General features: G+C 49.5%; 2 protein-coding genes across 3 annotated transcripts; both read left to right on the top strand.

Moving 5' to 3' along the window:
- The first annotated feature begins 2,894 nt into the window (after positions 1–2,894).
- On the top strand, positions 2,895–19,023 carry GRK1 (G protein-coupled receptor kinase 1). The gene is made up of 7 exons (XM_036315903.1): positions 2,895–4,091; positions 5,957–6,084; positions 8,849–9,006; positions 9,895–9,978; positions 13,722–13,846; positions 15,536–15,737; positions 16,971–19,023. The coding sequence occupies exons 1-7, from the start codon at positions 3,393–3,395 to the stop codon at positions 17,267–17,269; spliced, it is 1,695 nt and encodes a 564-aa protein (XP_036171796.1). The 5' UTR covers positions 2,895–3,392; the 3' UTR covers positions 17,270–19,023.
- A 9,192-nt stretch (positions 19,024–28,215) lies between these two features.
- On the top strand, positions 28,216–69,653 carry TMEM255B (transmembrane protein 255B). 2 transcript variants are annotated; one of them, XM_036315899.1, is made up of 9 exons: positions 28,216–28,270; positions 36,113–36,255; positions 38,037–38,099; positions 52,949–53,038; positions 57,844–57,924; positions 61,094–61,179; positions 62,616–62,775; positions 65,249–65,392; positions 69,486–69,653. In XM_036315899.1, exons 1-9 carry the CDS (start codon positions 28,216–28,218, stop codon positions 69,651–69,653), a joined length of 990 nt encoding a protein of 329 aa, XP_036171792.1. The 2 variants fall into 2 exon arrangements, with proteins under 2 accessions (XP_036171792.1, XP_036171793.1); XM_036315900.1 differs by lacking the exon at positions 65,249–65,392.
- Positions 69,654–70,365: the final 712 nt, after the last annotated feature.

Here is a 70,365-nt window from a genome sequence, read left to right as displayed (position 1 = left end):
TATAGACAGAAATAGCTACAGCAATCAAGATGGTTCGGTATTGGTGGACGGATAGACACAGAGACCAATGGAACAGAATAGGAAGCCCAGAAACAGAACCACGCTAATTTGCCCAACTGATTTTTGAACTGCAAAAACAATTCAACGAGGCATAGATAGCCTTTTCAACAGGTGAAGCTGGAGCAATTGAACAACTACTGGCAGAAAATGAACCGTGACCGAAGTCTCACATGTAAAAAACTTAACTTAAAATTGATCATGGATTTAAAAGTGTAAAACTTGTTGAGTGGGAAGGTTGAATTTGGGAGAGGATGAAAAAAGAAACATAAAGAGTTTTTAGACTCGACACCAAAAGCATGATTCATAAAAGGAAAAATTGATTGCACTTCAACGAAATAAAAAAAAGCTTTTGTTCTATGAAAGCCCATGTAAAGGGAATGAAAAGACAAGCAAAAAATGGAAAGAAGCATTTGAAAACCACAAGTCCAACAAAGGATCTAAGATAGATAAACAACACTCAAAACTCAACAATAAACAAGCAAACAATTCAGTTAGAACATGGTTGAAAGACATGAAGAGACAGCTCACCAAACAGATTGCAAATAAGCACTTGGAAAGATGTTCAATATTACTAGCCACGAGGGAAACGCAAATTAAAACCACAACGAAATCCCACTACACACCTATCAGAATAGCTAAAATAAAAAATAGTGACACCACCAAAAGCTGGGGAGAATGCTCAGAAGCCTTATTGCTCATATGTGGTTGGTAGGGATGTAAAATGGTACAGCCATTCTGGAAAAAGATTACCCGTTTCTTAAAAAAAACTAAACATGCAATTAGTTACCATGTGACTCAAGAATTATACTCTTGGGCATTAATCCCAGAGAAATGGAAATTTACACAAAAACATGTACACGAATGCTTATAGCTGCTTTATTCATGATAGCCCCACACTGGAAACAACGCAGATGTCTTTCAACACGTGAATGGCTAAACCAACGGTGGTCCATCTGCACCATGGGATTTAGCAATGACACTGTTTGTACACACAACAACCTGGATGAATCTCCAGAGAATTATGCTGAGTATAAAGAGCCAACCCCCAAAGGTTATGTACTAGATGATTCCATGTATAGGGCATCCTTGAAATGATGGAGAACAGATCAGTGGTTGCCAGAGGTTCGGGAGAGTGTGGGCGTGGGAAGGAGGGGTGTGTGTCTACGCATGGGCCACACGGGGGTCCTGGGGGGGATGAAGTGCTCTGTGCTGTGTGTCAGGGTCAGTATCCTGGCTGTGATCCTGTGCTTTAGTTTGGGAAGACGCTGCCATTGGGAGAAACCGAGGGGAGCGTACAGGGGATCTCTGTGGACCCTTTCTTCTAACTGCATATGAGTCGACAATTATTCCCAAATAAGAAGTTTAATTTAAATAAGGAGGGAGGTTCCAGAACCACACGAGTTTGGGAAATACCGCATACTGGACCCCTCTTAGAGAGCCAGGTTCACGGGAAACATTTCGCTGTGTTTAACCGCTGCTTCTCCTTCCCCAGAAGGTTGCTCGGTGTTAGCCGGATGGGCGTTGTCTTCCTCAGACCCGGCTTCTCACGGTGGGTCCGGATGGGCAGTGTTAGCACCAGCCGGGAGCTGTGGAGACCTGCCCCAGGCCACTGAAGCAGAATCTTTATTTCGAAAGATATCCAGGCGTTTTGTCAGCCTGGTGGAAGCACTGACCCAGGACACACGGGGAACTTAGCGGGGGCTGCTCCGTTCCACAGGCACCATGTCCCATGTGAACCCTGAGCGGGTAGTCAGGGTGAGATTAGAGCGATTGCCCCAAGCTTTACCTAATAGTAAGCGGCTGGGCTGGACCCACCGCCCACTTGGTTGGGAGGCAGGGAGACTGGCTGCACAGCCCCAAGTCCTCATTTGCACCCCTCCAGTTGCTACAGAGGATCCCGCCTGCCCCACACCCTCTGGCAGAATCTCACTGCCCTCAGAGACACTCTTCTTCTCCCATCACGCACAGAGGGGTGGGCTGGGAGGTCCCCGCCTCTCCTGGCTACGGCTTTCTTCATCTCTGAAACCCTTCATCTCCTCTCCTCTTCAAACCGTAACCACTTCCTTGACACGTTTCCCCAAACATTTGCTGAGCGCCTATTGTGCAGTAGAATAGACAGGTAAGGCTGTAACTATGGAGCCGACATTTCTGTTGGTCCTGGCCTCCCTAGGTGTACCCCAGATGTGACCCAGGTATGTTCCTGGTGTGCCCAAGGCGTCTCTCAGGTGTGCCCCAGGTATGCCCCCGATGTGCCTAGGCGAATGCCAGGTGTGTCGTAGGTATCCCTCAGGTGTGTCCCAGGTGTGCCCCAGGTGTGTCCTTGGCCTCTTCATTCTCTCACTCCAGTGTGGGGCCTCAGCACTGGCTGTAGCTTGCGGGTGTGTGTATGTCTCCTGTTTCCTTGTCCTAATCTCACTTGAATGCTTCTCTTCGCATTTTTGCTTTGCAGGCAGACCCAAGCAAGAGGAAGGAATGGATGTGGAGCTGTCCTCTCAGCAAGCCGGGGTTATCTAGGTCCGAGCCAGCAGCGTGCCACGGGAGCACCACCCTCTCAGGACAAGTCAGCCCTCAGACGGGCCGGTTCCTCAGGGCCAGTGGTCTCTGGGGGAGTCCCTAGGACGCTGTGCACTGTGGGTTTTGTTTCTCTCTCTCTCTCTCTCTCTCTCTCTCTCTCTCTCTCTCTCTCTCTCTCTCTCCTATATATATTTCTGTATATATAATATATATAATATATATATTCCCACTTCAGCAGATTTTCTTCTCCCTGGCTATTTTTCTTTAAGATAAAAGTAAAATCTGCCAGGGAAAGAAAGCAGGCATCCTCATACATTGAGGTTCCTCCTGGGGCCCCTCTCCCTTGAGTTTGGGCTCCTGTCTCTGCAAGGAAACAAAGGGGCGGTCTGCAGGCTGCTGAGGCCAGAGGGCTGGCGGGGCGGCTTAGAAAGGTGGAATCTCTGGGGCTTCAGCGAGGTGCTCCCCGGTGTCCTGGGCTTTGTCAAGACAGCTGGTTTCTGTGGAAGGAGCCTGGCAGGCCGGCCACCTAATCTTTCCCGGAGCGGCTTAGGGGATTGTCTTTTTCTGGCACCTGCTTGCTGCCCCACCCCAAGAGCATCCTCCATAACCCTGGCTGGGATTTAGCCTGAGCTGGGTCAGCTGGGCTCCCCGGGGGCTCCTGGTGTGGCCCCCAGTCATCTCTCCACTGGGACACCTCCTGTCCCTGCAGCTGGGACTGGGCACAAGCCAAGGGCAGCAGGTCAGGCCTGCTCTGGACATCAACACCGAGGCCTAGCTCATGGCTCCCGGGGCCTGAGTGGCAGGAGGCGGGCGCCAGGATGGATTTTGGGTCCTTGGAGACGGTGGTGGCCAACTCTGCCTTCATCGCCGCTCGGGGCAGCTTCGATGGGAGCTGCGCGCCGCCCTCCCGGGACAAGAAGTACCGGGCCAAGCTCAAGCTGCCCCCCCTCTCCAAGTGCCAGGCCCTCGGGGACAGCCTGGACCTGGAGTTCCAGCGCGTGTGCTCAGAGCAGCCCATTGGCAAGAGGCTTTTCCAGCAGTTCCTGAAGGCCGACGAGAGGCACGTGCCGGCCCTAGAGCTCTGGAAGGACATTGAGGATTACGACACGGCCGATGATGACCTACGGCCGCAGAAGGCCCGGGCCATCCTGGCTGAGTACCTGGACCCCCAGGCCAAGCTCTTCTGCGGCTTCCTGGATGAAGGGATGGCGGCAAAGGTCCGGCAGAGGCCGGCGGCCAGCGGGGACGGGCTCTTCCAGCCCCTGCTGCAGGTCACCCTGGCCCACCTGAGCCAGGCCCCGTTCCAGGAGTTCCTGGGCAGCCTGTACTTCCAGAGGTTCCTGCAGTGGAAGTGGCTGGAGGCACAGCCCACAGGCGAGGACTGGTTCCTGGACTTTCGGGTGCTGGGGAAAGGGGGCTTTGGGGAGGTGTCGGCCTGCCAGATGAAGGCGACTGGCAAGATGTACGCGTGTAAGAAGCTGAACAAGAAGAGGCTGAAGAAAAGGAAGGGGTACCAGGTGGGCTGCACGGCCATGCACGGTGGAGGGCACCTCTTAGGTCTAGCAGGTGGGCGGGTGGGGTCCCTGGGCTGGGAGGGCCCTTGGGTGCTCAAGTGGCTGGCTCACCTTACTGTTGGGACACCGAGCCCCGCCCGTGCCACCGTCGGCTGGTTTCTAGTTCACCTGCGTCTCCTTGACCTGAGCCAGCCCCATCTGTGCCGTGCCAGCAGCTGTGCGCCTGGCCCGGAGGGGAGTGGCAGAAGGAGGCGGCGTGTGGCCCCTGCGGTCCTCCGGCCCATGGCACAGTTTGTCCAGCTGCTCTTAACTAGCAGCCTCACGCTCTGCACACAAGCGGGTTGCTGACGTCCCTTCTTAGTGAGTGGCCTTTGCATCTGTTGCTGTGGGTGACGCTCCACATCCTGTTGCCCTCAGTTTTCAGCAGCACCACCAAGCGCAGCAGCAGTGTTGGGGAGGCTGGGATTGTTCTCGAGTCTTTACTTGGACTTTCTGGAATGTTCCCAAGCCCTGGCTTTTGCTGTGATGGAGCATGCAAGGGGAATCGAGCCAGGGTGGGTGTTGTCTTTTACGTGAGGCCGAGCCTGTCTGTGATGCTGGGTGCAGGCTGCTCCCCGAGGGCAGTTTCCCAGGGACGGGGAGTGAGGGGAGGCCTAGGCAGGTTGCTCTGAGTGGGGTCCGCTCTCTGGAGCTGGAGTCAGACCCCATTTGGGCAGGATCAGCGAAAGCTGCTTAGGTCTTAGGAGCTCATCTCTCAGCCCCATACTCTGTCCTGCATGGTTTGTTGTCCCTTTCCCGCTGCACAGTGCCGGGGTGGGGGAGTGGGGGAGGGCAAACTCAGCTTCTTGGGGTGCACTGCAGCCTCCACAGAGCACCCCTCCCAGGGTTCCTGGATGGTGGGACTCTGGGGGGGAAGCTGTTGTCCCTCCCTCTTGGTTGTCTGCCTGTAATTTTGATCCAGCAGTTAGAGTGCTACAGGCTCTTCTCTCCTGAGTTCAGGATGCTCCTTGAACGTAACACGAAGTAAAATCAACCCAAGGTCTTCTCATGCCGTGTGGACAGAAAGGGCCTCTCCCAACACCAAGACCTCCTCCTTCAGAAAGGAATTCCACTTTTCTTATCCAAACACAACTTTAAAAAAGGTGTTCAGTGGACACCATGAGGTTTTAAAATAAAGGCAGAAAATGAACAGAGGTGCAGGATGGCTGGGGACCTCAGCTGTCCACTATCCAGAGGCCTGGCCAGGAGGAAAGGGGCTGAGAGTTTGGCAGGACGATTGGTTAGATGTAAGAAAGGATGGGGCCCGGCCGGCGTGGCTCAGTGGTTGAGCGCCAACCTATGAACCAGGAGGTCATGGTTTGATTCTTGGTCAGGGCACATGCCTGGGTTGCAGGCTCAATCTCCAGTTGGGGGCATGCAGGTGGCAGCGAGCAATGATTCTCATTATTGATGTTTCTATCTCTCTCCTCCTCTTCTTTCCTCTCTGAAATAAAAAATTATATATATACTAAAAAAAGAAAGAAAGAAAGAAAGAAAGAAAGAAAGAAAGAAAGAAAGGGAAAGAACAAGAAGGAAAGTCAGCAATGAATAGGCAGCCAGGGGCCGAGCTGGAACCCTCACCTGACACGTTTAAGATGGGTTGGCTGGAGTGCCCCTTGCTGAAGGCTCCAGGAAAGTCCTCTGTGTGTGACTAATTTGCACGTCCAAATTTACTTATTTGCAATTGCTTTGTGCAAACCACTTTTAAAATGTATCTAAAACTCTGTGTCTATGGTCGGAACGCTTTCTGGTTTGTGGAACGTGGTCTTTTATGGCAATGTCACTTCCTCGCCTAACCCGGGGTGTTTTTTTGACATCTTGCTTTTCAGGGTGCTATGGTAGAGAAGAAGATTCTGGCGAAAGTACACAGCAGGTTTATCGTCTCTCTGGCCTATGCGTTTGAAACCAAAACTGACCTCTGCCTGGTGATGACCATCATGAATGGAGGCGACTTAAGGTAAATGGGGGTTCCTCTCTTCCGTGTGGGAGCTGGGGACTGGGAAGGCTGGAGCGGCTGAGCTTAGGGAGGGGAGTTCTGGGGTCAATGGGGCCGCTTCTCACATGCAAAGACAACGGCGACATCTGAGGAAAAGCCCCATCCAATTCCACTCCTCTCTGTGTTCCGGTTGCTGATACTCAAAATGATGTGTCCTCAGTCCCATGTGAAATGCAGGAACCTCATGAGGGTGGGGCTGTGGCTCTCTAGTCCTCCGGTTTGTGTGGATGGGGGGTGGTTAGTAGGGTGAGCAGCACGTGGAACTGTGGGCTGAATGCTAGTTGGGTGGGTGAGTAAAGGGTAGTGAGCACCTCATGGGAGTTGAGGGCCCTGTATGAAAAAGGATGGTAAATGAAGATGAACTTCATCAATGACCTACTCTTGGGGATGGTGGCAGAGCTGAAAACATGATGTGGCCAACTTTGGAACGATGGCTTTGCTTGTCATCGGCAGAAAGAACCGGGTGGCATCACGGTGCCTGACTTGCCAGGAATCCAAGGGCCCGGTTCTGGGCTCCCAGGGGAAATCAGGTCACTGGCTCTCAGAGGGGAAAAGACCCACTTGATAGCTGGGCAACCCAACAGCTCTTGCTTCAGTGTGCTGGTCTGTGAAATGGGTATAACAATGATACTGGTGTTCAAAGGCTGTGGAGAGGAGGCTAATGCATGTGAGGCACTAAGAAGAGGGTCACAGTTGCTTACACACAAGGGGGGACATGGCTATTGCTGTTATTTGCATTGTCCCATCTAGTTTCATCTCCCCTGAACTCTGTCAAGTAAGTTTTCTGGCCCCATTTTCCTGATGAGGGTTCTGAGTCCTTGACTAAGTAACTCCTGTAACTTAGAAGGGGAGCAGGTGGCAGGCCGATCAGAGCCTGCCAGTTGGTGATCGGGGCCTGCGGGCTGGGGGCAGCTCCTTCATTGAGCATCTGCCCTGTGGTGGTCAGTGAGCATCATAGCGACCGGTTGCTCCAGTCATTCTGGTTGTTCCATCATAAAGGTCGCTTAGGCTTTTATATATACACTAGAGGCCCATTGCAGGAATATTCCTGCAAGAATAGGGCTTCCTGCGGCTGGAGCTAAGCAGAAAAGGGAGCAAACCCGCTGAGGGGGGCTTCCCTCCCACCTCCGCCGCACCTCTTGCTTCCCTCCCGCCTCCGCCGCCCCGCTTGCTTCTCCGCAGCTTCGCTCCCTTCTGCAGCACTTGGCTTCCTTCTACGTTGTCTTCAGTCTTCGCTCCACGCCTGTGTATGCAAATTAACCGCCATCTTTGTTGGGTTAATTTGATTGGCTGGTGGGTGTAGTGGAGTGACACCAATTTGCATGTTTCTCTTTTATTAGTGTAGATACTCTAATACTGCACTATACTATACTAAAATACACTATAGTAAATCATGCTATAGTAAATTATATTTTATATACATTATATTATACACTATATTATACTGTATACTAGAGGCCCAATGCACAAAATTCATGCAAGGGTCTTGGCCCTTGCAGCCGTGGTGACTGCCTTGGACCTCACAACCCCGACTTCGTCCGGAAGTTCGTTTGACCATCTGGTCTAATTAGCATATTATACTTTTATTATTATAGATTATATAATACATTAAGCTAAACTACACTGCAGTACACTACATTATACTATACTAAAATATTATACTATGCTGCACTGTACTATATTAGACCACACTATACTATGTTATACTACATTACACTGTACTATATTACACTATAAATGTAATATAAAAGCCATTTATATTATTACTAGAGGCCCAGTGCACGAAATTCGTGCACTTGGGGGGTCCCTCAGCCCGGCCTGTGCCCTCTTGCAGTCCAAGAGCGCTCGGGGGATGTCTGCTGCACCCGTGAGCCCGGCTCAGGGCTTCTGGCTGAGTGGCACTCCCCCTGTGGAGCACACTGACCACCAGGGGGCAGCTCCTGTGTTAAGCATCTGCCCCATGATGGTCAGTGTGTGTCATAGTGACCGGTCGTTCTGCTGTACGGTTGATTTGCATATTAGCCTTTTATTATATAAGATTCCAGCTGTCTCATTCTCAGGCTGATTTGAGGGTTCCTCTATTTTTTTTTTTTTTTAATGTTTCTTGGTCTGTCTCTATTCTCCCAGGTTACTATCTAGTTTAAATAATTTATTTTCTTTTTATTTGTTATGTTTTGCCCCTGTGTAAAGCATGACAGTGGGAAACATGAGAAAGGACAGTTACAGAGGATTGAGGTTGGGTGGGGTCCTGCTGCAGGCCCAGCCAGGAGTCTGCATGTCCGGGTTGGGTGAAATAGCTGACACACTAATATGACTCTGTATTGACTGCTTATATTTGGGTAACTCAGGCTGCTCATGCAGACCCCCCCCCCCCCCGCCCCCACTTGTTTGGTTGGTGATGGCAGAATGGCTCTGGGCCCATCTCCAGCCTCTGCAGGCCAGGGCTGGGAGGCCAGAGAGGACTGCACTTTGCTGCCTCATTTCCCCCGAAACACCTGTGGGGAAGATCTTGAGGGTGTGAGCACCAGCTGCCAGGGGTCTTGACGTTGCCACAGGCTCTTTCAGGCTAAACACTGAGGCCCCCAAATGACCAGATGCTTTACTGACACAGCATAGGATTCTTAGGCCCTCCCTGTTTTCCCGAGTTTTTACTCCCATGCCAACCATGGTCACACTCTTGTAGTTGTGCCAGAAAAGCACAGGCCTCCGCATAGTCTGCCTCCAGGTACCACATCTACAATGTGGATGAGGAGAACCCTGGCTTCCAGCAGCCCCGCGCCATCTTCTACGTGGCCCAGATCCTCAGCGGCCTGGAGCACCTGCACCAGAGGGGCATCGTCTACCGAGACCTCAAGCCTGAGAACGTGCTGCTGGATGATGAAGGTGAGGCAGCCTCCCCACCCGGCCTCCTCTCCCGGCCTCCCCTTGCCCAGCTGGAATTTGTGGTCCGATGGGTCATCTGTAGGGGCCATGGGCTGGTTTTGACAAATGCTTGTCAGAGCTTTAAGTGGCACCAATGTACTTCTTAAGTTGGTTTACTGTTCCTTTAGCTATTTTGCAACAGAATGGCATTGTCTCCAAAAAGAGTTTTTGGATGGACTTTGATGAAATTTGGTGCATAATGCGGCACCTAGAGTTCCAGGGAGCTAAGCCAGGGTGTCTATAGTGTGTGGAACTGTTGGTAAATAGTTCATATTTTATGGCCAAATTCTCACTCTGTCACTCTTTTCTTTCTGCCTTCTCTGTCAAATTGGGATTCTTACCAGAAAATAAACAGAGATTTAGGCTTCTTTTATATCCCTTTAGAGTTACCTCCCTTTCTGTCACCAAGTCACACAAACGCGTGGGCATTCTCAAAAGCCGTTGCTGCAGAGCTTGGGGAAGAGAAGGCAGAGGAGGAAACTGAACTTGGTTGGATTATGCTCTGAATTCAGGTTGTAGGTGCTGATGGGACCCCTCAGTTCCTCTGTAGTCTGACTGGGGCAGAGGCACCCGGGTGCTGGGGCCCCATGCCACTCCCCTGGAGTGTGCACGTGAGTGTGTGAGTGTGCATGTGTGAGTGTGCATGTGTGTGTGTCTGCACATGTTCACAAGTGTGAGCAGGTGTGTTTGCATGTACATTTATGTGTGCACATGTGCATGAGGATTTGTGTGTGTGTGTGCGCGTGCATGTGTGCAAGGGCTGGCTCTTGGCTCCTGTGGGCTCCAGGAACACCAGATGCCTTTGTTCTGTGGAGCCACATATGACCTCAGTCCATGTTTGCTTTTCAGGGAATATCCGAATTTCTGACCTTGGGCTGGCTGTGGAGCTGAAGGAAGGGCAAACCAAGACCAAGGGCTATGCAGGGACCCCAGGTAAGGGCCTGAGAGCAAGGATGGGAGCAGCATCTCTCAAGAGGAGGGGTGAAGCCCTGGGGGTCCCCATGGCCTGGGGTAGGTGGCATGGTGAGGGCTGGGGGTTGGTAGGGCAGTGGCTCCCCGATCCCCAGAGCAAATAGTAAAACCGGAAGGACTGGCTAGTGGGCCCTCACAGCTGCAGCAGGAGCCGCACCCACTGCAGGGATGAGCCCTCCCCCCTGAAAAACCATAATTGGTTTTAACATGCTGTACCCTCTGTTATGAAAGCTTCCACCTTTGATGACTTTCTTGTTTGTGTCACAGAGTCCTCCCAATCCTGGGGGTTTGGGCTTTTTTGGTGTTTGTACCTGTCACCAGTGTCTGTCCTCATCTGTGGCTTTATTTAGGGAAAGATCTAATCTTGAATTTCTAGATCCTCAGCCCAAATCTATGCAGTTCCACTCCTGGCATGAGCCTGTGAGTGGAAACACTACTTACGCATTTCAGGGTGACTCAGATCATTAGGAGGAAGCCCAGCAAACTCCAGTGCCAGGATTTGAAGTAGTTTGACCTCAAGGATATAGCCTGACTTTGTTTGTGCCGAGTGCGAGGGCTCTGCCAGCCACCAGAGGGCCCCGTAGGCTTTGCTGTGGCCACTGAGCTACAGCTGTACTTTGAACAGAGGGGTGAAGATTTCCAGGTGGGTGGCTCTCCTGACCAGTGCATGCAAGCATGGCTCTGAGCATTTGGGCTCAGGTGAAGGGTGTAACCCTCAAACAGCTGCAGCAGAGGCTGAAGTTAGGGTAACTTAGAAGGCTGGGGCCTCCAGCAAAGCCACAGGGGGCTGCCTTCTGGATCCTTCTTCTTCAGCCCCTCTGCACGAACCCTAGGCCCCTGCCAAGGGCCAGAGCCCCTAAGCCCCTGAGCCTCTGCAATTGACCATGAACAGGGTGCTCACCTTGGCTAGTGCCGTGCCTGCCCAGGGGGATACTCAGAAGAGATATAAGGCATGCTCTCTGTCCCCAGTGAGTTTCCAGCTGGGAGGGGGAGATGAGTCAATGGAGGAATTAGTGACCAGGTAGTATTCATTCATTAATTCATTCGTTCATACAACAGATATTTGTTGGCTGTTTGCCCAGGCGTCATGTAAGACCCCAAGGATTAAAAAGGATGCATCGTTTGGCACTGAGTTGGGTGGAACAGACTAGAGGTGCCACTGATGATCGCATCCCTGTGGTCTGATTGGTCCGTCTCTTGGGCCCCATTTTAATCTGGAAGTTGTGATCGGTTGAACATATCTTTTTCACAAAGTCTGAGCAGTCTGGACTATAATGTAATTCCTCGAAACGCGGAACTTATAAAGGTGTATTCAGGACCAGGAGGTTCTTTGGAATTTGACTGCTGTCACCTCTTCGGAGAGAAACGATTCTGCAGTCACACCGGCTGGGCTGGTGTTGCCCAGCACATCTCCCTTTTAGAAAGTTACCATGAGCACGGGTATACTGAAGGGCCAGGAAGGATAAAAACTAAATGGACACAATTAGCCTTGCTGACATCAGAATCTCTGAAGTCGTGTAAGCACAGAAGCCTGTGCCCAGCTTATAACACCTGCCCCTGGGTCCCAGAAACTGGCCTGCTTACGTTTCACACATCCTGGTCTGGCCTCTACACAGGTGGCTGTTAGTGAGTGGAGATCCAAATCTTGTTGACCTTCAACATGTGCAGCTCAGCACATGGTCCTAATACCCAAATATGGCACAGACCTGGCATGGGAACAGATGAGGTAATGGTGGGCATCTGACCTGATCCTGGAAGTTGGGCTAAGCCAGACACAGGCACCTGACAAATTCTTACTTGCTTTGCTGAACTTGGCATCTTCTATCTGAGACAGAAGCATAAAGCATGTGATTAGGAGCATTTAACAGTCAGAAAGCACAGGACTTAGGTACACGGACTCAGCATTGGGCTCCACAGGTGGCCTCCAGGCGCTAAGACCATCTATCTCTGTGACTTTGGAGAACTTGCCTACACTTCCTCACCCATAAAAGTGTCATAATGATCCACTATCGGTAATATTAGAAGTGAGAAGACAATGGGAAAATGTCCTAAAAATTAGAGAAAATGATTTCCCACCTAGAATTTTATATCTAGCCTAACTATCAGTTAACTATTAAGGGGCAATAAAGGCAATAAAGTTTTTCAAAAACTTCAGCACCCTTCCTCAAACTATTTGACCAAAATAAGGGAGTCAACGGAAAAGTGGCGTATCTTGGAAGGAGGATACAGAGAGAGAGAGAGACAAAAGTTTTCAGGATGACAGGGAGAGTCTAGGCTGCTGGCTGCACACGAGAATCCATATTAGAGCAGGTTAGAAGGTTCCAGAAGACTTTTTGATGAGGATGAAATTGATAAAATATTTAATGTATCAGAACATGACAGGTATTGGAGAATTGTTGGGGAATTTTGGGTCAAATTAATAATAACATAGAGAAAGAACTAGCAAATGAAAGAAAAGATAAGATAATCTGGGAAAACCAATAAAAACTTGTCAAAAAGGAAATATAACGGGGGCTTAGTTGTTGGTTCAGTGGGGAATAGTTGAGCTGAGTGCTGACCAGCCAGATGATGTATCAGGAGAGGGAAGAAGAAGTGTGTGCATGGTGGTGGAAGGAAGAGGAATAGACCCTCAACTTCCAGAACGAGAAGTCAATTGAGGAGGCCCCCATGGGAACTACAAAACCAGCAATATAAGCTTGTTATTTAGAGGTATGGATATTAATTCCAAAATAACCACCTAAAAGGATACTGAGAGGGGGCTGAGGTGGAGGAGGAAGGGGCATGCCCTGTAGAACTAGCTAATTCTTGTTGTGCCTGAATAATTTTGATACAAATGAACATTAAGTTATTGAAAGACTATTAGGTGGAGTAATAATAGGTTTAACTACCATACCAAAGGATAATATAGTGGTTCCAAGCTCAGATGCCTGAGTTTGAATCATTCTCTGTTACCTATTATCTGTGTTATTGTGAGCAAGTTAGTTCCCTAATAATAAGGGAGAGTAGTGGCACTTACCTCAGTCTTAGGAGGATTTAATGAGATCGCTTTGTATTTTCACCCGCTACCCAGTACGCATGGAATGGGTGTCAGCTAGGATAAGTGCTACTAAAGGGTGCTGATATATGGACCCACATCAGTCAAGAACAAGGCCTCCTTGAGTCCTGAGAGCCTGGCCAGGGTGAGCACCCCTCAGCTTCAGCCTCAAGTGTGGCTCCTGGGATAATACTCCTCCTTCTTTGAAATGTCTTGGCTTAAATCTGTCCTTTTGTGCCCTTTCAGGAAGCACCTTGCTTGGTGCCTATCTCCGCAACCCCCATGACCACACACAGATTTAGCCCCCGAGGTCACACACTCCTGCCTGAGAGGCAAGAACCATGGATCTGTCCGTCCTGGTGGATTTAAGGGGAGATGAGGCTTCACACCATGTGCATAGAGCAGTGGTTTCAACCAGAGGCAATTTGCTCCTAGGAGACACTCGGCAATGTCTGGAGACATTTTTGGTTGTCACAACTCGGGAGGGCATGCTAAATAGTGGATAGGGTCCAGGGATGCTCATCAACACCCCACAGTGCACAGGGCAGCCCCAACTCAGAGGATTTCCTCTCCAGATGTCACCAGGTGCACATGGGAGCATCGGCTCTGTGCTCACCACTGGCTCTGTGCAGCTGCGTCTCTGAGTCCACTCTGTGCTCTTGCCTGGCAGGTTTCATGGCCCCAGAACTCTTGCGGGGTGAGGAGTATGACTTTTCTGTGGATTACTTTGCCCTGGGGGTCACGCTGTATGAGATGATTGCTGCCAGAGGACCCTTCCGAGCCCGGGGAGAGAAGGTAGGAGGTGGCCTAGCCATGCCCCTGCAGCTGTCCTGGGGTTGACTTCCCTTGTTGGGTGGGTGTCATAGGAGTAGGCGTCGCTGCAGCTGACCTGGTGGGAGAGCTGCTTAAATCTTGAGCATGAGGCTTCTCATGGAAGGTACCTCATGGGCAGAAGAGAGGAGACACAGTGACTCCGTCTCATGTAGCTCATGACACTGGGGAGCATTTCAGGGCAAGAGGTGCCTGAGCTTTCCCAAGCCCACCCCTGTGAGCAGCACTCAGCACCCCCCGTCTTGAGCCAGCCTGGTTCCTTTGACGGCCTTTGTCCTCTTCCCTGCAGATGAATACTAAGAGCCCCCTCCCACGATGCTAAGAAACCACAGGACCTGCTTCAGGTGCAGCACAGCAGCTTTTTTTAATGTCTTGGAGGAAAGCGGATATCCCATGCTGTGCCCTGATCCCTGGCCTCCCACACTCCTCAATCCTTTCCTGTGTGGTTTGCCCCAGGCATCTCCATAAACTGGGAATGTGGAGGCTGGGTGAGAAAGGAGGTATCTCCAGGGGCCTGGTGTGAATGGCAGTCTTTAGACATGGCACTGCACCCACCCACCTCAGTCTGTATGGAGGTCACGCCCATCCTTTTCTTCTGCCTGGACCTCCTAGAGTATCCGTCCCAGGCCCCAATCCTGTCCCCCATCTTCTAAGAGTAGAGAGTGCTCCCTTGACTAACACACCAGTCACTCTGTGTCTCTGCAACTCCACCTTGACCTCTAGTCACCAGTTCTCTCTCCTGACTTCCAATAGCTTGGAAGAGCAGAGTAAGACCAATGGTGGGGCCACGATAGGAGCTCCCATCTCCCATCTCAGAGCTCTTGCTGACCCACAGCCCCAGCCACACTCCCTATTTTCTGTGTGTCAATAAGCATGATGGGCTTTTATGAGATTCTCAAAGTGAACCAACCATGGTCCTAGTACTGTGGAGCCTGTCTCCATGGTGACATGAAGGAAGGAACCTAAATACACCCACAACATGAATGGGCCTCAAACTTGTTAATTAAATGATGTCATTTCTAGGAAATTTTAGGAAAGGCATATCTATTCTATTGTGAGAGAAAATGGGTCTGTGTTTGCCTGAGGTCAAGGAGAAGGTAGGCTGCAGAGGGATTTTGGGGTGATGGTGGTGGTGGAGTATCTAGCTATTGATCAAAGCCCTTCACTCGGGTCCCTGAAGATGGAGCTTTGGGGTATGTGTATTATACCCAATAAAGCAGATTCAAAACAAGGTGGAATGACACCCCCTCAGGTTTCTATCCACTTAGAAGACTTCTCTACCAGCTCTATGAAGTTGACTTGTTTATTGTCATTCTTTTTTTTCTCCAGTGGCTAATGAGTGATTGATTATATATAATGTGTCCACCACAGCTCCTTAAACTATACTGCACCTCAACTTTGACCAGTACTTTTAGGGTTCCACTCCTTTCACTGGAGATATTGAGCCATTCTATGCTGGGAAGGAGGGTGCACTCAGGTGTTCCCATCTCCTCTGCCTCCGTGTGAAGGAGGGGCCAGCCTCCTTCTGAGAGGAGTGCTAGCCCTGCCCAGACACCAAGAGGGGCTGTGCAGTCTCCTGGAGCCTGAGGGGCCAGCTCTGATGATGTTGGTGGGTTTGGCAGGGTTTAATGTGATGTGCGTCCCACCCTGCAGGTGGAGAACAAGGAGCTCAAGCAGAGGATCCTCTCGGAGGCAGTCAAGTACACTGACAAGTTCAGCCAGGCCAGCAAGGACTTCTGTGAGGCACTGCTGGAGAAGGACCCAGAGAAGCGCCTGGGGTTTAGAGATGGGACTTGTGATGGGCTCCGAGTCAACCCCCTCTTTAAAGACATTAATTGGAGACAGCTCGAGGCAGGTACTGTTGGCATGCCTTTGGATCTGGGTCGGGGGACAAAGGGGCGGGCCTGTTCGGTGACTCTTGCTTGCCCGACCCATCCTGTAGTCATCATCTAGGCTTAGCTCAATGTCAGCAGAGCAGGGACACCTGGTTGATGCTCTTCCCATAGCTATCCTCCAGCCCCCTAGGAAAACTACCACTCTCTAGTACTCTATTCATCCCCCATGCACCCAGGAATATGTGTTCATGGATTAGGCCTTTTAGGACACCTGCTGGAGTTTGGAAAAGGTTGAATGTAATATGTAGGGAATATGCTGGCTGACCTTTGATCCAAGTCTGCTGTTTTGCATTTCCATACCCTGTTCTTTCATGGAACCCGTGATCCACATCAAGGCAGGATTGCTCAGTCTGTCTGTTTGGGAGAAACTCATTCCTTCAACCAGCATTTGTTATCAAGTGTCACGTGCAGGCTCCCGTGTGTGTGTGCATGTATGTGTCTCTGTGTGTACACGTATGTGTGCATGTGTGTGCCTGTGTCTGCAAGAGAAAAGTGTAGGGCACAATCACAAGCCCAGAATTTACAACCAGGGTATGTAAACATGTAACTAGGTGGCAGGAGCCCCAGAACAGTGAGTAGTCACAAAATTCCTTTTGTAGGAAAGGGTCAGAGAAGAGGTGGGTCCTGGCTGATCTGAAGGGGGCTCACCAGGATGGGGTGAGGGCACACAGCTCTGAGCGATTAGAACCTGGAGTAGTTGAGCCAGGGTTAGTCCTGAGGTCACTGCAATGGTCTGGCAGCCCATCCATGAGCTGAAAGGAGGGAGGGAGTGATAGATGAGAGGGAGGCATGGTCAGACCTGGGCGACCGAAGTTCTGTGTCTGGTGATGGGAGAACCGCCTCCTGAGCAGGGTAGAGAGAAAGCTGGCTTTGGAAGGGTGAGAAGCTCAGCTCTGAGCATGCTGGGTTCCAGGTGTCTGACCTGCATACGGTGGTGCCCAGGGGAGGCTGGCTTGAGGGTATGAGTATGGGGTCTGCAGTGAGGAGGGTTAAGGCAGCATGAGGGGAGGAGACCATGTTGGGCAAGAACACACTGTCCTTCATGTCAGGGCTCTGTGGGGGACACCCAGGATACTCTCAGGTGTGCTGATTTCTTTGTTAGCAACTCAGACACCCCTCCAGGAAGGGCAGCAGCCAGGCCATGGCCCTGCTCCCTGAGCCATTGCACATCTGTGTTTTCTGTCTTCCGACAGGGATGCTGATCCCCCCTTTCATCCCAGACTCCAGAACTGTCTATGCCAAGAACATCCAAGACGTAGGGGCCTTTTCCACAGTCAAAGGCGTGGTCTTTGAAAAAGCAGATACAGAGTTCTTCCAGGAATTTGCTACCGGCAACTGCTCCATTCCCTGGCAGGAGGAGATGATTGAGACGGGCATCTTTGGGGAGTTGAACGTGTGGCGTGCTGACGGGCAGATGCCCGATGACATGAAGGGGATCACCGTGGAGGAGGCTGCTCCCTCCTCCAAGTCAGGAATGTGTCTGGTTTCCTAGACGTGGAGGAAAAGGGACCTCCCTCCGCAGCTGGCAGGGCTGAATAGGCCTTTGTGAGTCAGTGGCGCTCTCGCGTGGTGACAGACAGCTCCCACCTGTGTGGCCGAGCTGCTCACAGCAGGGCAGGAGAAGGAGGCACAGAGCCACTAGACCCCCAGGCCCAGGGTCAGGAGCTCCGGCTTGTAAATAGTCCACTTCTTTTGCCCCATTTCACTCAAAAAAGACACAACCATGGCTCCTGGACAGAGTGCAGCAACAATACAGAACTGTCCAGGCTCCCGTATGGACCTGCAAGTTGGTGGCGGTGTTGAGCAGCTGGGCAGATGGCTGCTCAGACGAGAGGATGCTCAGTTTGGGTTTCCTGGCACCTTAACTGCAACTTCCAAGAGCCCCATCCTCAGTGGAGGCCTTCTCTTGGTTGGGCCAGGGGGTGGCAAACCACAGCCCTTGGGCTTCGGGGCACTGTGAGAGAGGCTTGGACTGGTCCCCCTTCACACCCAGCTCCTGTTCCTCCTGCCACCTGGTGGCTTGCAGGGCCCTGGGGACATGCCCTCAGCACCCCCTGACCCTCAGGAAAGGAGTGGATCTTGACAATCAATGGCTTTGGAGGGTTGCTAGCCAAAACTAGGACCCAACTACCTCCTTTTTGCTCTAGAGCCTGTGTAGGAGGGATGACCCAAGCCCTAAACAGGTGTGCGTGGTACAGATGATTGCTAGGTGTAGACTCTCTAGTTCTGTGGAGGCATTTCAAGTGTGTTCCTCAGAGTTACCTTCTGCACATGAAGACTTTACAGCACCCTGGGACTGGTGAAATAAACCCTACCAGAACTGCCTTTCTCTCCTGACTGTGGTGTGGTCTTGTAGAGTCATAGGATGCTCTGGACGGGCCTTGGATAGGCAGTGAGTACTTTCTGGTCTGTGATCTGAAATGACCACCTGGTACATTTCCCTGGGCAAGCCCAGGATGAGGGATCCAGGGGTGGAGGGATGCTAAGCTGTTGGCAGGACAAATCACCATACCCTTCCATAAGTTTGGTTTGTTTTCTAGACTAGTACATTCGGATAAGGTAATGACTATAAATTTCATTTCACTACATTCTGGTGCAAGAAAAGACCCATTTATGATTTTTCTGAAGACATTTATTCTGCATTAGGTACCCATGGCCCTGAAGGGTGATTTAAGCAGCCTCAATGGTGGGGGTGGAGGCTTGACCCTTGCCCCCTCTGGCCACCATCCCCACCTGCCAGTCTGGGGCCCATGGTGCCTGATGGTGGAGACCCGTCTGTTTTTGCACCAGATTCACCAGCGAGGACCTTTCTGCCTTTATCTTATGGTTAGATAAAACACAGCTGGTTACATTTGAACTTCAGATAAATAAGTAATTCTGTAAGTGTATGTCTCAAATTATCGCATAGGACATACACTGAAACATTGTTCATTGATTTTTGGCTAAATCTGGCATGCCCGTGATTTAACCTATGAACAAGTAGTTATTCCATTGAACTTACAGGTCTGTTGGGTTATAATCACAAAAGCAACTTATTTGTGACTTTAGCTGTGTCTCTGAGTCTGTTCAGGCCTGTTCTTTTCTCTTCCCCACACCCACAAACTCAGGTTGGCCCCATTTATTCACACATAGGCAATCAAAAGTCCTGTAGTCACTTTATTTTTAAGAAACTTTTAAGCCCAGCTGGCGTGGCTCAGTGGTTGAGCATCAACCTGTTAACCAGGAGGTCATGGTTTGATTCCCAGTCAGGGCACATGCCTAGGTGCTGGCTCAATCCCCAGTGTGGGGCGTGCAGGAGGCAGCTGATCAATGATTCTCTCTCATCATTGATGTTTCTCTCTCTCCCTCTCCCTTCCTCTCTGAAATCAATAAAAATATATTTAAAAACACACACGTTTAAAATAAAATTTCACATAGAGAAAACGAATTCTGAATGCTCAGTCAATAACCACACTGTGACACCTGAGACACCCACAGCTGCAAGAACCAAGACCCGACTGGCACCCCACCCAGCCCTGTGCCCCTCCCTGCTGCTTCCCTGCCCAGAGGTGACCATGCTTCTGCCTGCAGCCGCTTTAAGTAACAGCAGGCTCAAGGCATCACATTAAGTGCCCTGTCCATCTGTGCGACAATTGAGACTCCAGATACTTCAAACTCCTTTCCTGGCTGGGTAAAGGGACATTCCCGCCCTCCCCGCTGAGCTCTCCTGTCCTCCACTGTCAGCCTCAGCTTCTGGCTCCGGGGGTGACCCTGGCGAGGGAGGAAGATGCTCAGGGTGGTTCTGAGCTGCTGGGCAGGTGCTTACAGCCCTCTTCCTTCTGGGGCTTCTTCGTGGGTCTTTGGGGACCTCCAGTTGGGCGTCTCTCAGGTACAGTCCCCCCTCCAGGCACACTGTGTGATGTCCTCACTCCCGCCGTCTCCCCTGCTCACCTGAGTCCAGGGCACCTGCTGTCCTGCTTGGGCTATGGGGCTGCCTGCTGCCCCCAACACAGCAGCAACTCACCTTGCTCCTCCACAAGCACTGCTGGCCTTTAGCTGTGTTTCTGAGCATCAACCTGTGAACCATTAAGCATATCTTGAGGGCCCCGGGACACCTGAGGTGGGGTCCTCTGCAGAGAAGCCTTCGTCTTGGACCCTTTTTATGCTGCATGCTGTGAGCCAGCCCAGGATTCTCAGAAACCAGGTTCAACATCCCTGCAGGGTAGCTGGTTGTAGGCATCTGAGCTCGGCTGTCTACATGCCCTGCCGAAAGCCTGACAAGCAACGCCCCACATTTACCATCCTGTGTGCGGGGGGCATGTTTAGACATCAATTGTGGTGAAAACATCACCGCGGTATTTCCTTAGCAACCCAATCCCTGAGAGGGTGGTCAGAGGGGCCAGGGGCCCCGGAGAGGCTGCCATCACAAGGGCTTCAGGGAAACTTTCTATTTGTAAAAACAAAAAACACAATTTCTATTCAAGTGGGAAAGGATAACAATAAAAGTTAACAAAAGAGGACAAACTGGCCAGGTGGCACAGTTGATTGGAGCGTCATCCCGTACACCACAAGGTTGTGGGTCCGATTCCCGGTCAGGGCACATATCCAGGCTGCAGGTTGGATCCCCAGTTGGAGTTTGTACGGCAGCAACTGGTCAATGTTACTCTCTCACATTGAAGTTTCTCTCCCTTCTTCTCTCTCTAAAATCAATAAAAACATACCCTCTGGTGAGGGTTTAAAAAAAAAGAGGAACGAGCTCTCTAGATTGTGAGATGAATACTAGTTGCATTCTTTTCTTCAAAATCACATATACACACATGCACACACACATATGCATATGCACACACATATACACACATGCAAAACATACAAACAACCATATACACATACACACATACATATACATACATACACATGTGCACACACACTTTGCTTTCATTTTCATCTCTCCATGGCTGCAAGATTTTAAAATTGCTCTCAAATTCTCTGTTCATCAGACTTTGAATTCCAGTGTATCTGATTTGCATACTTCTACTTTGTTCTTTATCATGGCAAGTCTTCTGTGGCTTTATTCTGCTATTCACAGAAGCTAGCCAGTCCCTACTGTTTATTCATATAAATCCCCTTTTCCAAACCTGAGTCATGCAGTTGTTTGAGATTCTGCATATTTGAGTGGAGCCGTGGCCTGTGAGAGACAGAGCCACCTTAGAAAGAGGCCACCCCCATCCACAGGGCAGGCCCAGGGCTTTATTGGGGTGAATCCAGTGTGATACGGGGTGATATGTGATCAACACAATGGCTAACAAAAACCAGGAGAGGTTGTAGTTAATGTGCAACAACTGGAATTCTTTGGGTGCCAAGCGGCATATGAGATACCACGGAGAAACACCGACGTGCTCTGTCTCACTGGTTCCTGTTTGCCTCCTGGTCTCCTCCGTTGGACTGTAAGCTGCTCCAGGTGAGAGACCTGTCCTGGGCTTCTCTCACACCTGCTGTGCCCATACCTGTGCCCCTTGCTCCATAACGCTTGCCCCACTGGGGGAGCAGACATTTCCTCTAAAGCTTTGAATCACTTGGCACTTGTACGTTAGATTTAATCTCTTTTCTGTTCTGCCCCACCACCTGTTTACCCACATGGCACTGTGTCAGAGGAGGGCTGCTGACATCAACAACTCCAACAAGAACCAGAATCTATAACCTAACACCCCAAATGTCCAGGATATGATGGACAGTTGCTGGTCATACCAAGAGCCAGGAACACCCCAACTGGAATGAGAAAACACAATAAACATTGACATTCCTGTGTCAACAGCGGAATGACACAGATGTTGGGATTCTCTGACAAGGGTTTTAAAGCAGAATCATAAAAAAAAAAGCGTCAACGAGAAGTTACAAAAAGCTTGAAGGAAATAAAAATGCAAAATCTCAGGAAAGAGACAGGACAATGTGAGTGCGGGCACAGTTTGAGTGGGAGGGGCTATGCCACTGCTGTCTGGCTGGCGTGGGCAAGACACGGAGGAGACATGTTCGGCTCCCCCCCAAAGTCTGCACTGTCCCCTTCTTGGCTGGTCCTCAGGGTGGCCGTGGGGACACCCCAAGTGGGGGCCCGCCTTGTGCTCCCAAGGGCCTGACCAGGGTGACTGGGGAGACTGCTCATTGGACATTCGGGGTCCTGTATGATCACCCAAACACGGGTTACACACCCCAAACTTCTCATTTACTCCTTCATTGGGTTATTTACTATATTCTCATAGCTAGTTTATTTTTTCTTGTTTACTGTCTTTGTAGATTTGCTTTCCTAACGTGAATTTTGTAGATATAATTACCTACCATGAGCTGAGCCTTAGAAAGGCTGAGCACTGGGGAGAATCTGTAATAGTGTCAACAATAAAAAAAAGAAAAAGAAAAGAAAGGCTGGGCACACCTCCTTTTATCTCACAGCAGGGTCCATCCCCTCGGTGAGGGTTCAGACACACAGTGGCCTCAGTGGAAAACAGAACACAGATCACAGGCGTTATGCCAGCTGACAGAACAGGTTTGAAGGAAAAAACCCTCAATTTGAACACATCAAATTAACAAATGAAAAAGATAGACACTGAGCAATGCCCAGGCAATTTAAAATGAAGGTAAGAAGGCTTGATTTGATTGTATAAAAATCAAACCTCAGTTCCCCAGTTACAGTAGAAAAATGTTCTTCCACGTTCTACCTTCTTTCTTGTGAGATCAGTGGGCTGAGGGATACAGGTTATTAAGGGCGAATGCATGGTGTGGGGTTTGCTGGAAACACGTGTGCAGCCTGGCTTCAGACCCTAATCCTAACCCTTCCGCCTCCGCAGCCCCCCCCCCCCGCCCCATCAGCCCCAGGCCTGGGTGAGAGTGCTCATCGTCCCGGTTCCTGTCCTGTCCCTGAGGTTCTGGGGAAGCTTGGGGCACCTGTCCTTCCTGCGCACAGTATTCAATCTGCGCTGTAGGTAAGGGGGATGGGTCTGCACGGGGCATGGTTCTCTCCTTCCGACAGGGCAACCACCAGGCTGCTGAGACGTGCCCTTGGCAGGTTGTTTGGCTACAACAGGAGACACTGGTCAAGCCTGTGGTTGCAAATCCAAGACCAGGAAGGCGCTCCTGCTCTGAGGAGTCATGGGAGGTAGGGGAGCAAAAGAAGCTTGCAACGTGAGACGTCTGGGACAGTGGAACCTTCCTGCTTGGGCTCATTAGAGCGATCTGGATCCGGGAGATCATGGTTACAAGGCCTTCTAGCAAAGCCCGAGAGTGTTTTTAATTTAAAAAATTTATGTCTCTGAGAACATCTCCTGTCTCGTCTTTGCTGCCTCACCCTCCTCATCTGCGTGGACGGACCGGCAGGGGCCACCTGTCATTTCCCTTGTTGCTTGTCTGCATTATTCATCCCCTGAGCGTCATCTCAGGGTTATTCGGTTACAGGAAGGAGTCATGTTCTGTTCTCTGCCCTCCACTAACCCTTGAGAGCCCAGGGTCGGGCTGTGTACACACATGCTTCTGTGATGATTCGCACCTGCACAGGGCCAAGTGGCCCGTGGCTCTGGAACAAACCGGACGAACCAAACTACGTCCATGACTGACAAAGGTGGCTTTGTGGTTAATTCCTCTCTCGGGAGAGCCCATGTCCTTGTTGTGAGAGCCCGTTGACCCCTAGCTGCTCAAATAAACGGCTTTTCCCATCAGTCAGACTGAAGTGACGGCTCTTCCAATGAGTTCTCTGGCTGGTGGGGCCGAGGAGGTGAGGTTGCAGGTGGGAGAGGGCTGATGTGCCCAGCATGTGGCCCGACCTGGCAGGGAGCTGGTGCTAAGTGGTGTTTGGGAATCAAGTGTATTCAGTCTTCCTTCGATGTATTTTTATTGAGTGCCTGCCATGAGTGGGACATGGTTTTAAGCAGGGGACAAAAGGGCACAAGTCCCTGTTCTTGGTGAATTTATTTTCATAATAGAACTGAGTGTTGTGGCCATCCCTGCCCACCCCCACCCCTCACACCTGCTTTTATCCAAAGGAGGCAAAGCTTGTAGTTCTTAACGCCCCTGGAAAGGCCCTTCCCTGGCTCTCTGTCCTGGCCAGTTTCGGCCTTGGCAGTGGCAGGGGCAACCAGAGAGGGTCTGTGTGCACCCCCTTCTTGGGTAGCTCGATCCTACTTTTTTAAATCACCCTGAGTTCTAAATTCTCTTGTCCTTCCTCCCCTACTTCAAGCTGGAGCCTGCGACATTCATGGCTGCAGGGAGGGAGGCCTGTGGCAGGGTGGACAGGCAAAGTCCCTGCAGGGCTTTCCATCTGTGGCTTCTCAAAAGCCTAAACCCAGGCACGCGAGGGCCGTGACAGAGGGATAGGGGAGAGGTCAGTCAGTGCCAGAGTGGTCAGTGCCCTGCTTCCCAGGCCAGCCTTTCTGCAGTAGGACTGGGCGGTGGGCACAGGGTCACTCAGGCCCCACCCTCTCACCTGGCAGGGAGGACGCAGAGGCATGCTGGCCACCGCCACCTGAGCTCAGTGGCAGACAGGGGGCAATTGGTGACATAACCATGTCTAGGCTGGAACTTGGGGCCCACCTGGTATGTGTGTGTGCATGTGTGTGCGTGTGCGTGCGTGTGTGTGTGTGTGTGTGTGTGTGTGCGCGCGCGCGTGCGCTGACATGATTGTGTGGGGCCCACAAAGACAATGGGCTGACCCAGGATCCGGAAGATTAGTCTGGGGTGGAGCTAGCCTCTCCCATCAGCTCTTCCATGCTGGACGGGTCTCCAGGGACATGAGCAGGTCACGCTGGCCTTCATGCGGGGAAAAGTATGCCACCAGGTATGAGCAGGACGCAAGGAGACCTATGGCCCGGAACTGTGAGACTTAATGGCGATTTTCCACCTCTCTGACTTAGCTCTGCTCCGGAGTTTCTGAAACTCTGCCCCACCCTTCCCCAGCTCCATCCTCCAGGCCTGAAACAAACACCGCCTCTTCCTGGAACCGCCTATCCTCCACTTGTCTCTCTTAGCACCCTATCTGTCCTGAACTCGGTGGTTCCCGGTCCTGGCTGATCACGGACCCGCTCAGGAACCTCAAGTGTTCCTCACCTCCAGAGCTCTGGCTGAAGTGTCCTGAGCACCCGGCCAGTGGGAGGCAAGGTTGAGGGTCACTGTGTGGTCACCAGAAAGGCCTTGACCTCTATACGTGCAGGGCCATGCCCAGCAGGATGCTGGTAGTGCTCTCATAAGGTAATTGCACTCACAGATACTATCATACCGTCTGCTTTATAGTATAACTAGTGGCCCGGTGCACAAATTTGTGCACATTGAAAGGAAATTAATTAGAAGAAATATTTTAATATCATTATTTCTTTATAATAGAAGTGTCAACAAAATTCATGATCAACAATGACAGATGGAAACACACGCGTGCGATTGGTGCCAGTGAGAGCTTTATATGTATGGAGCATGTGTGACTCAACTTAGCCTTTTATAGATATAGAATAAACTTGCTTAATTAGACCTGCTTTCTGATTTAGCTAAACTTTTTCCAGCCCGGTGAAGCACCCCAACTCCTTTTTCAGGTAATTGTCAGCAACATAGCAGTAAATATCAACACAAAGCAGATTATTATTGTAGATCACACAGGGAGCACAAAGGGTAAACTATTTATTTATTTATTTATTTATTTATTTATTTAATTCTTTATTAGTTGAGGTATTACAAATGTGTCCTCATCCCCCCATTAAACCCCCATCCTCCCCTCCCCCCACCATACTCTCATCCCCCTGTTGTCCACGTCCATTGGTTTGGCTTATATGCATGCATACAAGTCCTTTGGTTGATCTCTTCCCCTTGCCCCCTCCCTCCCCCACTTTCCCTCTGGGGATTAATAGTCTGATTGCTGTTTCTCTGTCTTTGGATCTGTAAGGGTAAAATATTTAACTGCAGCAGTGATTGACTATATTCTGCACAGTGAGAAAACCTGAAGTCATTTTAAAGGTCCACCATTTCTTACTTCTTTTCAGTTGGGTCAAGTTTCTAAGCTTTCTAAATTTCTGTTTTCTGGCTAATGAAAAGAAAATAGGAATCCACTGAGTCTCCTATCTACCTACTCCAGGACTTCTGTGAGGATCAAATGAGATGAGGCACAGGAAAATGCTTCACAGATATTTGGTTAAAGAGTGAAATGTTTCCACCTAGCTATAAAGCAAGTCATGTTCCTGGGCTGAAGAAACTGCAAGGAGGCTAGTTGCCAGGGAGAGGAAGCCGGGCGTTGCTATGTGAAATCATTACCTGGATGGACACTTAGCATATTAGCCTTTTATATACACTGAGTGGCCAGATTATTATGACCAGCCAGATTATTATGACCACCCCATCAGTACTTCATTGACACTTCCAAAAATACTGAATATTGAAAACTTCCTAAGCAAATACTCTCAAGGTTTTATTATTATTATTATTTGCATAACTAATTCACTTCATTGTACTGATGGGGTGGTCATAATAATCTGGCCATTCAGTGTATATAGATTATATATATATAGATAGTACATTGTTTCCCCCCATTTCTCACTTTTATTTGTGAATTTCTTAAAGGGCATGTCTATATGATTCATCTTTGCAGCTCTTTTAGTATCTTACACATAGAGGAAGTGCGGTAAATATATGTTGATTGCATAAATAAAAAATTAAACTAAATGTCTGTAGTCAGGTAAATAAATACATGCTTTCCCATTCATAAGATATAATTATGCTTTGAAATTGTAGTGACCTGTTTTGTGTCTTGTTTCTGCCATTGACCAGCTACTTGACTTTGGAAAAATTATTTAAATTCTCGTTGCCTCAGTTTCTTCATCTGTGAAATGGGTATAATACTGTATGGATAAAAGAAGGCAGCATCTGAACAGTGGCGATCACAGTGCGAGGCATACAGTAGGTGCTAAAGAGTAGGCACAGGGTAGTCCCGCCCTCATTCCTATTGGCCTCTGGGTGAGAGCCTCTGAGGAGACTGTTGTTTCTGGGGCCGGCTGGGACCTGTGTTCATGTAAGGGCAGTCAAGGTGGGACACTGTAGGATATTTTAAACATTTACTCTGAGCAGGAGGAATTTGGTATTAGGGAGGACAGCATACATTTATCATAACTGTCTTAATAGGTTATTTCATGTCAATAATAATTTGTTCAGTCCCTCTGATTATCCTCAGACTAGTATACGACAGATTTCCTCATCTTCTCATAATTGCCTTTGTAAGAGCTAAATTACATTACATTTTAAAAATAACCTGATCCCAGACTCTTGCTTTTTGCAGAGTTCAGTTTGCTACAGGCCTCCTGTGTCGGCCCAAGGCAGTATGCTATACCAGCTGTCAACTGGCATAACTGGCACCAACACACCTCACACACTTGGGGCAGGGAGGGGTTCTCAGGAGAAAATTCTAACGACCCTCCCGATAATTAAACACGCAGGATTTGTAGGAATTCTGGATCTGCGCTTGGTCTCACCGGTTAACCTCCTGGACCCTCAGTTTCCTCATGGGTGAAAGGGGAGTGATACTGAGATTGTTGGAGGATGACGGGATGTAGGTGAGGCGGGGCCACTGGACTTCTGGGGCGTGCTGACACCTGCCACGACCGACCCCTTAAAACTGCCCTTTTTGAGATTCTTGGCTCGTTAGCCCACATGCATTTTCAAAATCTTGCTCCTTCACGTTTGCATCTAAAATTTTCTGTGACAAATGTATTAGTTGGAAAAGGATATCATTCCTGGCGATACTCACACACATGTTAAAAACGTATTTTCAGTAAACCTTTGGCACTTCGGATGAGCCCCTCCAGCCTCTGGAACAGGCTGTGCGCAGGGTGGCGGGTGTGAGCTGGGTGGGACTGACTGCCTGAGCCACGCTGACCGCTGACTGGCTGTGTGGCCCTGGGCTACTTACCTTACTTACCTTGAGCCTCAGTTTCTTCATCTTAAAATGTTACCAGTTACTCAGTTCAGACAAGTGGGCGTCTCCATGACAACCACTCACTTCTGAGTGTACTTCTGGCCCCGGTGGTGGGCACACAGGCCGGAGATGCAGAGTGTCCTCCACCCTGGGCCTGTCTCCCACTCCTGGCGTCCTAGCTGGAGGGTCTGATTTCTGAGAAAGCTGGAGGAGGCTGGAGGCTGGGGGCGGGGAGAAGGGAGAGAGGGGGAGAGGAGGGAGATGGGGTGGGGGAGGTGGAGGGGGTGGAGGGGGTGAGTGGTGAAAGGGAGAAGGATGGGGGGTGGGGGGAGGGGGAGTGATGGGCAGGGGAGGAGGGCAGAGAGGAGGGGACCGAGAAGGGGGCGGAGAGCAGGTGGGAAGGGAGCCCACAGACCGGACAGAGAGAAGGGCGGCGCTCAGGGCGGCAGAGCCTTCAGCCACCGCGCAGCACCTGGACTGTCTCTGTGGCACCGGGAGAGCCAACCTCGCGCCGCGCCCAGGAGCAGCCAGGGATGCAGCCGCCCGCGCTGCCGGTGCCCGGGCCCCTGGCCCTGCTGGACACGACAGGTGAGCGCGGCCCGCGCATCCTCGCAGGCTCCCCTCGGGTCCCAGCCCGCCCTCCCGCCTCCTGTAGCCGTGGGACCCTGGCCCTGGCACAGGCTCTTCTTCATTCATAGTTCCTCTCCTCCGCCTTTCTGTACGTCTCTCCCTGTCTCTTTCCTACTGTCTGTCATTAGGAACAATGGACCACCGTATGTATGAATGGGGCAACCCACACTCCCCCCTTTCCGTCTCTCCCTATTTCAGTCTCTAAAATTTCTTCACGTTCCTTTCAAGGAGCCAGTTAGCTTCTTCTTGCTTGAAAGCCACCGAGGCACAGTTTTTTTTCTCTCCATTCCAATGCGCCCCTCCACAGACTTCAGCCCCACAAATCCTCGGAATCTCTAATCCTTTGATTTCTGGAATCAAGACCCATGCAGCCTGGAAGCCAGGCGTGAGCGGGAAAACAGGAAACCTGTTGCACGTTACAAGTTGGGGAACTGGCCTAGGCTCTCTCCTGGGAAGTGGCCAATATGGGGTCATGTTGGATGTGTTTTCCTGAAGGGGAGAGGGCAGAGAAGATTTTGAAAATAAGGGAAAAAGTTGCACAGTAAGGGATGCGCTGACAGCTGCAGTGAGGGGCCACAGGCAGTCTCCCCGGGCCCTGCCCCTGGCTTCAGAAACGATCCCGTTGAAAACTATGGGTTTTAAACCTCAGAACCCTGTTTGGAGTATCGTTGGAAAGTCTCTTTTTAAAAACCAGAGTAGAAATGCTGTTTGATTTTTAAATAATAATCAAGGACTCTGGCTTCTTCTTCAAAGAAACAATTCTATCTCCCCCCACTCTCTAAAGCAAAATGCTCTATTGCAAAACTTACTTACAAGCGTTTTCATCCTCCAGGAAATGAATTAGTTACTAATAACTTTGTGTTATTAACTAGTTATTACTGTATTATTATACTAGAATGACTTGGTGGTTTAAAATACCATTTGCCTTTTTTTTTTTTTTCTTGTGAGGAGGGATTACAAATTTAAAAAAACACTAGGAGTTGGTCTTTTATGTCAAAGCACAAAACCTTAGTGTAGTTGGATGGGATTATGGGTATTTTCTTTCTTACATTTTTGTGTTCACCACCTTGGGCACATGTTACATTAAAATCAGGAAAAAAGGGAGCTTGATGGCTGGGGCTATGTCATTCTGCCTTGGTCTACTTTCCCAGGGACTGCCACTTTACCTCCACAACTGGGCATCCCCCCATGATTAAAAGAACCCATTGTTCTTTCGGGGAGGCCTGGGCCTGCCAGCAGGTAGGCCATGACTTTGACCCCCTCCCCAAGTCTTTATGAAATCCCCCTTCTCTTCCTGGCTTTACTAAGTGGAGAAAATGCTGAGTGACGGAGACAGAATCTGCCCCCCCCCCCCCCGCCCGCCCTGCCCCCCATCCTTTCACTTCTTCCAGACAAGACCGGGTTGTCACAGGAGCTGTGGTTTAGCAACTCTGGCCAAGGCTGGGCATAGGGACAGGTAGGGGCAAGAGAACTGGAGGGGCTCACGGGGAGTGACAAAGTGATATCTGAGATATTCTAGATAGTATGCACCGGGGGACAGACTGGAGTCTGGAGAAACAGTGAGCACGACAGGTGAGATGTAGCTGCTGGCCCATTGAGCTTCACACGTCAGACTCCCCCCCCCCAACTCCCCCCTGGAGAAACACTGGTTCAGAACCAGTGCTATGCCATCTTAACATTAACACTGCCATGGTTGACATATTTATGAGTGCCACAATTAATATATTCATTGCATTCATAGAAACACCGATAGACCTTTCACATATATTCTCTCACTGGATCCTTATAACAGTCTTAAGAGGTGGGCAAAGTAGGTGGTTATTATTACTTCAACGTCACAGATCAGGAAACTGAAGTTCATTCATTCATCCAACATGAGGAAACGCGCTATCTCCCAGTGTGAGCTCGCCCTGGAGTCCCGCACACAACAAGACAGACACAGGCCCTGCTCTCACGGAGTTCTCTTTCGGCTGGGCGCAGAGAGGATGGCTGGCTGCCTAAGATCACACAGCTGGTCTGAGCAGATCCTGAACAGGTTAGACACAGTCCATGGAAGCTGTCACCACAGGTACACACCTAATAGTAGGTATTTTAGTTCACAGGCACTGTCTTAAGAGTGCTTTAATGGTAGCAATGCACATAATAATAGTCTTGCTAATGGGGTAGGGGAATCTAGGGAACAATTCAGGTAATTCTAGTTGTCTTTCTCCAATTCAGAATCTCCTTTCTCTCCAAAACCTGCATATGTCTCATGGTAATTATAAGGCAATATTAACCTATTAATATTTTGATTCTTATTTTTTTTTGCACTATCCTATATTTATAAAGAATAAGGTCAAGATTCTTCTTTTTGTTATCTCTGTTGTACCTGGAGTCACATGTGACAGCAGGTGTGAATAGAAGAAGATTGTTCAGAACCATTTGTCCCTGGCTTCCCACGTGAATTATGCTGGCTCTCTTTCCTGGCCTTCTATGAACCTGGGAACCTATGATAGAAATGCTGACAAAAAGGGGTGGCTTACACCTTCTGCTTTTTATCGTGCAGCCGTTTCAGAGGAAGAGCCCAGCTTGGGAAAAAGGGGTGAAATGGTAAAGTTATATTGAAAATGATTCATCGGAAGATTTTCACGAGCTCAGAGGTGTGTTTAACGTTTTACGCTGTGATCAGAAGTCAGAATGTCACTAACAAATTTGACAAGGGCTGACCACATGCTGCTAGCTTGGTGGGTCTGATCCTCGTTCATCATGCCAGCATCCCCGAGGGGATGAATAAGAAACAGAATCACAAGCTTGAAGAACCAGGATATCGTCCCGGGGCTTCTGCAGGCAGACTCCTAAGGGAGCTAAGAGATGAGGCACAGAGAAGGTTATAACTGTGGTTTGAAGTAAGTGCTGAGGTACCTCGCTCATTATTTTGGGCATAACAGACATGCAATGCACTTAATTAGGAAAACTAGCAAAACAAAATCCTTTGAGGAGGAGGGCATTTGTCTGATAATTTCCTCAAATACTTAGCCCCATAAAATTCAGGTTACAAGTCCTATGGATCTTAAATCCCATTTTAACAATCAAAACATTGCAATGGGCAACTAAGGGGAAAAAATAGTCAAGGAAGAAAAGCTGAAGAGGAAATTGCACCGATTAAAAGCAACCAGCTTTGGCTCTGTGCACAGGTATGTGGAGGCTGGGAAGGGTAACACAGGAATCAGGAGAGATTAATCCTCTGATCTTCGTTGAATGAGACGAAGAGACTTAGAGAAAAGCCGCAGCTGCTACCCAGTTACTAGGTATTATTGTTATCATTAGTATGATTATTTTATGAACGTCCACAAGAACAATTACATTAACTTCCAAAATGTAGAAGATATATTTCTAACTTAAAAAAAAAATATGTTTTTATTGATTTTTAGAGAGAGAGAGGAAGGGAGAGGGATAGAGAGAGAGAAACATCAATGAGGGAGAAATACCATCGATTGGCTGCCTCTTGCACCCCCCACCCCTGCCACCTCTATTGGGGACGGAGCCTGCAACCCGGGCATGTGCTCTGACCAGGAATCAAATCGGTGACCTCTTGTTTCCTGGGTCAACACTCAACTGCTGAGCCACACCAGCCGGCATATATATTTTTAAATTTTGTGTCCTTTTTTAAAAAATGTTCCTATCTCTGTAAAATTAATAAACCAGAGCAGAATTTCACCCCTGGGGAGGTCTCTTTCTTTTGTTTTACTCTATTGGCCACTTGTTCTCAAAGTGGCGCTGCCATTTCAGGCCACAGACACCCACATCTGCTGCCATCTTTCCCAGAACTGCCCATCTGACTCTCAGGCACACTGCCTTGTACAGGTAGCATTGGTTTCTGGCTTTAAACAAATGCAAGACAAAAAGGTCATCCTGTCTGCATGCACCCTTCTTTGCAAGTAAGGTGCTGTAAATGTCAGTCAAGGGGAAGTCCACTATAGGGAACTCCCAGAGCAGATGCAAATGCAGTGTCCCAAACACATCGAGTGTCTGCTTGCACTTGTGGCTGTGTTTTCCCCTGGAACACTCCCACACATGCGTCGCCCTCAACAATTCTATGTTTGTAATAAAAACTACTAGAAAACAACAATGAAAACAGGAATTTAACAACAATCAGATAAAGCTATATATACTTCTCTTGTTTGTAAGTGAAGGATTCTGTGGAGTTACACAGAATTCTTTCCAAAGCTTGTACAAGGACTGTAGGTTTATCTTCTGCTTTGTAAAGTCAATTTTACTTCAAAACTTTTACTTTGTCCTTAAAAATATTTTGCTTCCTTGCCTTAAAATCCCCCTTGTAGAAATTCATTCTAAAAAGGTGTTTATCATATTGTGCTTTTCTTTTTTAAAACTATATTTCATTTTTTGGAGCAGTTTTAGGTTTACAGCAAAATTGAGGGGAAGATACAGAGAATTCCCATACACCCCCTGTTCCCTCATATGCACAGCCTCCCCTGTTATCAACATTTGTTACAATCAATAAGCCAACATCGACACATCATTATCACCCAGAATCCATAGTGTCCATTAGGGTTCACTCTTGGTGTTGTACGTTCTACAGGTTTGGACAAATTTATAACGACATGTATAATATCCTTCAGAACAGTTTCACTGCCCTCAAATCCCCTGTGCTCTGCATTGTGTTTTAATAATAACACAATGTTTCCAATAAATTAGAAACAATCCAAATATACAACAGTAAGGATAGATTAATTGACACATCCATTTAGTGGAATACACATTATAAATAAACATTATGTTTAGAAAAGTGTTTTAAAAGCTGGACAAATCCTTACAATTTATTAGGTAAAAAAACCCACAAATTTTTATTTTTATTTTTTAATTAAATTTATTGAGGTGGCATTGGTTAATACGATCACATAGGTTTCAGGTGTGGGTTTCTATGTTATAAGATCTGTATATTGTACCGTGTGCCCACCACCCAAAGTCAAATCTTCTCCCATCATCATATATTAGGACCCCCTCCCCCCATCTATCCCCTTCCCTGTGTTCATGAGTTTCAGTTTTATATCCCACATATGCGTTAAATCATATGGTTCTTAGCTTTTTCTGACTGACTTATTTCACTTAGCATACTATTCTCAAGGTCCATCCATGTTGTTGCAAATGGCAGTAATTTTGAAAACATTTTGGTCCTAATTTAAGAAAGACCATAAGGCTATATGCCTACTTGGCAATTTTGGGTGATAAGATTACTGTGAATTTTTTTTGGCATTTTTCTGTACTTTCAACTGTTCTACAATAAATGACTATTGCTTTTATGAATGGGATAAAAGCCATACCTTTTAAATAGAAAACTTACATTATTTCTTTCTCTTGTAAAAGTGTCATTATCACTTTGGTTATATTTTCCAGCCCCAATTAGGGTTGGTTTTTTGTTCACAAATATAATGAGAGGTGTTGGAAAGAGAAATTCCTGAGGTCAGTGAAAAAGTTACATGTGAGAAAAAAAAGTGTGAAACTGAGGCAGACAAGTGGGGGGAAAAATCCAAGAATGCTGGATCTGGAGGGGCCTTGGATTTCCTATTCAGGGCTGGCAAATGTGCCCCAGCTCCTTCCTCCCATGCACAGGGCAGACATAATTAATTAATCAAGACACCTCTCAGATACCCCGGCAAACCTCAATTTGAGTTGGAACTTCCTCGCCATCCACAAAACTGCAGCAGGTACAGGAAGTGACTTGCTTCTGCTGACGCAGCGAGCAGGGCCCATGCTCTTGATAAGAGTACAACTGTGGGCATCAGGCCACATGGGTTGTCGTTTGGCCAGTGCCCTCAGGACAGAGTGCCTTGGGAGGGATGGTGGGCCTCGAGGTGGCTGGTATGAAAGGACAGAAAGTAGGGAATATGTGCGGAGTTTAGAAACATTGGGAGATGTTGCAGAACCCGTGTGGGAGTGATGTGCCTGGTGGCGTGGCCGTGGGCAGTCAGCATCATCTCCCACATCATCTCTGTGCTCCTGTGTGTCTACTCATGCATCCACTCATGGGGCCACTCATACAACCACTTATGCATTCGCTCTTGGGTCCATACTCATCCCTCAATGCTCATTCAGCAAAAACTCTGCAGAGGCTACTGTGGTGGGGCCGGGAGCCCACTGCCAGGGCATGTCCGAGAGGCCTAAATGAGAGGTGTGGCATGTGGCTGGCCCCGGGGGGCTGTGATCACGACAACTTCGTTGCTTTACCTGTGCTCTTGTTGAGGGCTGCACAGCGCCTTTGTCAGCGGGCCACCGCTCTTAAGGAAGGCTCTGCCCTTTACTGCGTGGCCGGGCTGCCCAGCTGGTCCATCCTCAAGGCGGAGCCTTTGGAAAAGGTTTTATAGAGTCCATCCTTGTCCCTCTGTAGTTTACTCTCAACACAGCAAGCACAGTGCTGCTCAAAATTCTGCAACAGTTGGCTCTCCCAGGCACAGCTGGCTCTAGCAAGTAAAGCCAGGGAGCAGGTACAAGAGTCCTCCCTGTGGATGTAGATAAACCTGCATCTTTAGGGAGCCAGAGAGAGGAGCGCATAACAGAAGGAACTGTGGAGCCTGAAGGCTGGGATTTAAATCCTAAATAGCCACATCTGAGTCTAAAGAGTCTGGGCCAGGGCTTGCAGAGCAGAGCCTTGCAGGCAACATTAGGGCAGGGCCATTGTGCAGAGGGGAGCCCCCTCCTGACTCCACCCCGCCATGCATGCCCAGGTCCTGGGTGCTGCGCCTGGGCCCAGACCGTCAGCTCTCTGGTGGTTTATTTTCTTAGTGAATGAATTGATCTCATCCCCTCCAGGCTGAAGGTAATAGGTGGTTTAGGATGAGATTCTTGGGAGAAGTGTCTTCCCAAGGGTCTGGAGGGAGTGGGCTGTGCTGAGGGCTGTGTGGAGTCTGAGAGGGGTGCTGGTGAAGGGATGGGGGGTCTTGCATGAGGTTCCCTTTAGCCCCTGGACTGAAGTGTCCTTCCTAAGATATATACCCTAGGTCAGTGTACTCAGTTGAGCCAAGTTTTTCTGAGTTTTCACATCGATTTATAGTTTTGTGCAATCTATTTCTGAGTATGTAACAATCCTGTTCTGGGGTGTTCTAACCTTGTTGTTAGGACTGCAGAAGTGCCAATCTCTGGAGGCAAACCTAGAGCCAGGGCTGGGGACCATCCGGCCCGCGGGCTGTATAAGGCCCGAGAAATCATTTGGCCTGGCCCTGCCAAGGCATTAGGGGTGAGTTAATTAAATGTTTGACCAAATAGAGCAGGCTAATTTTTAAGTTGATAATTTTGTATGGGCTGCAAATGATATTGTAAGTATCCAAAAGGCCCTTGGCAGAGAAAAGTTTTCCCAGCCCTGCTTTAGAGTATGAACAATGTCTGCATGTCTGCAATTCAGGGGGTCATCTGAGCTAGTGGTTGCAGTGAGATACTGAGTGGTTTTCCCCATTAAACACATGTGTGTGCGCAACACACACACGCACACACACACACACACACACACACACACACACACACACACGATTTACATTTGGCGTCAGAAGAAACACCATGTGTTTCTTTCATTCCCTGTTTTGTGGGGTCATAGGGATTGAGATGGTTAAGCTTCAGTGCACCTGAGGTGGGCACTGACGAAGGAGAGAGCAGTTAGCATGGGCCCCTGGCTCCGGGACAGAGAGATCTCCCAGAGCCTGTAGGGCTCAGAGACAAGGGCCACGCAGACACCAAATGCGCTCATGTTTGCTAGGACCCCCCTTGGAGCCTGCCCCGTACTAACAGCTTCCTCATTTGTCCTCCTCCCAGAAGGGTTTGGGAGAAGAAAGAAGACTTCCCTTTGGTTTGTGGGGTCTCTGCTTGTGGTGTCTGTCTTCATCCTGACCATCGGCCTCGCTGCCACCACCAGGACGGAGAATGTGACCGTGGGGGGCTACTACCCAGGGATCATTGTGAGTGACGGGGCCCAGGGGTCTGAGGGAGGGGCACTGGGCACCACAGATGTCTGTGTGGTGGGGACACACTTTGCTCCAGCTCCCCAGAGCTGGAGGTTTAGGGCATGGAAACTTGTTTTGGTGGTTATTGTTGGCAGAATGATGACCTCAGAGGTATCTGGGTCCTACTGCTTGGGACCTGTGACTGTGGTGGGCTGCCCAGCAACGGGGGGTCCAGGGTGTGGACGATGATCCTGCATCTGGCCAGTGTTAGCACAGGGTCCTTAGAAGTGGGGGAGGGTGCAGGAGGGGCCTCAGCCGTGTGATGGGAGATGTTGATGATGGACAAAGGGCCACGAGCCACGGAGTGAACAGCTCTGGACACAGGAAAGGCCTGGCCCAGATTCTCCCCCAGAGCCTCCAGAGGCAACCAGCTCCGTGACACCTAGATTTTAGCCCCATGAGACCAAGTTGACTGAACTAGTTCTCAGAAAACGGGCATGTAGCTTTAAAAGATACCTGCCAAGAAGCCTTGATTGATGATTACAACTGATTCTCAGGAGCCTCTAGGACCCTCCCCCCATCTCCCTCTCTTCTTCCCCAAGGTTACCTGTTTGTCTGCTCACCTGAGTCTAAAGCTTATCTCTGAGTGGTGTCAGCCACGTCCACAGGTGACAGGTAACCCTTCTTCTGAAATACCCATGGTTCTAGTTTCCTAATATCTTACCAGAGGAGTCCCTCTCTGACTATGGGACTTGAAACAGGCCCTGGAGAAACATCAGGTGGGCCTCTCACCTGATGCCCAGATGCAGAAGATGAGTCATGAGTGGTCTGGGCTACCATAAAGAGGTTGTCCTCCACGAGGGGGAAAGGGGACACACAATGCTATCTTTTCCTGTAATCTCTTCCTGACCTAAGAGTTAAAATGTTTGAATATAGAAGATGAGATGGATCCAGTGATCCCACTTCTAGGAATATGTCCCAAGAAATCAGAAACACCAATCAGAAAGAATATATGCACCCCCATGTTCATTGCAGCGCAATTTACAATAGCTAAGATTTGGATACAGCCGAAGTGCCCACCAACAGATGAGTGGATAAAAAACCTGTGGTACATCTACACAATGGTATGCTACACAGCTGTAAAAAAAGGAAGAACTCTTACCATTTGCAACATCATGGATGGACCTGGAGAGCATTATGCTAAGTGAAATAAGCCAGTCAGAGAAAGACAAGTATCACATGATCTCACTCATATGTGGAATCTAATGAATAAAATAAACTGATGAACAAAATAGAACCAGAGACATAGGAGCATGGAACAGACTGTCGAACCTCAGAAGGTAGGCAGGGGAGGGTGGGTGGGTGGGTGGGAAGAGATCAACCAAAGAACTTGTATGCATATATGCATAACCCATGGACACTGACAATATGGTGGTGAAGGTCTGGGGTGTGGAACGGGGGCGGGCTAGAAGAGGTCAATGGGGGGCAAAGGGGGGAACATATGTAATACTTTCAACAATAAAGATTTAAAAAAAAGAAGAAGGGATAGATCATGACTCAGAAGTTTCTATTCCAATCACCGGCTTCCATTGAGCCTGAGGAGTCCACCCAAATGTACATGGACCATCTGCCACTTAGTGGTCAGAACTTGGAGAGGCGGGAGTGGCCTGCCTTGGGCCTTTGGTGAGATGCTTTAAGGGCGGCAGTCTCCTATGCATTCTTTACTGTTAGAAGTCAGCATCAAGCTACCAGCGTGCTAACTGGGTGCTTTTTCCTTGTTTTTTCTTTGCTTTCAGCTGGGCTTCGGGTCTTTCTTAGGAATTATTGGCATCAACCTGGTGGAGAATCGAAGGCAAATGGTAAGAGAGTACATTGTTACTTTCAAATGGCAATACTTCATCTTTTTTTTTTTTTTAAAGCCAAATAGTATGGAACTGTTTTCTTAACTTCCTTTTTGAGGTTGTTTATTGCAAGTATATAAAAATACAATTGGTTTTTCTATTTAGTCTTGTATCTGTGAGACCTAATACATGTTGAACTCATTTATTAGGTCTCATAGTTTTTATTTTTAGTGGATTCCTTGGAATTTTCCATCTATAAGATTAGATCACCTGCACATTAGATAGTTTTGCTTCTTTTTTTCCACAGTCTGGATACTGGAAGTTCATTTCTATGGTTTAGTAAAAGAAATGTGGGCCTTGGAATGGAAGGATGAAAACCTGGAATTGACAGCAGCTGCCAAAGCAGTGTGGGGTCCAGCTCCCCAATTAGCTTCCCTGAACACGAAGCAAGTTAGGGCCCCTGGCTCCGCAGAGCACAGCCTTCTGATTGGCGCTGTCTGCGATGACTCCACAACCTCATTTCTGTCTTTTCAAGGAACGCTTCTTCCAAGGCTAACTTTGAATGATAAACACATATTTCACTGTCTAACACTTAATTTAATGGTTGTGAAAGCCGAAACCTGTGTCCATCACCATTAGTGGCGTGCTCTCGGGAAACTTACTTGGCAGACTTGAACCTCAGTGCCCGCATTCTCAGGGGTGCCTGGAGCATCTGAGCTAATGTACGGGAGGATATCTAGCACACGCTGGCCCGTGGCAGGTGTTCAGAGACTAGTAACCATTGTTGAATGCTGTGTTTAAGCACATAGGTTAGTCAGAGCAAGTTGTTTCAAAGAGAGACAATAGCAGGCTGAGAAAATGTCAGCCTGAGAGAAAATGCTTGTATTTCATTTGCTCCTAAATATGAAGAATGCTTTATTTTTCTTGATTAATTTTAATTTTTACTACAGAAAAATTTAAACAGATCCCAAACTAGACAGACTGGTAGAAGGAACTCCTCTGTACTCATCTCCCAACTTCATCAACTGTTGACTCAGGGCCAGTCTTGCATCGGCTCCCACCCATTTCTTCCCTTCTCATGTTATTTTGAAACTAATCCCAGACATGGTCTCATTTCATCTATAATGATATCATTACGTGGTATCATTTCACTCTGTTCAATCTAATCATTAGAAGTGGCTTCACCATTATCTCTGCCCATTATTATGTTAGTCTCCAGTGATATCTAAAGAATGCTCCAAACTGAGTCAGCTTTTGATACTTTTCCATTGATGAATGAGTTATTACTTTGGAGTCACCGAAACAGACACATGAATCATTGGTTTCACTAATAGCCCTGTAGCTTAGCATGGTCCCAAAGGCAGAGATGGAGAAGTTAAAGGCCTAAAAGTTTGTTAGCTGCTGATCTCCTCCCCACCATATGTGCATGCATACACATACATGCACATGCACATGCACACATGCACACGCACACACACACACACACACAGAGGAATCTTCCTGGATTATAGTTTAAAAGCCACTGAACTAGAAGAACCAATAAGGACTAATAAGTAACTTATAGATGAAAAACATTTCCTGCTAAGGGTGAGGGCATCAGCCTTTGTCTGTCTGGTCTGGAGATACCATTTTTTCTCTTCTGCTGGGTGTTGTGTGAGAGAGGCTCCTGTTGTCTCCCTCTCCACTCCTCTGCTTTTGGTCTGTTGGGGAGGGGCTGAAGGACAAGGGACCCTGAGGGATACCTTCCCCTGAAGATGCTGCCACCTACACCTTCCAGAAGTTTGGTTAACTTTGGGAGAGAGGGGGTAGGGGGATTTGGGGTGAGGAGGGTGAAGGGAGAAGCCACCGGAGTTGCCCACCTTTCCTGCCATCTGGCCACCTGGGGTGTGTGTGACAGAAACTAGATCTGGTTATAAGAAAACAGGTCAAGTTCCAGTATGTAAGCACCCGGGTGTTGGGGCTTTTGAGCTTGTGTACCTGCTACTGAGGAGGCTCAGCACCCTGATTACATAAGAACTGTTCCTTTGGTGGCACCTGCCTTCTCCACGGACCACCAGGAGAAGCGAAGTTGGACCTCTGCCGTGCCACTTGCTGGGGTGACAGCCAGCCTCCATTCCACCCACACGGTCTTGGCCTCTGGACCCTGGTCCTTCTGTTCCTTCTAGTTTGAAGGATCCAGCCACCAGGGCTGTGGGCCATCCTGTCCCAGCATGTGGGGTTGGCTGCGCAACTCAGAACATGTTTCGCTGCACTAACCTGGAGCTGTCCACGCTGCGGCTGCGAGTGTGTGCCGGGATGCGGCTCTCTGGCCAGTGGTTCCCTGGCAGCCTGTTCTTTTCTTTTTTTTTCTTTTCCTGCAAAAAGCTTTATTATTTCATTTGGTCCAAGGCATGGGAGAGGGCTCCAGGGTGGTTAAAAGAATGACTAATAGTTTCGGGAAGAGGCTCAGGTAAAAGCCAGGGATACCAGGGCGATGCAGAGGGGCCTCTGAAAGGCCCCTGGGCTCCAAAGGCTCCTGGTGGGGCTCGAGGGCGAGCCTTTCGAAGAGACACTCGCCCAGCCCAGCCCGGGGGCCGGCAGCCTGCGGAGGTGAGTCAGGTGTCCCCCATCTTCTTGATCGGTTTCACCTCCGCATCCAGGAAGTGGTTCTCCAGGAAGTCACAGAGCCGAGGGTCTGCACAGGTAGAACCCAGGGCCTGCAGCTCCACAAGGGCCTGGTTCCGGTTCCTCTCCAAGGCCAGGGCGGCCTCCATGGCATCCTGAGTTTTGGCCCACTCATCTTGGGAAGGTTTCAGCACGTCCTGGAAGAGAATGCGGCCGCCACGCTTGTTTTGCAACTTTAAGAGATGCTCAGCGCCCTCGTGCTTCTTCTCTGCCAACTCGCAAAAGAAGTGGCCCACGCCCTCGAGAGCCATATCGTCACGGTTGTAGTAGTAGTCCAGAGAGAGGTAGGTGCAGATGCAGGTTGGCCAGGCGGTTGACCGGAGCCTCCATCCAGGTGGAATAATTCTGACGAATTTGGAAGCTCATGGCTGTTAAGCGTAAGGAGTTAAGGTAGGAAAAAAACCCGGTGTGTTGGCTGGTCCTGGAGGTGGTTTTGAAGGTGGTGACTGGATGAGACGCAGGAGAGTGGTCGGAGGCTAGAAGAAGGAGCATCCCTGGGTCTGTTCCATCTAAACACTGTTGAAGCAAGAGATAGATCCGGGACCGCCGAGGGCACTGCCAGCCTGTTCTTTTCTTGGTCTCCCCTTAACCGCGAGCTCCTCTGAAGCAATGTTGTCCTGAAGTCCCACTCAGAAGCAGCGAAGGTGGATGGTGGGCGTGAGAGAGCGCCTCGCTCTGTACTCCTCTGGTCCTGGGGGCAAACATCTCAGGACGCAGTGATTAGGTCTGTCGTGGCCACATGGGGAGAATTTATGTAGGGCCAGGTGCTCTGGATCTCTGTCTGTGCAGCCATGAGCTCACAAAAGTGCTCTGTTTGAAAGAAATGCCAGAACTTTTATATTTACAGCTCTGTAAGCCATGTCCGTGGGAGGCCTGTTGGGAAAAATTAATCAATTTCTGGGTGAATCCAAATATCTGCCTGTTAAGAAAGGGCCCTGGGAATTTGCTGATGGAAAGCCACAACCAGGTCTGTTTTTGCTGCCACTCCACCAGGAATACCATGCAACTACAGTCTTGGTGTGCGCATGGGCATCTCTGGAGGGAAAATGAAATTATTGATTCCACCTCAAAGCTACTTTAACTGTCACCCCAGCAATAACCATCAATAACTGTCAATAACCATCAATATTGTGTAGAGGGCACTTGTTACTTCACAAGCGTTCCCCGAACACGAATGGTTGTCATCCATCCATTTCTTTCTTCAACCCACATTTACCAAGCGCACTCCATGTGCAAGGTGTCATGTTAGGCACCAGGCTTATGCCCAGAGCACCAGAGGGCACCGTGGGAGGGCTGTGAGGGAGGGCAGAGAAGAGGCGGTTGAGTTTGAGAAGGGCCCAGAAGGTTTCATTCCAAGGCTGGGAGGAGAAGGCGGAGCTGCTGGTGGATAAAGGCTGAAATGAGACCAGGAGAACCAATGGCACCATGGCCCTGTCGGAAAGTCAATGTGGAGTTAACTCTGTCTGAACTCATCTCTCAAGCTCTTTCATCGCGTGATGTGCCGTGAGTGTTCTTTCACCATATACGATGGAGGGGCTCCCTCCCCAATCCCAGGAGGGTTTCATGACCCCACTGGCATCTTTTCCTGTATATCATCTCCTCCTCTTCAACCTTGACCCTCATTATTTCTTCAAATGTCAGCTGAAATCCTCCTTTGCTCCATTCCCTATCTCCCTTCACCTGTTTTTCTCTGTGATTATAGACAAGATCCTGCTGCAGGCAACTGATCATCGCAAAGATGTCACCTCTATGTCCTATAAGAATAATACTTAGTAGATTTGATAAGAACAAATTATCCCAAGGAACATATAGGAGTGTTTGGGCTCCTCTCAGGTAATGAAAACCCTCCATCTTATTCTACAAGACAGGTTCTATCTTTGACATGTGTGTCTGTTCGGAAGAGGGGGAGGGTGGGGAAGACAAGAGGAGGGCCACGTTCAGCCTCCTTTCACCTTAAGCAGAGCAGAGCCGAGCTTTTGCTTTATTCCTGTTAGGATTTTTACCTACAGGCTCAGGTCACCAAAGCCACCTCCTGGGAGAGCCTGGAGAGGTCAGGGGGCATTCCAGGCTGTCCTCCTCCTCGTCTCTGGGTGCTGAGGGAGGGAATAAACTCTTAATGAGTGCCACTCCTTGCCAAGCTCCTGCTAGCGGAGCTATCTCCCTCTCTTGTCTCTCCCTCTCTGTCTCTGTCTGTCTCTGTCTCTCTCTACCTGTCTGGAATGCTCTATCCTCCACCCCCACCTTCTTCTACTTAATTAACTCCAGTTCCTCCTTCATATCTCAGGAAAAATGCCATGTCCTCAGGAAAGCTCCCCTAACCTCCGGGATTCATACCTTTATGACATTTATCTGTCCTAGCACTTACCTGTTTATAATGACATGTTCCCTGAGAGGCCAATCTAGTGTTCTCACCACCACACACCTTTGCTTAGTGAATGAATGACTCTTTGGAAGACATGAACTTTAGGTGGAAGTGGTTGCAGAGCTTTTGTCTGCAAAGAACATAAACTCCAGCCTTAACTGGCAGAGACTGTGAGGATTTGTATCCCTCCAGGACGTCCAGAGTGGGTGGTTTTATGGTCGGCTGACTCGATGGCTCAGCGTGTCCTGAGGCCCCACTCCCATGGGGTTGTCACCCTCCTGATAGAGCAGCATCCAGAGAAAGGAAGCAGATGGTGTCTTCCTTTGAAAACTTTCCCCGAGTCCATGACAGACTTTTCCTTTTATCTCATTGGCCAGGTCCACGCTCATTTCTAAACCAACCCCTGTCATTGGATTATCTCACTAATAACAGGTTCACTGAGGAGCTGGGTGGGGTCATTCCCCAGAGATGGGTGACTTATGTGGACATGAGGGGCCTGAATAAAATCAATGTTAGTTAGCAGGAAAGAAAGAGGGGGGTGGATGCTGGACTGATAGCCAGCAGGATTCCCTACAGAGATCTGTCTTCTTTGAACTGGAAAGTCCAATTTCAGGCAATGCATTATGTCACCTGTGTGTCTGAAAAGATACATCTCATTTCAACATGTAGTCATCGAGAGCTTACTAAGTACCACAAGGGACACGGTCTCTGCCCCAAAGTTTTAAGTTGTGATGCAGTCCATTTTATCTATTTTTTCTTTTACTGCTCAGGCTTTTGTTGTGAAATCTAAGAATTCATCACCACATTGAGGTCATGAAGATTTACCCTTATGCCTTCTTTGAATAGTTTTATAGTTTTAGCTCATTGATCAATTTTTAGTTAATTTTTGCATATGGTATAAGGTAAGGGTCTAGCTTCATTCTTTTGCATGTGGGTATCTAGGTATTCCAGTACTGTGGGGAGCCAATAGAGTGTTTTGGACAGGTTCAAGCCTTGGACTAATGAGAGGGCACAGTTCTCTCATTGCCACTTGCAAGTCCCAGCTTGGAGGGCAGAGCCCTTCCAGCACAATTATAGCCAACAGCTGTAGTTGTAAACTTGAACCTATGATCCGAACATGTGGCCCCACATGCCTGAGTGACGTGGGCTTGATAGAGTTCAGGTGTGTGTAGTTGAGTAGGATGGAAACCCACGAGAATGTTGTAAACATCTTGATCACACCCTTACTTTGCCTCGTGGCATCTGCTATAAAATAAAGATACGGCTTGTGGGCGTCGGTGCTGTCTCTCAGAGAAGCAGCATCCCACCGAGACCCAGCTTTCATTCTCTTGTCTGTCTTTTGTAAGCCTTTCAGCCCCCCCCACTTAGGTTCACCCTTGGCCGTGCTGGTGTGGCACCCAGTACCATTTTCTCAAGAGACTGTTCTTTTACCCCATTCAATGAACTTGGCACCCTTGTTGAAGATCAATTGGACATAGGTGTTTGGGTTTCTTTCTGAATTTCAATCTCAGTGACATATAGACCACAGTCTATATGTGGTCTATATGTCACAGTCTAGCCTTAGGCCAACATCACACTGTTTCCATTCCTGTAAATTTCTAGTAATTTTTGTAATCAGAAAGCATGAGTCCTCTCATGATGTTTTTTCTTTTTCAGGATTCTGTTGTCTATTTAGAGCCCCTTGCATATCCATATGGCTTCTCCATTTCTGCAAAAGGCCATTGATGTTCTGCTAAGGGTTGCATTGAATCTCTAGATCGCTTTGGAGAGAATATTTCCGTATTCACAATATTAAGTCGTGGGATTCTTTCTACTTAATTAGGTCTTTTAAAATTTCTCTCAACAATGTTTTGTATTTTTTTTTAGTGTACAAGTCCTTTACCTCCTCAATTAAATTTATTTTTAAGTATTTTATTTTTTGGGGTGATGTTATAAATGGATTTTTTCTTAATTTCCTTTTTAAGTTGTTCATTGATGGTGTATTGAAACACCACTCATTTTTTGTATATTGATCTTGAACCTTGCAACTTTGCTGAATTCATTCATTATTTGTAGTAGTTTTTTGTGGATTATTTGGTAGTTTATATACTTGGAATCATGTAAATAGAGATAGTTTTACTTCTTCCTTTCCAATGTAGGTGCCTTGTTTTTCTTTTTTTCTGCCTAATTTTCCCTGGCAAGGACTTGCAGGAAAATATTGAACAGCAGTGGTGAAAGTGGGCACCCTAGTCCTGTTGCTTATATCAGGGAGAAAGCTTTTAGTCTTTTACCATTGAGTATGATGTTTGCTGGAGATTTTGGTTAACATCCTTTATTATGTTAAGGAAATTCTCTTCTATTTCTAATTTGTTGAGTGTTTATATCATAAAAGAGTTTGGATTTTGTTAAGTGCTTTTTCTGCATTAATTGAGATGACAATTTTGGTTGTTTTTTTTCCTTCATTCTTTTAATGTGCTATATTACATTGATTGATTTTCTTGTGTTGAACCACTCTTGCATTCCTGGACACGGGATGTGATCCTTTTAATGTGCTGTTGGGTTCAGTTTGCTAGTATTTTATTGAGGATTTTCACCTCTCTATTCATAAGGGATGTGGTCTGCTGTTGATCCTGTCTTCTCATATTTTTGTCTGGCTTAGGTATCAGGCCAATGCTGCCCTCATTGAGTGTCAGGGAGTGCTCCCTCCTTTTCTACTTTTGGAACAGTTGGAGTAGGATTGATGTAATTCTTCTTTAACTATTTGGTATAACTTACCAGTGAAGCCATCTGGCCCTAGGCTTTTCTTTGTTGGGAGGTTTTTGGTTACTGATTCAATCTCTTTACTTTTTATAGGTTTATTGAGATTTTCTTTTTTTTCTTAAGTTAATTTTGGTAATTTGTGTGCCTGTCAGTAATTTGTCCATCTCATTTGGATCATCAAATTGATTGGTGTATAATAATTCATAGTATTTCCTTATAATTCTTTTAATTTCTCTAAAGTTGGTATAGTGCTCCCACCTTCATTTCTGATTTTAGTCATTTGCTTTTTTTCTCTAGTTTTTGTAGTCAGTTTAGCTAAAGACTTGTCAATATTGTTAATCTTTTCAAAGAACCAACTTTTACATTTTTTGTTTTTCTATTCTCTGTTTTCTGTATACCTGCTGTAACCTTTATTATTTCCTTTCTTTTGCTGGCTTTGGGTTTAGTTTGCTATTATTTTTCAAGTTCTTAAAGTGTTAGGTTATTAATTTGAATTCTTTCTTCTTTTTTAATGAGTGTTGTGTTTGCCCTGTCCCTTGAGTTTGGCTGTTTTTGTTTTCATTTTTGTTCATCTCAAAGTGTTTTTAAATTTCCCTTGTGATTTCTAATTTGACCCATTGGTTTAAGAGGGTGTGTTTAATTTTCACATATTTGTGGATTTTCCATTTGTTATTGATATTTAGCTTTATTGACTGTGGTCGAGAGGAGGAAAGGTAGCGGCAAAGATGAAGAGACAAAGGGTAGGGGTACAGACGGAGGAGACAGAGTGCAGGGGTGAAGGTGGAGTAGACACGTGCAGGTGATGGCTAACCTTGGCAAGGTAGGGACAGTCGCTAGTGTGCAGACAGCAACATCAGCAGCCTTCGGAATGTTAGGGAAAGCTGAAAGGAGGAGGAAGAGCTACAGGGGAGTGGACATCAAGGAAGTGGTTTGTGGTTTGAGAAAGGAGGAATTCTGGCGTGTCTGTGCTGACGGAAGGTCTAGTGGAGGTGAAGACAGGGGGCTGTGGGGGAGGAGGCAGGGCTGGTGGTGCGGTGTTTGTGGAGCACAAAGGTGTGGAGCTGCTGGTCCGGGTAGGTGTGCAGCCCTGAGTGTGGGGCCGGCGCAGGGCTGGCAGGTGTGGTCATTGTACAGGTTCTCTTCTGATGGCTTTTGCTTTCCCAGGGAACTGAGCAAAGGTTCACCTGCTGCTGGGAGGAGGGATGTGTGAGGCTGGTCGGAGGAGCAGGCATGGTCCTCAGATGAGTGAGCACAGGTCCCCATGCTCACCTGCTCAGGTGTGAAGTTGGAGAGCTGTATTTAACTAAGTTTGGGTTTTGGCAAATGAACACAAGACTGTGAGGGAGGAGCAAGGGGTTGTGGGTATTCACAGGGTCTGTAAGCTGTGTAAGTTCAGATGGTGACCAGTGCGGGACCAGGATGAAGGGCCGGGTGGTTGGACGGTTGGTGCCTGTGTGGCAGTGCTGAGTGGGCAGTCAGACGGTGCAGGGCATGTGGCCAGCACTGAGAGGGGCTGTGCGCTGAGGAAGGTGGTGAACATGGGCCAGGCGCTGAGAGCCAGGGCACTGGAAGGGTCACCCTGGACCTCAGAGTCACCAAGGAGCATGGCTGTGGTCACTCTGGTGAGGGTGACCGTGAGCCAGGAAAGAGGGAATGACCTGGAGGTCCCTGAATGACAGCTGCCAGGAGGAGTGAGTCAGGGACCTGGACTTACGTCTGGGGTTGTGGGAGGTGAAGAGAGAATGGTCTCCGTGGTGATAGGTGCCAAGGCAGAGCCTGGCCTGTCCGGAGTCCCAGGGACCAAGAGTGGGGCAGAGGGACCCAATCAGAGCCAGGAGGGGAGAAGTTACAAAGGGGCTGCGGACTTACTGGATTTTACCAAGGACACCAGAGAGCACAGGGGCAAGTTTTAGGAGGCTGGTTTAGAAAAGAAGATGGAGGGCCACATGGGGATGAGGGGCACACAGAGTCCTGACCGCCCAAGTGACAGCCTTCCCAGCGACAGGCTCTCACCTTCCCCTGTTCTCTGTCTCCTCTTATCACCACAGCCTTATCGTCTATTTGGTATTTGTTTTTTTAATCTACTTTCCCTGTTGAAATGCAGATCGGTGAGCCCAGCAGGGATTTGAAGGTGACCTTTCCCCCACAATAACCTGGTTGCCCTTCTCCCAAGAGAAGAGACCCCCAAATGGTGCGATGAAATATTAATAAGTAATTATCAAAATGTTAATAGTGAAATTAAAATATCAATCTAGAGCAGCGGTTCTCAACCTGTGGGTCGCCACCCCTTTGGGGGTCGAGCGACCCTTTCACAAGGGTCGCCTAAGATCATCGGAAAACACATATATAATTACATATTGTTTTTGTGACTAGTCACTATGCTTTAATTATGTTCAATTTGTAACAATGAAACTACATCCTGCATATCAGATATTTACATTACGATTCATAACCGTAGCACAATTACAGTTTTGAAGTAGCAACGAAAATAATTTTATGGTTGGGGGTCACCACAACATGAGGAACTGTATTAAAGGGTCACGGCATTAGGAAGGTTGAGAACCACTGATCTAGAGCCTTTCAAAGTTGCTAGAGTAACAGACAGTTTCTCTTTGCAAAATCCACAGGTTCTGGCAGGCCTCACACATGGAAAGTGATTTGGTTTGTACCCTTAGGGAACTGATCAGGCTTCTGCTTTGCATTGTCATACTCACCACTAGCGTGAAGGAGAGTTAGTGAAAGGAGTGAAGGAGCTGTGACAGGAAACCCATCTCGGTTTTTCCCAAGAGGCTCTCTGCCGTTGCTGATTCTGGCAAATTTTCCGTTTCCAGCCAGAAGAGTTGGAGGAGAGAATTTCCAGCGTCCTTCCCAACACTCTCACCCAGACTCCGGGGCTTACCCACCAAAGAAGTTCTTGGGCAGTGTCATGCGTGTGACCATCCCAGCACTGCATTGATGATGCATGGGATCTTGCTAGCACTGAATTTACCACACGCATGGTCATGAGTTTAACATGGGAACAGTCTGCTAGCACTAAACTTGACTTTTCTCGGGGGTGGGAGGAGGAAGGGCCACCAGGCAGGACCCGTGAGAGTTGATGAGGACATCAAATGGTGGGGACAGTTTGTGCAAGACCAAATCAGAGTATGGTTGTAAATCTGGACAGTTGAGGGCAGTCCTGCTGTGTTGAAGGGTACTTCGGAAATTTTGTGCTTTCTGTGAATTTCTGGATGAAATCAGGTGGAGGTAAAGATGAGGGTTTCTCGACGATCCCAGCTGTGACCAGGCACATAGGGCCAGAGCTGGCCGCCTGGCCAGGACACGTGGGGTTCTCTGAGGAGTCATCGAGTTGGTTCATCATAACCTCACGGGGCAGCAGGTCCTGACATGGCTCAGAAAAATGACAGGGCATTAGGGGGGTCATGTACAGTGTTATTTCTGGAAGTTTCTCAGGTAATGACATCACAGTTGTCAGAATTAGATGGGACGCCCTGTGCTAAAGGACTTTGGGAACTCCAAAGTGATTTTGTTCATCTTTGAGTCTCTTCTCTTTCACCCTCTTTGGCTGCAAATTCTGCCCAACAAGAATTAGGGGTTGGGAATGCAGACTGGTGCAGCCACTGTGGAAAACAGTATGAAGTTTCCTCAAAAATGGAACTTCCATTTGACCCAGTAATCCCACTTCTAGGAATATATCCCATGTTCATAGCAGCATAATTTACAATAGCTAAGATTTGGAAACAGCCTAAGTGCCTATCAGCAGATGAGTGGATTAAAAAACTGTGGTACGTCTACACAATGGAATACTATGCTGCTATAAAAAAGAAAGAACCCTTACCATTCGCAACAGCATGGATGGAAATGGAGAGCATTATGCTAAGGGAAATAAGCCAGTCAGAGAAAGATAAATATCACATGATCTCACTCATTTGTGGAATATAATGAGCAACATAAACTGATGAACAAAAATAGATCCAGAGACAGAGAAGCATCAAACAGACCATCAAACTTCAGGGGGAAGGCAGGGGAGGGTGGTGGTGGGGGTAAGAGATCAACCGAAGGATTTGTATGTATGCATAAAAGCATAACCAATGGACACGGACACTGGGGGGGGGGGGGGGGGGGGGTGAGGGCCTGTGCTGGGAGATGGAGGTGGCCGGGGAGAGGTCAATGCGGGGAAAAGGAGACATATGTAATACTATAAACAATAAAGAATATAAAACAAAACAAAACAAACCACATAAAAGAGTTTAAGTTCAAGCTTCCAAGTTAAAAAAAAAAAAGATTTAGGGGTGCCCTTATGGGACAGAGTGTGAGCTGTGTCCGTCCCCTCCAGCTGCTGGGTTGAGAGCCCTTGTGTTAATCACAGAAGCACCCTTGGCAGGAATAATGGTGACATACCACCCTTCTCTCCCAGCTGATTAAAACGAGCTGGTGTGACCTTGGGATTCAAGGCGAGTATGAAAGAAAAGCATGAACCACGGGGCTTCGTCTTTCATCTTCGAAGGGTGTGCACCGAGTGAGGACAAAGAGCATCCATCTGGGAGCGGCAAGAAGGTCAAAGGAAGAGGCTGGGAGGACAAGCCGCCAAATTAGAGGCAGGCTTTTTTTCCCCTTCAGAAAAGCAAAGGCCCCTGGCCTCCCTACTGGGAAATCTGAAAGTTGCTTCTGAATCTTTTATAACAACAATGTTTTGTTGTTATTTTTTGTATAACAACAATACAAATGTAGGGAAGTCCGGCTAGATCAGCGGTGCTCAACCTGTGGGTCACGACCCCTTTGGGGGTCGAACGACACTTTCACAGGGGTCGCCTAAGACCATCGGAAAACACATATATAATTACATGTTGTTTTTGTGATTAATCACTATGCTTTAATTATGTTCAATTTGTAACAATGAAATTGGGGGTCACCACAACATGAGGAACTGTATTAAAGGGTCGCGGCATTAGGAAGGTTGAGAACCACTGGGCTAGATATAATTCCTCAAAAGATTTTTACATAACTCTGTGCATCATAATGATTTCATTTGTATGCAGTAATTTCATAGGGGAAGAAGCCACATGGCTGTCCCCCTCCCCACTGAGATAAAGGAAGCAGTTTTGCCTTAGGCCATATTTCCTTAGTGTTGATGAACATCAAATGTTCCGTGGTAGGTAGTGGAGCTCTTGGCTGGCACGGCTTCTGGAGGAAATTTGGTGTATTTTTCCAGGGCCTCCATCATCCTCAGGGTAAGGCGGGTCCTCCTTTGTGCCCACATCCAGAGCTCTTGATTTACACCTGTTATAGTGTTATCACCCTGGGGCGTCCCATCCCATTCTGCTTCTCTCCAGCACTCAGAGCAGCTACTGACTCATTATTGCTTCCATTGACCCAGAGCAGCTGTGCAGAGGACCTGGTGTTAAAACTTCCTTGGCACCGTAGAAAGTCCAATAGGAAATCATTTTGTTGTTGTTGTACAGATCAAGGCTTATGCAGGCACAGCTGCCACAGGTGGCCCCAAGTTCTTCTTTAATAAATGCATCATAAAATGCCATCTATTGTGGGAAAGGCCAAGGACATCTGCTGGCTTTGTCACATCTGCACCCACAGCACCTAGAGCAGCTCAGGTGTCCGGAGGCATTTATTCAACCCACTGATAAGTCATAGCCCCGCACCTCCTTTCCAGATGGGGAAACTGAGGACCAAAAAGGTGACCAGTTCAGAGATCCCCCCAAAAGGACTCAGGAGACAGCTCTGATTTGCAATGTCGGGGGGCTGTTTTCATTTCGAAGCAACACAGAATGGGGCTGGAGTGGGGGTGTGAGGGAAGGGGCTGTGTTCAAGGCAAGCCCGGGAACCGGCCGGCCTCCTTTCACCTTGGACAGCAGCATGGACTGCACCACCTGTCTCGGCATCTGTCCCCTTGTTCACATCAAAACTGAACTCAAAGTTCTGGGGTGTCCGGGCAGGCAACGTTTCTTACCAACTCCCTATACTTAGTTGGATATATAAATAATGCAGACTCACAAGGATGGAGAGGGAGAGGGCCATATGGAATACAGTCACCGGTGAGCCTGACTGCATTATTAATGAGTAACTCAGCCACAGGGAGGGAACCAACCTAAGTCACGTGGGGAAACAGGTTTTGACCATATTCTCTAAGGCTAGAGACAAAAAGAACTGCGCACAAATATTGAACTCTAGATAGTAGCTTGTTTTTCACAAGGTTTGGGTTAGTAATTCCCAAACTACTTTAATGCACATTCTAGGGCCGAGGAAATATGTATATTGTGGCTCATGAGAGTCGAGTTCTCATTGCTGGAGAGAGGAGTTGTGATAAGGAAAGTCATGAACGTGGTTTTGAAAGGGTTGGAATTTGAGGAAAGGAGACAGGATTCTTTGTATGATTTTTGCTATTTGTTTTGGTAAACTTGAAATTATTTCACAAGCAAAAATTTAAAGAAATGGCCAGCAACTGTAAGAAAAGGTCACCAACCGCAGGTTGGTAAAGCGTAAAAGGTTAATACTATGAAGTGTTGTTTGGGATCTAAGGAGATGGGTGTTAGACTATCAGGGAGAGGGAGTCCAATTGGCCAAGCCCCTTTATGGGGCAACGCAGCCTTCTCGCTCAGAGTCTAAGAGCAGTGATCCTAAGTGGGTCCTATCTGAAAGTATGGGTTCTTGAATGTTCCAGGAATCTATCCTACTCATACATTAACACAGATTTTATATGGAGAACAAATTTAGGGTCTTTGTAGCAGAGTAAGTAATAGCAAGAAATTGTAAACCATTTAAATACCCATTGTAGGAGCTGGTTAAATAATCTCTGATTATTCGTGAGGATTGTGCAGAGGGGCGGGAACTGAAGATCCCCACCCACACAACAGCCTATTTATTGTGTGAAATAAAATCAACAAGAATGTGCCTTGTATGGGGTGAACTCTGGCCCAGGGTCTGTTCGAGGCTGTGAGTCACTGAGGACAGAGGTGGCAGGGAAGAAGTGAGAATTCTGCAAAAGGCACGGCTAACATCAGGCGGGACTTGGAACTGGTCTGCATTTGAAAACAGGTTTTTGTTAAGCACTGGACACCCACACCCTCCTCTCGTCTTCTGCTTCCAGCTGGTGGCAGCCATTGTGTTTATCAGCTTCGGCGTGGTGGCCGCCTTCTGCTGTGCCATCGTGGACGGCGTGTTTGCCGCTCGGCACATAGTGAGTTCCATCTTTTTAATTTTGCTCTCAATCGCTTTCCTGGGTGTGAAAGACCTACATACAGAAATAACTTCCCGGAGCTCAGAGACCTTCCCTGCTTCTCTCTCCGTTTCTGTTTGTCAATTGATGTCCTTCCTTCTGTCACTTTTCTTTATTGCCTGCAACACACACACACACACACACACACACACACACACACACACACACACACACACACGTGTGCGCACACACCATCCCATCAGTCAGAATCAAAGTCTTCAACTTCCCAAGTAACTTTCCTCAGGTCATTCTTTAACAAGATGAAATACATCCCGAAATCTGCTGACTCATGCCTTCCCAGGTTTTATAGTTTAAATCTGTTTATCTTAAAAGGTGATGACAGCCCTAGCTGGTTTGGCTCAGTGGATAGAGCGATGGCCTGCGGACTGAAGGGTCCTGGGTTTGATTCCGGTCAAGGGCACATGCCTGGGTTGCAAGCTTAATCCCCAGTAGGGGGCGAGCAGGAGGCAGCTGATCAATGATTCTCTCTCATCATTGATGTTTCTATCTCTCTCTCCCTCTTTCTTCCTCTCTGAAATCAAGTTTTTTAAAAAAAGGTTATGACAGAATTTTCCAGCTTGACACTGTAACCTGTGAAATCCTTATAGGTTTGCCTAATGGTGTGGAAGCCTGAGATGGAAGATTCTGTCAGTGGTTACAGTTATGTGCCACATAATGATGTTTCAGACAGTGACCGAGTGCATGTATGAGGTGGTCTCATAAGATTACAATGGAGCTGAAACATTCCTATTGCCTAGTGACTTCATAGCCGTCGTCATGTCATAGTGCAACGAAGTACTCACATGTTTGTGGTGATGCCAGTGTAAACAAGCCTACTGTGGTGCCAGTGGTAAGACTGAGACAGAGGAAAACACAGCAGAACCTCCCAGGTCCTGTGGGCTGGAGAGCCACCTGGAAGAGGTGAAGGCCTAACACCCCCAGCCAAGGCCAGAACTGCACCACAATTATCCTTCTAGGTCAGTGGTTCTCAACCTTCCTAATGCCACGACCCTTTAATACAGTTCCTCATGTTGTGGTGACCCCCAACCATAAAATTATTTTCGTTGCTACTTCATAACTGTAATTTTGCTACTGTTATGAATCATAATATAAATATCTGATATGCAGGATGTATTTTCATTGTTACAAATTGAACATAATTAAAGCATAGTGATTAATCACAAAACAATATGTAATTATATATGTGTTTTCTGATGGTCTTAGGTGACCCCTGTGAAGGGGTCCTTCGACTCCCAAAGGGGTCGCGACCCACAGGTTGAGAACCGCTGTTCTAGGTTATTCACTGTTTGTCGAATAAATATTTACATTTATAGCACTTTTTAGGAAATGGTGTATACTTTGTCCCAGACTTTCCCCCCCTTGTTTCTTATTTTTGGAAAGTTAATTGATCTAGGAGTCCCTGGCCCATATTTGTTGTCATGGTTTCAGCACACTGTTTGGTTGGAACAGAAAGCATATCCTTTGATCCGAACCTGATTTCCCATCCAGTGCTAAGTTACTGAGGTCAGCAGGTTGCTGTGGTGTTGGACTGTCATACCTGCATTATCTCAAGTGTCACTCAATCAGCAAATATTGAACAAGGGCCTCACTTGAGCTGGGAGTGCAAAGATGGACATGCCTTGGCCCTTTCCTCAAGGAGCAAGCGTCCTATTGCTCAAGCCATGCCAGCTGGGGGTTGACAATGCCAAGGTCTTCTATGGAGACAATCCATGTCTGCCCTCAGGGCGCTGGTGTGGGAGGAGTGCCCGGAGACAGATGTGCACTTGGGGGCAGTGTTAGCGCATGGACCTGGACATCTGCTTACAGGGGCATTTGAGTGATGCTACCTGACCTCGAGCCAACTGGTTTCCTCTCACCACGAGGCAGCCCATGTGAAGCCCGGGGGGCATGAGAACCCTCAGTACCAGGACCAACTCGGACCGCGTGTCTGCGGCTGCTCACAAACCCATCCCTCTCTCTCAATGGAGATGGAGAACAACTGGTCGATATAATTTCTTAAGACCATTTTCAAAATGAGATCATTTTAAGGTTTTTACCTTCCCCACCAAATTAAACGCTTGGGTCTGGAAGGTGGTTTTGGGAATCCTGGTTGTGAAGGAAAAACCAGCCTTGCCTTCCTGAGAAAGAGGGTCCCTCCTGACAGAGGGGCTCCCAGCAGCCGGAGGTGGGTCCCGCCCTGCTGCTGTGTCACCGGCTTTCCCCAGGCCTCCTCTCCCGCTCAGCGCACACCTGGAGAAATTCTCTTAAGAGCCAGCGGTTTCCCAGGTGGAAGGATCTCCTCCGTCCAGCATGGCAGGAGTGAGGACGGAGGCGTGTGCCCCTCAGCCCCACCTTGTTTCATGGAGGAATAGGATGTTTTGAAGCCCTTCATCATTGCAGGCGAGGTCTAAATACCGCTAGATAAAAATCCAGGCTCCCGTGTACCAAACTGGCCAGGCAGCTGGTGAAGTGGAACATGAGCCCTGGCAGATCTGTCAGGAATGAGCCCACCAGTCTGTTTCCACCCAGTCAGTGATTCGGTCAGGCCTGCTGAGCTGTGGACTCTTGGGGTTTGCAGGCCATTGCAGGAAAAACAGGAAACAGTGGAGTTTGTGGCCATCACTGGGCCTCCTGTGCCAGTTCAGGGAGGACCTGCCTTTCACAGAGCAACGTTGTGGTCGCCCCAGAGTGTGTTAGTGGCTACTTTGGGGCATCGTCAGTGGCTGATGGCACTCTGATCTCGGACTTCAGCCTTCAGAATTGTGAGGAATAAGTGTGTGCTGTTAGGCCATCCCACCTGTGTATTTGTTCTAGCAGCCCGAGCTGACTGAGACAGAGCTAATGGGAAGAGGCTCTCTGAGACCTGGGCAGTCAGCTCTTGAGCTGGACTGGACTTTTAGACCAGGAAGGCATGAGGGTGACTTTTGGTGACTCATGAACAAGGACCCTTTCAGCAAGGCATCACCGTCCAGTCCGGAGGGGCATTTCCCCGTGATTACAGGCACGAAGGAGAACGCCTGTCCACAGGTCATCCACCAGAACCCGAAGCTTGTCGCCTGCACATGATGCAGCCATGTGGACTGTGCAGGCACCGGCCTGACTCACTCGGACAGACACTGAGCTGGAGCTGCAGATGAAAGAGCCTGGCTGGGACGATACCAGGAAGTGAAGGGAGGAGTGGAATCAGGCAGGGGGCCCCTGGCAGAGGATCCTTCTGGGGTATAACCGACCTGGTACAGCAGCCGCACCAGGTTTCTCTCCACAGCCCTTTCCACCACCTTCTACGTTCCACACACATTTCCTGTGCCCTGGCGTCTGTCTTCCTGCAGGAAGATAGATTCTGTGAGGAGAGGGACTCGGTCCCATCCCCCCAATTGCCATAGCGTCCAGACCAGGCCTGGCTTGTGGTAGCCCAGGCCGTCAGTAGCTGCTGCCCAGGTGAACAAATGTGTGACTGTTCCTCTCTGCTGCCATTGTCATTGGTAGTTTTTTATACTCTTTTCTTAGGTCAGAAGTAGGACTACTTTGAGAATTACAACTGATGTAACACAGTATTAAACCTAAATATAGTTGTTGAGATTCTAACTCATTTTATAACTTACAGATTATATAGTTTTACTAGAGGCCCAGCGCGCACGAAATCGTGCGCAAGTAGCTCACTTCTGCTTGCCTCTGCTGGCCGCCCTGCCCATTGCCGCTCGAAGCTTGCTGCCCCGCCTTCTGCCGCTCATAGTTCTCTTCTGCTTGTAGCTCTCCACCACTAGTAGCTCACTGCTGTGCTGGCAGCCATCAGCCTGGCTTGTGGCTGAGCAGTGCTCCCCCTGTGGGAGCGCACTGACCACCAGGGGGCAGCTCCTGCATTGAGCGTTTGCCCTCTGGTGGTCAGTGTGTGTCATAGTGACCAGTCATTCCCAGTCCTTCTGCTCTTAGGGTCAATTTGCATATTACCCTTTTATTATATAGGATGGCATTTTATAGCTGTTCTCTACCAGAGAGTCTAAACACTTTGTAATTGTCAGGTGTTTTTTTTTTTCTTTTCTTTCTTTTTTTTTTTTCTGTCTTCTTCACTAATCCCCTAAGGGCAGGAACTACACCCTTATAATTTGGCTCCGTGTCTGCTCCATGGATGTTGGGGAGACTCATGGATGAATACTTACGTAGGACTACAGGTGGATGTATGCTTGGGTGGTTGGTGGGTGGGTGGATGAGGATGATTGAATGGATTGATAAAGAATAGATAGATGGAGGGATGGAGGATAGATGGATGGATGCATAGAAAATTGAATGATTAAATGATTAGGTGGATGGTTGGGTGGGTGGGTGGCTGATTGGCTGGATGAGTAAATTAGTCTGAAATTCATCTTGCTCCCTTCCTAGTGGAAAAATATGTTTTGCTTTCCAAGAAAGAGACAGGAGCCAAGGGGTCAACTTGTTGAGAGTTGTAGGAGGGCACCTCAAAAAGTCTTGCAACCCCTCCCGTCAGCTGCCCTGTGCTGACTGATGAGACATGTGTCAGCCGAGCCTGCAGGGACAGGGTGCCTGCTCCCCTGGGGCCTTCTACTCACCTGCCTCTGGGATGCAGGAGCCGGCTGCTCTGGAACGAGGTGTGGAATTTCCTGCTAGGTGTTCTGCATGGGCAAGCTGTTAGTCGGCATTGGTGTCTCTCCTGTAGAGAGGCCTGGAAATGGCAGACAGGTCTGAAACTGCCTCCGGCCACTCCTGGTTTAGAGAGGAAACTCTGAATCCCGTTGTGTGTTTGTCTCTAGGAGACAAGACCCCTCACCACGGGAAGATGCCAGTTTTACTCCAGTGGGGTGGGATACTTGCCCGACGTCTACCAGACGGAGGTAAGCAGGAGCACTGGCTGATGTGCCTGGCTTCACTCTGCTCATCCGCGGATCCCACCGTGCCTGCGTCCCTAGTTAAAATCCGAATGTCTGGGTTCTTACAGTTCTCCCTGTCACGTCTGCCCTCTGTGCCAGGGTGAGACTTTGTTTTGAGCTAGCTTTGACATCTTAATGTATTGTATTTATTCTGGAATCACAGCTGCCGACTTGTTGTCTTTGACACACAACAGTCCTACAATTCACTAGTCCAGTTCGCTGTGGCCTATCTGATGAGCCTTTGATTGACTTAATAGCTGCAATAAAAAGCTAGTGCACTACATTTGCGTTGGCCAAGAAACTCCTCCACGATCCCCGGGCCAAGGACATCTGCAGGGTGATTTCATTTCTATTTCTAGCTGCATGAAATGCCAGGAGTAGCAAAGTGCCCCACGGCATGCTGTCCTCTCTCAGACCCAGGAGCACTCAGCTCCCTTCATCTGGCTGTGTCACTCCAGCTCTGCGCAGATTTGCTGGTTTAACTCAACACGGGCTCTCAAACTGCATACAAATGTCAAAGAAGAGTCAGAGTAGCCAGGAGAAGCAGGAGAAGCAGGAGAAGCAGGAGAACACCAGAGGCAAACAGCATGGTTAACGTCCTGCAGGGCGGTTGAGGTGCTCCGAGAACCATGGGAGGAGAAGGTGCATTCTGGATGCTGTAGCATGAGGCCCTGAGTGGCCAGTGGCCAGGTCCCTGCTGCTGGCCTGAGGCTCCCTGTTGCCCTCTCCAAGCAGGTGGCACAGTTCTCCTCCAAAGGCTGGTCCTGGCATGTGTGGCCTTTCTCCTGGCCGGAGGGAGCCTTGGGGACCTGTCCTGTTCAGAGTGGTCATGGGCTCCCCAGGCCCTCCATGTGTGCCCCTGCCCTCCAAAGGCCCTGGCGCTGCTCTTCCCTTCCTTCTACTCAGGTGTTCAGTCCAGTTCAAGGTCAACTGTTACCCTCTGCTCCTGGGATCATGGAGGAGCATGGCCCCCTCCTGACCAGATGTGTCAGACTTTTTGATGACCAGCCCATATGTGGGGCTGCCACAGCTCCACCCCTCCACCAGGGCTTCTCGAACCCCCTGCCCATAAGACTCGGCCCAGGGTCTCATCCTAGGGGGGAGGTTTAGTGGACCTGGGGATTTAAAAGCTTCCCGAGGCCCAGATGGTGTTGCTCAGTGGTTGAACATCAACCAGTGAGCCAGGAGGTTATGGTTCCATTCCCGGTCGGGGCACATGCCCGTTTTATGGGCTTGATCCCCAGTGGGGGCGTGCAGGAGGCAGCCGATCAATGATTCTCTCTCATCATTGATGTTTCTATCACTCTCTCCCTCTCCCTTCTTCTCTGAAATCAATAAAAATATATATATATATATATATATATATAAAATAAAAGCTCCCTGAAGATAATGGGAAAGAAGCTGCCCTACATAGTTCAAACAAGGGGCCAGCAACGTTCTCCATAAAAGGTCAGTAGTATTTTAGGATTTAAAAGTCAGCTACTCTGTCACAGCTACTCAGCTCTGTCTCTCCGCTGCCCTGTGGGAGCAGCCACGGCGATGCAGCCACGATCTAGTGCGGTGGTTCTTGACCTTCTGTCCTTTTAAATACAATTTCTCATGTTGTGACCCGACCATAAAATTATTTTCGTTGCTACTTCATAATTGTAATGTTGCTACTGTTATGAATCGTCATGTAAATATCTGATATGCAGGATTGTCTTAGGCGACCCCTGTGAAAGGGTTGTTCGACTGCCAAAGGGGTCTCAACCCACAGGTTGAGAACCGCTGATCTAGTGGGTGGACTGGGCTTGGCTCCAGGCCCCTAGAGGCTGACCCTGGTCTAAGCCACTGTCCCCTGTTATTGCTCTCCACACTTCCTAGGAGGGCACACCTCCCAAGAGGGGGCACCTAAGGTTAGGGTCAGGCCTTTTGACCTCCAACTCCCCATGCCGGGGCTCTGACCTTCCCACGAGCTGTTTGCTGGGCTCAGAGCCGCACCTTGCCCTTGCCCCCTCGTTCCCCGTGCCCTGTGCCTGCTCGGGACTGTTGTCTTTCCAGTCCTCCAGTGTGACCTGTCACGCCTCCCGGCCCCAGTCTCCTTCCGGGTCTGAGTCACGCTGGTGCTACTTCCATGGTTCCCTGGCCGGTGTCTGGTCTCCTCCCCATTGGGACTGTTTCCCAAGCCATTTCCAGAGTAATCTTTCTGCAACGCTTCTCAAGAGCTCTGGAGTGCCCCATTGCCAGCTTGGGTGGTTTCCAGAAGTTAACCACAGAACTCGGAAAGGAAGGCCATGTGCCCAAAGGGTTGCTTGAGCTTGCCGACCCACTGGGGCCCCGGAGAGGCTCTGAGGACCTCTAGGGCATGGTGTGCCCAGGTCTCTGCCCCTCAGAGCCACGTCAGCTCCTGCAGAAAGAGCTGGGAGAGTGCTCGAACCTCCTTCCGTCACTTGGTGTACGATCCTCCTCCCTTCGAAGCTCTTTCCCCCCAAGTCACTGTCTTCTTTCTGAAGTCAGTGGTCTCTGCCCTGCTTACCTCCGAACTATGGGTGGCATGTCTCAGGCCCCCACATCGAATAGCACTGGGGGAGGGAGGAAGGCATGTGTTTTTCCCTAATCTTGCTTTTTTTTTTTTTTTTAAATCAAATGTTCTCCAAACATTTGTAACCTGAGGGGAGGCCCCTGTGTGGGTTAGGCAGCTGGTGGCTTGGTCAGGTCAGGCTGCTGGGAGTTGTTCTCTGTGTTGTTAGGAAGGGTCCTCCCTGGAGGGGTCTCACCTGGAGGAGGTTCACCCTACCTGGAGGTTCCCCCACCTGCAGGAACCCCTGCCTGGAGGGATCTTTACCTGCAGGAATCTGCCTGGAGGCATGGTGCTCAGAACCCTCTTCCTTTCCTTGTCTATCAATCCTTGTCCGCCTGGACACCCTGTGTGACTGAGCCTGGTCCTCTAACTCCTCCTGCAGGGCAGAGTCTTGTCACGCCCCAACCCCGAAGCACCTGGAATAGGGCGATGAAGGGGGAGGCCAAGAAATGTGGGCTCAGGAGGGAGAACTGCCTGATTGACCAGGGTGCAGCCCTGCTCACCCTGGGGAGAGAATGAGCAGGCACACAGGGGACAGGTCCTTGAGACCCGGCAAGGCCTTTCTGCTTGCAGGTCACCTGTCACTCCCTCAATGGCAAGTGCCAGCTGAAGGTGAAGAGCAACACCTGCTATTGCTGTGACCTCTACAATTGCCAAAGGTGAGTCCAGCAGGGAGTGGGGTGGGGGGAGGGTGCCTCATGGGAGGAGGGGAGGCAGCCCCTCTTCTCATGCTTCCCTCCTCCCCCTTCTCTGCTCTTCCCTGTCCTTGGACACTGCACCTACACCATCACCTGTAGTCTTTATGTGAGGGAAGGGAGTTAGCTCCATTTCACAGATGAGAAAACTGAGGCTCAGTGATGTGGTGAGGTGTGGGGAGGGGAAGTGTTCTATAAGCCCATGATCATGTCTCTGTAGTGAGCCTGTGCCTCTGGCCTGTGGAATTCACCAGCCTTTCTTAGTCTCCCCCCCGCTCCCCCAGCTGGGACAAATGGCTAAACCGGGTTGGAGCTGGGTATTCCCCTTGATAACACTCCAGCAGGTTAGGCCCTGGGTACCAGTGTCCCCGAGACCAGGCCTTGTTGAGGCGAAAGCAGCTCTGGCTGTTTCAGAGCTATCCCTTTCCCTCCCCCTGCTGGAAGTCCGAGAGCATTTTTCTGGGTGTTTAGTGTGGGACCAGATTGAGCTCCTGAAGGTGAATCTCACAGCATGTGGAGCCTCCATGACTGGGTCCCTGCAGGTTTTAACACTCAGACTTATTCACAGCAGCTCACCATTACAGGTCTGTTTTCTACCCCGGCCCCTGGGGCCCAGGCGTTTCCGCTCCTGAGTGTGTCCACAGAGCTGGGCTCCTGTCTCCACCTGTCTGCATCTCCAATCTGGGAGCAGCCGTGTGTCCTGCATCCTCCCCTCTTAGGACCCAATACGACTTGTTGATTTTCCCGGCTATTCGGCTTTTTACTTGTTGTTGGGACCCAGTGAGAATTCCAAGCTGGAACTGAAATCCTCCCCCGATTGTCTTCTACATTTGTATTAATAGCTTGAACACTTACCTTAAAGCCAGTGGGAATTTTAATGCTTGCTCCTGGGGTAGTCCCCCCTGAATTGTTGGAAATCCCAGGGGTTTAAACTGCACCCCCTTCCCCGAGAAAAGGGTCCACGATATTTCCAAGATGAAATGGAGGAGCAGCATGTGTGTGGGTCACGGTGACTGCCCCCAGCAGCCTCCTGTGGCCAGGATGCAGGCTCCTCTCAGCCATGCTGTGGGGGTCAGGATGAAACCTCCACCAGCGCGGCTGCTTGCTGAAGGATGACTCAGTGGGGGCCCCATTGGTGGGGCGCTGGGGTCTGCATTCTCCCTGTGCAGGGCCTGTGTTTGGGGAATGGGCAAGGTGATGGTGCCATCCTCTCTGCTCAGAGCCCAGGGCTCCTTCCCTGGGTGGGGACAGCCTTGCTGCCTTGGCCTCAGGGTGCCATTGGGCTGGTGCCTCTCTCTGGCATGACCAATGGGGCCCTGCATCCTCCCAGCCCGGCTGTCACCTGGCAGGTCCTCACCTCGCAGGCACAGGTGACACTGTTGTCTCCTCCCCGTGTGCAGCACCGAGTACTCTCCCACCTACTACGAGTTCGTGGGCGTGAGCGGCTGTCAGGATGTGCTCCACCTTTACCGGCTGCTCTGGGCCTCGACAGTGCTCAATGTCCTGGGCCTGTTCCTGGGCATCGTCACAGCCGCGGTCCTGGGGGCCTTCAAGGACATGGTGAGTAGTGCCGCCCGGGCTGGGCAGCGACAGCACTCGGGACAGACCCGGGCTTCGGGGTCCACGTTCTCTCAGGCACACAAGGCAGGCCTCGTGATCCCCCCTCAAAAATGGGGAAACTGAGGCTCATGAACACCACCCGCCATACATTTTAATGACAGCCAGCCTTTGCCGGTCGTTTCTGGAAGCAGAGTCTGTCCCAGCACTCGCCTCCACCCTCTGAGGAAGAACCTGAGCCTGACGCTTAGATGTGTCTGTCTCCACCACCTCTCACCCGACTGCGTGTGCAATCACCAGAGCCTCCGATTTGGTAGATCTGGAGGGGTGGGTGGTCCTGGGGTCTGCACTCTCCCAAACTCATAGGTGATTCTGATGCAAGAACTAGGGAGAGCGGGTGCTTAGCGTGTGCCGGAGCACCAGGAAGGGGCCGTGACTGCAGGGCCTCACTGTGAAGGTTGTTCTAGCTGAGCCTCCCCTCAGCATGGTTCCCTTTCCACAGGCAAATAGCCCTGCCTGGGGCTGGGCTGCAGGACCCCCCTTCTCCAGCCCTCTCCCCCTGGCACCTCTTTGTTCCAAACTAGAAATTCTCACTACCGTACCACCTCCTGCAACAACCCTCCCTTCATCCTAGAAGTGCCTCAGGTGAAGGTCCGCCCCTCAGAGTCCCCAGTTGCAAACCCCGCAGCAGGCACATAACATCTCAGAGAGAGGAGCCACCCACCATGACCCAGTGTTAACTCTAAGGCCAGTGTGAATGCGCCTGCAGGCAAGTCACCTGTCCAGCAGCTAAAGCTCTTCCTGAGTCTCTTGCTACCCAGCTATTCTGGAGACTTTGGTCATTGACCATTTTTAGTAACTGAGCCTGGAGCCCTCCCGAGATCTGTGATTTTCTAAAAGGTTTTGTTTCTCTAGATAAAATCTGAGCTAACACGGGACATCCTGGTGTCCCCTAGGACCCAAACCCTCCTCCTGGCTGCCACCCTGGAGGGGCAGATGGCCTCTCCAAGCTCTGGCCATGGTCATAAGATTCTTTACACTCATGAAAAAGACAAGCACCCTCCAGGGATGAAAGTCGCTGGTCACCATGCCTTCAGCAAAGTCTCCAGTGGGTGCCACAGCTCTCCCAGGGTGCCTGGGGTCTGCGGAGGGTCTCACAGGGCGCCCTCTGAGAAAACCCTCAGTATAGCTCTATTGGGAATGTACCGATGCTCCACTCTTTCCCATCAGACCTCAGCATTGTGTCTAAACTCTGCTCTGGACAATTTTCTTTCTCCAACTCAAAGCTCTGGGGTGCTGTGAGAAGCAAAAAGCGTGATTCCTTAACATTCTACATCCACTGAGTAATACTCTTGTAAGTTTAATGGATCTTACAATTTAAAATTATTTTAAGGCACGAAGGCCCTTCATGAACCAGCCCAAAGCTGTGTGTGCCCTCAGGTACGAGGGCTTCATATGCAGGTCACACATGCGCGTCACACTGGTGCAGAGTAAGTCCCTTTGCCCAGCAGGCGGGGCAGGGGGAGTCTGGGGTCTGCAGCGGGGCTCCTGAGGCGGTGCCTGGGCAGTGACAACACTTGCAGACAGTCATTTAAACCCTGTCTGGTGGGGAAGGGTCTGCACTGAGCCTCAGGTGTATGTACTGAGAAATGAGGTGGACAGTCCTGTTGGCCCAGCTGGGGCTCCTTCAGGTCACCCACACAGAAAGGTAGACAGGAAGCCAGGGCAAGACCAGGCAGATGCAGGCAGCCAGGGCCAAAGCTGGGCCGGGCCTCCCAGTGCCTCCTGCAGACAGAGTGAAGCTGCCCATGCCAAATGTTTAGCTCCCTCATGGGAGAACCCCCGGCCCTGCCCTGTCCTTCCTAAACCCCAAATGGCAAAAATTGCTGAGCAAGGCCAGGAGGGTTCCTTTTCAGCCCATGAGATCATCTGTGAACCTTGACCTTCAACCTCCATCACCCCTGCTCAGCCCAAGCTCCCAGGGCTCTGGCTGTAGCTGTTTCCTCTGGCCAGGATGCTCCCCTCGCCCCCTGCCCTCTGTGGGGCCCAGCTCCTGCTGTGCCAGCCCAGAAACCCCTGGGCTGTGTCCCCGGGGCTGCCCAGTAGGACCACGTCTGAGCATGGAAGCCAGTCCACCCGCTATGGCAGAAGCTGCATGGGAGGTGGTGTAACACTGCGTCACCTGCAGGGGAGGGGCCAGGGGTTTTCGTGCTTTATCAAAACAGCACCAAAGAGGGCCAGGGCCTAACTTGGAATCTTAGTGGGTCTCTGGGACAATTTAAAAAAATAAAAAGCAAAAATAAGCCCGCTTTTCAGGTGTTTTGATCTGAGGACTCGTGGCATCTCCCCCTGGCAGATCTGATAGGACCTCACCTTCCTGGATGACTTGAACATGGGGCTCCCTGGAGAGACTGCTCGAGGCTGAAGGTGCCAGGCTTTGGGGGGCTGGCTGATGCATCTCCATTCTCTGTGGCAGGTCCCTCTGTCCCAGCTGGCCTACAGACCCTCTGCTCCACCTCAGATCCTCTACAACCCTGCCCAGCAGATCCTGGCCTACTCCGGCTTCTGCCCGGCACCGGCGACCCTCCCCACCTGCTCGTCCTACCCTCTGCCTCTCCAGGTAGGCTGAGCATCACCTGCCTGAAGCCGCGGTGCTCACATCACGGGCAGCAGTCATGCGGGACAGCGCTGGTCAGACGGGGCGTGGAGGGCGGCTTGGGTTGAAGGAAGACCCAGGGCTTCCCCTCTCCTCATGCAGGTGATGTGGTGGCGGAGCAGCATGGACTGGGAAAGGGGTGGGGATTATCCGAGGGGTGATGTGGCGGTCACTCCACACACAGCCTCTCACAGGGACGTTTGTTTCACAGCCAGACTTGGCAGTTTGGGCATCCTTTGCTCCACATGGTCATGGTGACCAATTGTTGGTGTCCTTCAGGACTCTAAGCTTTTCTTTCTTTCTTTTTTTAAAAATATGTTTTTATTGGTTTTAGACAGAGAGAAAGAGAGAAACATAGATCAGCTGCCTCTTGTACGCCTTTTACTGGGAATCGAGCCTGCAACCTGGGCATCTGCCCTGACTGGGAATGGAACTGGTGACCTTTTGGTGGAATGGGACAACACCCAACTGAGCCACACTGGCCAGGGCTAACCTTTCTCAATCGACAAAAGGCCACTGCGATTTCCGGGCCAGAGCGGCTGGGGACATACCACCACATGCCTGAGCCCCGTCAGCAGAGCACAGTTATTTAGATGGAGCCATGTGAATTTGCCAATGTCCAACCACACTGCCCACAGCAACGGTGATGTCATAGATTCACCCTAAAATACTGCTCTTGGCCTTGGAGTTGTTGTGGGGCACTTGGTGGGTGAGACCTTGTTTGTAGAGCGGCATTTGCTTTGTCCTTCTCTTTCCATTTGTGGTTTCGGCTTTTCCTTCTTTATAAGCTAGGAAGCTTCTGGTTGAAATAGACCCTAATAATCTGTTGCCTTATGTACTCCAGACCTCAACCGTGGCACTACTGACGTTGGGGCCAGAGAGCTCTGAGGGGTGACGCTGCCCTGTGCATGATAGGATGTTGAGCAGCATCCCTGGCCTCCACCCACCAGCTGTCAGTACACCCCCATTGTGACAACCAAAAATGTATCCAGAAGTTGCCCAGTGTTCTCAGGGGGTCGAAGATGAGAACCACTGGTCCATACAACTTACCTAGGCTTCCATTTTGGGGTGGGGCAACCAGATGGGCTTTTTATTCTTTTGCCTGTACTACTAACAACGCCAGCAGCAAGTCCTAGGAAGTTTACAATATTAACATGCACGCGGAGTTGTGTTTCTGTGCTTGGGCGGGAGGGGTGCTGTGGGGGGCTCAGACCTGATCCTTTGCAATGAAGTCATCCATCTTCATCTATCAACTGCCGGATGCATGAGTGGTCCTTGGGGGTGGGCAGCAGCCAGGGCTCTTGGTAAGCCTGGAGCCTGACTTCGGGGTGCTGGGTGGTGTCCTGCTCTTGCTGTGTTCCCTCAGGAGATGTGCTCCTTGCAGGAGTGTGGGATGTGGCGGATGGTCTTCCATCCCTAAATCCCGGTGCTGGTGAGTGGGTCTGCTCGATTCCAGTGTCATATTCCCTTCTTCGGGGCCCTCTGGCTTTTCACAAGCAGCAGATGCCCCCTCTTCACCCTCCTGGGGGAGGCCTGGGCTCTCATCCCATTGGCCTAATCAGCTATTATCGCCAGCACATGTAGGAGTATAATTACATATAGGTCAATAATTGGATTTTGAGGAGAGGACAAATCAGTGAGGTTCCTGTGTTTCCATAGCAGAAAAACAACAGAACTGAAGCTCCTGTTTCTGCTGACAGCCGAGAGGGAGGGGACCCTGGGCGTCCTCAGCAGCAAAATGCTCCCGCACAGCAGCAGGGGCGAGACAGCTGCCGGCAGCTGATTTGAGCAGTTGGACAAAAAATTTTTTTTGAAGAGAACCCACCTTCCTTGCTCCTAGGAGTTGATTGGTCAGGAAAGTCAGGGAAGGGGTTGGTGTTGATGAGTTTTGTGAACAAGGACACAAGGAGAGATTTCGCTCACACCCTGTGATTATGGGATTTCTTGTCCACTCCCCTGATCCAGCCCTGTCTGTCAGTGTAGCTTACTCTATAGTTACTGGTGGTTTACTCCACAGTTCATGGTGGTTTATTCTGTGATTCATGGTGTTTTAGTCTGTGGTTTGTGTTGGTTTACTCTGTGGTTCATGGTGGTTTACTCTGTGGTTCGTGGTGGTTTACTCTGTGGCTTGTGGTGTTTTACTCCGTGGTTCATGGCGGTTTACTCTGTGTTCATGGTGTTTTATTCTGTGGTTCATGGTGGTTCATTCCATGGTTTATGGTGTTTTACTCCGTGGTTTGTGGTGGTTTACTCTGTGGTTTGTGGTGGTTTACTCTGTGGTTTGTGGTGGTTTACTCTGTGGTTTGTGGTGGTTCATTCCATGGTTTATGGTGTTTTACTCCGTGGTTTGTGGTGATTAATTAAGTCTGTGGTTTGTGGTGGTTTACTCCTTGGTTTGTGGTGTTTTAGTCTGTGGTTTGTGGTGGTTTACTCTGTGGTTCGTGGTGTTTTACTCTGTGGTTCATGGTGGTTAAGTCTGTGGTTCGTGGTAGTTTACTCTGTGGTTCAGGGTGTTTACTCCATGGTTCCTGGCAAGTTACTCTGCGATTTGTGGTGGTTTACTTCGTGGTTCCTTCTGGTTTACTCCCTGGTGCCTGGTGATTTGCTCTATGGTCTGGGTGGTTTATGCTGTGGTTCTCCCAGGTGCTCATTTCCAGTGAAGAGCTGGACACATACATGGTGGGATCTGGGAGCTCCCAGCAGACCCCAGAGAATGTTCTCTAGAGGTTTTCTTTGTCCCTGTGGTCAGAGTGAGTTTGAGAGAAATAAAGAAACAAAGGTGGGCAGGGGCCCTGGGCTGTCAGATCCTGAAAACTCAGGCTGTTGACCTTGAGCAAGGTGACATTCTTGGCTTCAGGGACAGCTTGTGAGGAAATCCTCCTTTCAGATCCTGAGGTCTGGGGCTCCTGGACCTCCTTCGTGGAGAAGTCTCCAGGGAAGGGCAAGGCAGACAGGTCGGCCTCTCGGGGGCCCCGGGGCACTTGGCGGGCAGAGAGCAAAGGAATTACAGCACCGCCAGGAGACCAGGGCCCTACACTCATCCTGTGGCATTTCACAGCAGGGCCTGTGTGCTTTATTTGTTTAAAGATCGGTTTTAAGTAGGCATTTTCAACTCTTAGAACTTGAAAAAGAAAAAAGTGTAACAGGTTTGTTGGCAGATGGAGAAAAACTGAAAAAACTTTTTTCTTCTCAATCACTTTTACTTGAGTCTACGTCAGGGTTCTCCAGAGAACCAATAGGATGGATGGATGCACATATATGTAGACATAGATGTAGATTAGACATTGAGACAGAGAAATAGAGAGACAGGGACAGAGCAAGGTGTCCTGGGCAGGGCAGGATAGCAGGCAGGAGAGCCAGGAAAGAATGGATGTTGCAGTTTCGAGCCCAAGGTCAGTCTCCTGGGAGAATTCCCTCTTCCCCAGAAACCTCAGTCTTGTTCTCTTAAGGCCTTCAACTGATTGGATGAGGCTCACCGACATCATGGAGAGTGACCTGCTTTACTCAGTCTACTGATTTCAATGTCAACCTCAAAATGCCGTCACAGCCACTTCCAGACAGGTGTTCGACCAAACATCTGGGCACTGAGGCCTGGCCAAGTTGTCACATAAAATTAATCATCACACTCGGTGACAAATGCTGAGCTCTTGGGTTTTTCCGTAAAGTGTGACATGTTGGGTGAACCCAGGGGTCCCCAAAAGAGCTGGGCAGCCTTCTCCTTGGACATGTTTGCCCTTGAAAAATGAGACTCCCGCACAGCAGGCGTGAGGGCTGGGAAGTCTGAGGAATTCCACAGCTGGGTGTTTCCACAGGCGATGGCAGGAGCGGACTTTGTGGAAAGGAGGCCCCCGCTGGGCAGGGCCGGGCCTCCCCCTGGCCTCCCTGAGAACTCACTCTGGTCAGAGAGTGTTCCCACCCCAAGGGCCTCGGTTAGGCGGGCAACCCTGGGTCTGGGGGAGCCCGAGCCCCAGGTGGGCTCTTTGAGGGGTGCTCCACGCGAACTGCGTGTGGCTGGCCCTCTCCACGGACTGAGGGAGCCTTTTCTGTTCCATTGCAGCCGTCCAGCAGCTTCCCAGCCTCGTCCTCCACTGACCTCTCTCTGTCTGAGGACACGCAGCCTCCGTCCCAGTCCAGCTCCAGCTTCGGGCTCCCGCCCAACGCCCCGCCTCTCTATGCTCCAGCCCCTTTCCTCCCTGGGGAGAAGCCTCCCCCCTACGCACCATGACAGGGGGGAGATTGAAAAAGAACTTCTTTTTGGTTTGTTTTTTTTAAAAAGCAGCCTCCACCATGCCTGCTTCTGTGGCCAACCTCCTAGAGACATCAGGAGAACGTTTCCGAAGTTTCTGTCCTCCTTCCCTCCCCGGGTCAAGGAGAGGCCAGGACCAGTGGTGAGGACAGAGCCCCAGGTGACCCAGGCCCGGGTGGCACCTCTGCTTGGTCGCCTCGCCCAGCGTGTAAACCAGATGCCAAATAGCACTAAAAGTTCTACCTGGAGCCTCCGTGCTCTGGTATCTGTCACCGCTTACATAAAGCTGAGTCCCATTTCCCTACATATTTCCATCTCCTCTTAACTAGGTAGTTATTACTACTATTATTTTACAAAGAGTACATGATCCTGGGGCATCCATGTGTGAGGATCATTTCAAAGTAAACATGTTGAGTGTTTATTTATTTACGTGGTTCCCCCAGAGGGGGCACGGTCTCCACTCCAGGACTGCGTTCTCCTGCATTTATTTGCTCAAACGACAAGATTCTCTGGCTCAAATATAAAGCGCTGTTTCCAGGGCCTGAGGTGACTCTGGTCTCTGTGTGTGCCTCTGTCTTTTACAAATTTGCCATCACACCTGGAGGGTTTTGCTACCTGAGGCTGCGTGCTTCTTACTTAACTTCTGGGCTTCCAACTACCATCCTTCATGGGGTGCTCTGGAGGCGCCTGG

This window comes from Myotis myotis, unplaced genomic scaffold, assembly GCF_014108235.1.
Source record: "Myotis myotis isolate mMyoMyo1 unplaced genomic scaffold, mMyoMyo1.p scaffold_m19_p_63, whole genome shotgun sequence".
In the NCBI taxonomy this organism is placed as follows: domain Eukaryota; kingdom Metazoa; phylum Chordata; class Mammalia; order Chiroptera; family Vespertilionidae; genus Myotis; species Myotis myotis.
Note: the sequence above shows the minus strand (reverse complement) of the source record. Positions and strands in the feature narration are given on the sequence as shown.

What these genes read in the sequence shown, in the direction of transcription:
- GRK1 (XM_036315903.1), top strand. Translation starts at nt 3,393, where the DNA reads ATGGATTTTGGGTCCTTGGAGACGGTGGTGGCCAACTCTGCCTTCATC. An exon ending in CGTGCTGCTGGATGATGAAG is followed by an intron (nt 9,007 to 9,894) that starts GTGAGGCAGCCT and finishes TTTGCTTTTCAG; the next exon opens with GGAATATCCGAATTTCTGAC. An exon ending in TCCGAGCCCGGGGAGAGAAG is followed by an intron (nt 13,847 to 15,535) that starts GTAGGAGGTGGC and finishes CCCACCCTGCAG; the next exon opens with GTGGAGAACAAGGAGCTCAA.
- TMEM255B (XM_036315899.1), top strand. Translation starts at nt 28,216, where the DNA reads ATGCAGCCGCCCGCGCTGCCGGTGCCCGGGCCCCTGGCCCTGCTGGAC. An exon ending in GCTACTACCCAGGGATCATT is followed by an intron (nt 36,256 to 38,036) that starts GTGAGTGACGGG and finishes CTTTGCTTTCAG; the next exon opens with CTGGGCTTCGGGTCTTTCTT. An exon ending in CCGACGTCTACCAGACGGAG is followed by an intron (nt 57,925 to 61,093) that starts GTAAGCAGGAGC and finishes TTCTGCTTGCAG; the next exon opens with GTCACCTGTCACTCCCTCAA.